At 41.9% G+C, this 72,089-nt stretch overlaps 1 long non-coding RNA gene across 1 annotated transcript; it reads left to right on the top strand.

Moving 5' to 3' along the window:
- Positions 1–36,338: 36,338 nt before the first annotated feature.
- LOC133771933 (uncharacterized) lies at positions 36,339–66,107 on the top strand. The gene is made up of 3 exons (XR_009867651.1): positions 36,339–36,436; positions 49,086–49,180; positions 66,041–66,107. It is a non-coding gene; the product is annotated as an uncharacterized LOC133771933 (long non-coding RNA).
- The last annotated feature ends 5,982 nt before the right edge of the window (positions 66,108–72,089 follow it).

The following is a 72,089-nucleotide window of genomic DNA, read 5'->3' as shown; positions in this document are numbered from 1 at the left end:
TTTCTGATGTTATTTAATAGAATAGCACACTTTTGGGAAATGTTACTTATAGTGCCTTGGTTTATTTGTTTTTGAGAGAGAAAGATGAATATATAACTATTCATAAGTTTGGTTTTTCTTTTTGGACTACCTTATCTGGTGGGAATCATAAACTGGTGTGCTAATGTTTTTTTTTTTTCCTGGCCTATGGAGGCTATTTCCTTATAACAAAAAATTTTTTCTGAAGAATATTAGTGTTTTTCTTCTATTAAGCCTTGGAAAATGATAAACTTGCTCTTCTCAATAACACCTGCTGAGCTACACCTGGAATTCTATGTGATACAGGTGAAACATGGACTATAAGATCAGAAGACCAAAGAAAGGTATGGAAGCAAAGTTAGAAAAACTATTCAGGGCTGGTGCCATGGCTCACTAGGCTAATCCTCCTCCTGCAGCACAGTACCCTGGGTTCTAGTCCCGGTTGGGGTGCCGGTTCTGTCCCGGTTGCTCCTCTTCCAGTCCAGCTCTCTGATGTGGCCTGGGGAGGCAGTGGAGGATGGCCCAAGAGCTTGGGTCCTGCAACCATGTGGGAGACCAGAAGGAAGCACCTGGCTCCTGGCTTTGGATAGGCTCAGTGCGTCGGCCGTGGCAGCCATTTGGGGGGTGAACCCACAGAAAAAGTGAGACCTTTCTGTCTGTCTGTCTCTCTCACTGTCTAACTCTGCCTGTCAAAAAAGAAAAAAAAAACTATTCAGATCAATTTATAATAATAGAACCTTCCTTGCTTTGTGAAGAATATGCAAAATCTTTTGACAGTGAATTACCTATGTTCACTATTTCTTCTATCTGTTTTGGCCTCAGAGCTGAGTTGCACGTATACCTTCTTGAAGACCTTTCTTAAGTTTTTCAAAGGTCAAATTTGTTATATTTGTTTAATTAATCTTGGAAGAAAAATTTCTTTCATATCTTCGTTTTGAAGAAGTTCCATAACAATTGGAATTCATGGAACACAAAGCAAGTTTAAACTAGCCTTCATTTTTAAATCACCTGATATCAATTAGCATTCCTCCAGTTTGGAAATGATTTATAATGCCCTTGTAAGGCCCTGAAAATATGAAAGCAAAGAAGCAGTATTTCAAAATGGAGCATAAAATCAACAATAAAATGTATATTTATAACCTGAAAAGTATGATTTCATCTTGGAGAATTACCAGCCCAATAGCAGTAATAAGCATGATTTTCATTGTACCATATTGTACTTATTAAGCACTTCAGGGGACTTGTGAATAAATCAAATTGTGGGATCAGTTTTGGATATCCAAACATATTTTTAAATATTGTAAAATGTGGAAAAGTATCACAACTGGTTATCATTTGTTCGTGCTTTCCAAAAGGGTTTTAATCATAAACTCTTTCTTACATCCTCCTACAAGCTGGATTGAGGCCGGAATCACCCATAAAGTGATGTCCTTTTAATAAATGCAGATTTAATATGGTCATGAGATAAGATTAGACCCTTCAGAAACTCCATTCAAATACCACAGGTTCTGATTTATGTGCATGTAAGTCAGGGAGAGCTAGGTGGTTCAGAGGATGCAGTATTGTCAAAGAATTTAGGAGGATGTATGCACCTGCTTTTGATTTAAAATTTTAATAAAAAAAAGTCAATATGAGGAGAGGCACTGACTTGAAATCCTCCAACTTGCTCTGCTTGTGTTATATTGTCCTGTACAAGTTAAGTCAATCCAACCCATATTTGTTACAATGTGCAATATGTCAGGCACTGTGATAGGTGTGGGAGGTACAAAGTCAAGAGGTAGTTTGGGAGAGCTCAAGCTGGCACAATGGCTGAAGTTCCTGGAGCCTGATCTTCCCAGGTTGGGTTAGTATTCTGAATTTAGATCAGTGAGCATGGTATCCAGTGGGATGGGGATGGCAGATGCATGGCTTGGCCTGGTCTATGGAGATCAGTATCCCCAACTATAGCAGTCATTTTACTGTTTACCACGATTAAGTCTCAACTAGTGACTGCATTAACCCGGAGAGTCTGACTTAAGTAGTCTTGATGGATGACTCATGTAATGAGAACGTCATTTGACTGTGAGGACAACGGCATCCCCAAGAAGCTTTACAAGTAGGACAAATAAGAGATTAAAAAACTCCAACGTTTTACTGACATTTCTTTTGCAGGGCTGTTGGATCATAGACTCTGCAGGTGAAAGCAAAACAAATCACTTTTGCCTTTGAGGTGTATTTTGGCAAGATGTGAAGCTGAGGAAATGACAGACATGAAAGAGTCCTAAAGGCTTTCTGGGTGAGTCCTCATGTGTGCTCCTTGGGGAGTAATATTGTTGAAGGTATCCTTCGTGAAGGCTTCTCCAGGCTTCTCAGCTTTTAACCATTGCCGAATCCTCAGTCCAGCGATGGGAAGGTCCTAGGCTCTGGTTGTCAGGATGGTATATTGTCTTGCTCAGGGTTCTTCTCAGGCTGTCGTGTATTACCACCATATTGGAGACACAGTCTCTGCCTACTAGCTCTTGCACTGTTGAGTACAAAGTAGCTGACTCACAGTCTGTGACTGATGACACAGTTAGGGGTAATTTATTTCATTTTCTTGTCACTTTAAAATGAGCTAAAAATTCTAAGAGATGATGGGAAGAAAAAGAAACCAAATGAAAGGCAATTTAAAATGTTTTCTATTTATATTCTCATGGATTGCATGTTTTCAGTTCCAAATTTGCTTAAATATCAAATTCTGGTTCTGAATAGGGAAGGAAATGTTGTGGTAGCTTTGGAAATAAATATAAAATATGATGAGTGATGGTTCTATTCTACCTTGGTTACAAACACAGAATCACTATCTTGGGGGAGAAGTGAAGACCACATACAGGAGCCACATTTCAATTCCAAAGGCTAACAAAGGGAACCAATCTCCCTGATGACTCCAACAAGCAGATAATTCAAATATCATTTGTGTTTGTACATGATAATAATGGCTATCATCTAATAAACACTTAACTTTGTAGGACATATTGTGCTATGTATTTAATGTAACATCCTTGTTTAACCTGAACCTCACAATATTTCTGTTAGTTATCATCACATCAATATACCTGAAAGATAAGGAATTTGAGGCATAGAGAAGTTGCGTTCAACTGAGTTGAAACCAGTATCTAAGTCTAGTCAGTTTTTCATTCCATGACCCCTCTATTTTTACTCTTATCTTACACTGCTTACTTAGGGGGGTACTATAAATTCTTCTGATATTGTTTTCCTGTTTTCATGATGCTGGAAGTGAACACTTCAGGAAAATAACTTGATGGATAATTTAAACTAATGGGAAAGATAGACTATAAGAATATTTTTCAAATTTTAGATATTAATTGGCTAATAGGTCATAGAATCAATTATTAGTGGACTATGAACAGTAGAATTTTTAAAGGAAATAGAGTAAAATAAAATAGAAGATATTGGAGTATGATATAATGATGTATATAGTTACTTATGGTAACTGTTATTCTGTGAAATTTTTGTTTTGGCATGTATATACATATATGTAAACACACACCAAGGGGCTTTAAAATGTTCATGGAAAAAATTGGAATTAAATGATAATGTTGGGTGACATTTGACTAGTAGTTACGATGCCTGCATCCTATATCAAAGTACCTGTGGTTTATTCCTGTCTGTGGCTCCTGATTCCAGCTTCCTGCTAATGCAGACCCTGAGAGGCAGCAGTGATGTTCATGTAGTCAGGCCCCTGTCAGACACGTGGATTAAGACCTGAATTAAGTTCCCATTTCTTGACTCCCCTGGACCAGACCTGGCCTCTGAGAGAATCCAGGGAATGAACAAGGATTTGGGAGCTTTGTATCTGTCTGTCTCTATAACTCATTCTGTCTCTGCTTCTCAAATAAAAAGAGATAATTCTCATTTTCTGTAAACTTTTGAAGCCTTTCTGTATAATATATATCATTTAATATGTATAATATATAATTTTTGTCATATATGCCAAAGATATATGATATATAAATATGTGTATGATATATATATATATTGTGTATGTGTTTGTACACATGTATGTTCACAGTGTTAGATACAATATTCCTATGGATTTTAGTCAAAATTTTGAGAACCAGTGCCTCAGGATATGGATAGGATGAGCAAGTAACAGTGCTAAAAGTTCACTTATACTGTTTAATGAACAAAGAAGAATTTGTGAGTCTATCCAGGGGTCAAGTTAAAGAGGAGTAAAGAAGAAGTAAAAAAATAAGAGAAAAGAGATTCCCATACCATGGCAAGAGACTAGGTTGTCAGAAAAAATGAGTACACTTTCCTTAGAGGAAGGAATGATTGAGGAATTTACCAGTGGAAACGCCCAGTTCTTATGTTTAAGTCATTTTCTTTGTGTACTGCAGTGAACCTTGTGTCTACCTCAGCCTGCTCTCCTTTGATAGGTGTCCTCAATAGAGTCTACTAGATATCCAGAGCCAGTTGTAGGGTGGAATATGATGGTATTGGGAATGGGTTCAGTAAAACCCACAGAAGAGTGGAAGAATCTCACAGAAACAGGAACTGCACTGTTGAGGTGGCCCACAGTTATACTGGGAGGAAGGCTAGGATTTCCTGGTGTGTACTAGGAAGCCAAGTTCACTTACATTCAAAAGGAAAATGTGTCTCCACTCATTAGTGACTTGGAAAAAACCAAGAGGTTGACATCAGGGCCATGTGTATGTCTCCCAGTCACGTGTGCCTCTTCTCTATCCTGCCATACCAGTGGTTACCAGGAAAGAGTAAGCAAGTAGAACAGGAGGCTTTGAGATTCAGCAGACAGACATGATAGCTCAGGCTGGGTCTCAGAAACTGAAGGAGGTGTGTACGTGTGTGTGACCTTGTGTGCATGCTCATTGTTGCTTTTGTGCAGATCCAGGTAGTTTGGGTGCTTGGAGTTTCTGTGATATGTGGTTTGTGATATATCCAACATGTATCATGTATTCTTATTTTGGGATATTGTGTTTTGATTGGGTGGCAGCTTGAAATAATGAAGCACACATTGTTGTGGTCTCTACAGTTGTGGGTTTATATCTGCTTTTGCCCTGTGTCCTTTGTGTAAGTGTTGGTGCAAGTGTGTTACCTCTCTCTTCTTGTAAAATGGATAAGGATATATATATTAGAAGCTCTCAGGTCTGTGCTAGACAACTGGTATTCTTTGTTAGTTCTAGGAGGTCACATGGATATTCTCAAGCTGCTTCAAGATGGCCTAAGGGAAATATTTCCCTCCTGTTCTGCTTTCATTCCTTCCCTACCCTATCCACAACAGGCTGGAGAGCATCCCAGCATTTTTATCTATTTTGTGTATTAAGATTCCATTTACAAAATAAGACAAGATGTGTGAAAAGCTACTGTAGAGGGTACTTCTAACGTTTGTGGAAAATAGAATTAAAAGATAAATTTACTTGGTGGAAAAAATTTAACATCCATGCATACAAGGGATTTTCAGAAAAGTTCTTGGAAATGTATATTATGAAAAACTATACATTGATTGCAAAATTTTTGTACAAAAATAAACTTTAAAAAGATTATTTATCTGAGATGCAGACAGTCTGAGGGAGATGCCATATGCTGGTTCACTACCCAAATGTCCACAGTGGCTAAAGCTAGATTGGGACTGGGAAGTCCGTCCAGGTCTCTCATATACATGGCAGGAACCCTAATATTTGAGCTGTCACTGCTGCCTCCCAGGGTCTGCATTAACAGGAAGCTGGAGTCAGGCACTGGAGCCTCAACTTGAACCAAGGTACTCCAGTGTGGGACATGTGCATGTGAACCACTAGGCTGAATGCCTACTCCCTAAACTAAACTTTGAATTCTCTTTTCCATGAACTTTTTGAAGTATTCACATACTGGATAATCCACAAGGGGGACTGTTGAGTTTTCAATGATTAAGAAAGGGCTATAACCTAAAAACAAATAGGAAAAGAAGCCACTGAAAATATTTTCTACAGAAATGTTGAAACATTACAAAAAGATTTGAAAAATACCTGACATTCCATTTTATGACAGGTAAAGAGCAATATTAATAGTAAACATTATGTTCCAAGTATTTGAACAAAATATGATCAGCTGTTTTTACATATTCTAAGATTAGAAGTAAATGTAAAATGAATTTTTAAAGGGCAGCATCAATAAATTGTCTTTTTGTAGTTGGAAAGTAGTACTGCAGGCTACACACACAGATTGGTCCAGATCTCATGTAGATGAGAAAGTACCAGTCTCATTTCTGACAGAAATAGACTTTCTCATTCTGAAAGCTGAGACTTAGCTGTTTTTCCCCAAACTTAGGTTCAGGTTGATCAGATTGGAATTGTGTTGAGGAGCAAAGAGGAAATTGTAAATAAGCCATTAACACTAAGAGCAGCTAACATTTGTCTGATACTTACTATGCATTGAAATGTGGCTCAGTTATTTTTTTTAATAATCCTCAGCACAAATATGTACTGTGCTACAAATAAAAACAAATAAACAGACAAAAACTCAGATAAACTCCTGAAGCTAACCAAGGTTAAATATTTTTTCCAAAGTCTGTACATCTGGTGGTGATTATACCCATTAATGGCTCTAACTTCTGGTCTTCTTAGTTATGCCACATTACTGCTCATAACAAAAGACATCTTGAGGCTTATTCATCCAAAATATTTGTTAGGCCACAATCTACAGCATGGCCTTTTGTCTTAATTTATGTTTAGTTGTGTATGTATTTATTCAATAAAATATTTGTAGAGCATCTACCCTGTGAAAATCATTATGTATGGAATTTGGAGGATAAAGGATAATTTAAGTATATTTCTTTATATACAAGAGCTGGTACAACAGCTAAGCTATATAAATAAATAATTGTAACTCAAGGAAGAACTAGTAAGTGTTCTATAGTGAGGTGTAAGTGTTATGCAATTCAGAGGAGGGAGAGATTATTCTAACAGCAGAGAAGCTTCAGAAGAGATGGCCTTTAGATTGACTCTTGAAGAAAGAATTTTCAGGAAGCTGGACAGGAAACAGAGTGTCCAAGACTTAAACTGGCACTCTGACATGGAATGTAGCATCCCAAGTAGTAGGCTAATCTGCTGCAGTATAGTGCCTCCCCAGATTTTTGAAATGACATAAGTCAGAGGTATGGATACTGTGGATGGGAAGGCAGGAGTGGGAAAATAGAGAAGGAAAATATTGTTAAGGTGAATATGGAAATAGAGGCCAGTGACTAGGAAGATGGGCTGGGTTGTTGGCCAAAATGGCATGAGGGGAAAAGCAGCCATTGATGAATTTGGTTTGACACATGCTGAGTTGACCTGTAGGAAGAACATCAAAAACAGATGGACAAAAGCAGAGATGTGTGAGAACATGAAGCCTGGTGCAGTGTAATCCAGTAAGAGGGCTAACACACAGAGATGGGAGCACACAGGTGCTGTGTGCTCAGGATCTTCATGTTTCTCATCCTGATTCTCTCCACTAATACTAAATGAAAGAGCAATGAAACATATGCCCACTGCCCTGTGGGATAGTCCAGACTTTGGTATTTTGGGACTGCATTAATACAGAGGATTTGGGTTTGATGGAGTGATTATTGTATTTTTAAGCACTGTCATATTTGTCAAACATTTCCCACTGGAATGACTTATGGTTTAAGAATTCTTGGGATACTGTTGTCTTACTGGCATGGATTCCCTAACAGTTTGACATCTAAGAAATGTGCCTTGGCTCCTCCAAGGATAGAAACATAATTAATACCTTGTGATAATATTAGGTCTCTTTGGATGTGTGTGTATGTGTGTGTATGTGTGTGTGTGTATGTATATGTGTTGAAATAGTCTTTTTTTAACTCCTAAATGAAGTTTAATGCGGTGACCTAATTTTTAAGGATGAAACCACATCTTTACATTCCTGCCTTTGCCCTTCCTTTGGCTTTTGACAGGTTTCCTGGCAGGTTTCAATTCCCCTTCCTTATTGGATTCTGGTGCTGGTGGTAATCCTTCAGCTGGAGATTGGGTTGATGATTTCCACCCAAGTATTGACTGTTCTTCACATTATGGCTATGATAAGTTGTGTTTTACAGCTGCAAATATTGAAATGTGGTTTCTTCTTCATCAGTATTCTGTAAAATGGATGGTAGGGACCAGGCCTTGGAATTGGACCCAGTTATCATAGCCTCAGCAGTGACATCCAAGGTTTCTTGCTCTAGGAATCTTTCATAAAATTTGTTGTTTATGGGCTTTTCAAAAAGAGATTTATTTAGTCACTTTGAAAGTCTAGATATCTGTGGTGGGATGAGAAGACCATGCCAAGATGGCCGCTGGCAAGGGAGCGTCAGTTACTCAGAAATGGCTTCAAAACCCACCTGGCAATGGAGCCTGCCTGGCAACAGGCTGTGATTGGATGGCTTTGGAAACCACATGGCAATGGAGCCTGCCTGATAACAGGCTGTGATTGGTTAGGGCGTAAGCTGCCCCTTGACTGGATTGGCTGCCTTGTCTATTTAAGCTGCTGTACCAACTGAAATACATGAGTCTGCAGCTCCGGCTGTTGGGCCAATTGGGGAGTGAAACCAGCGGATGGAAGACCTCTCTCTCTCTGCCTCTCCTCTCTCTGTGTAACTCTGACTTTGAAATAAATAAATAAATCTTTTAAAAAACTTTATGGATCTATATGATTAGATAATAATTAATGACTCAGTGACTTAGCTAATGACTTGTATTTATAACCTCTAAGTTATAAATATACAGTTCTAAATTGTCATGGTTCCTGCATCTACAGATGTATTTTCGATTGATGTCCTCCTTGATGTGGCTGTTGGTTTTCTTTGTCCCTATTTCTCCTGCTGAGGACTCCCTGCATCCCTCCTCTCTCTCCTTTTCTTCTGACTCTAAGATATTGGAGTTTTCCTTTTCCTATTATCAGTCCTAAACATATCTTTTCAAATACCCTCAAAATTCTTATTTGCTCCATCTCCTAATCTGTCAAACTCTCAGAGTTTAGTTAGCCTGGCTCATTGCCCAGGCTTCTCCTGCAGAATTCTCTGGTCATGCTGAGGTGAAACCTGTGACTTCAGTTTGGTTTTCTAACTGAAACCCCATGTTCATGGCCAGTAAAAGGACCTCCAGGGGTGTTCATGACAGGCCGTGTGAGCCTAGCACCCACAGAAGCCCCTGTCAGCACTAGGTTGTCTGGCCATGGATTGTTGTCTTTGGCAAACATCAGTAGCACATTTTGAAACCTCTGTTGGCTTCCTCTTCTTATCCAAGAGGCCATTAACCATCTCCTTCTAAACAGCTGATGTTTGCTCAAGGAGTGCAAACTAATGTGAATCAGCATATAAACAACAGACACAGTCCATTTGAAATTGACATAACCTGAAAACTCAATAATTGGATCTTATGTGTTAACTCTTATTTTTATTTAATTTATTTAAGACAGAGAGATGAGGGGGAGGAAGAGGGAGAGAGTTTGTACGGGATCCAGCATGGTACCACTAGGATTGCCATCCTGTGCCCCAGTTTAATATCACTGTGCTTAGAAGCTCATATGATTATCTGTTCTCATCTCCAGAATCTCTGTTCATTCATTCTTCTCTACCCTCCTGGCTTGAATGCTTGGATTCAGCTTTGGGTGAAACACATTGCAAATGTACCATAACTCTGGAGCAAAAAATGGAAATTATTGTGCTTGGTTAAAAAATATTTTGTCAGGAATCATTATGGTGTATTTCATCAGTTCATTCAATGATTAGGGGATTACTGGATCCCCTCTGTGTCCAGAGAATGCTCAGAAATTGAGAATACAGGGTTAAAAATATCTATCCAGACTCAGTAGAAATCTATCTTGCTTTCTCACTGTTCCTTAAATCTTGCTGTTCCTTAGGGGTGTGTGTGGGTGTGTGTGTCTGTGTGTCTGTTTGTCTTATGTCTCATTTCAACATACTTGAGAGGAGAGACTGCCTCCCACAGGCAGGTTATGGGCCCCCCACCCCCGCCCAGCTGCCCTAGAATTGCTCAGCCAGATGGTAATTTTAAGGTACTGGAAAGTCATGGCATACTGTCCATGCCCACTGCAGCAGAATATTTGCAGAGTAACTGTTAGCTAAAACCACACAGGGACACCACTTTCTTGGAGTAGATACATTTAATGTGTTATTTGCTTCCTGGGATTGTCCAAATGACAGTTTCATGTAGGTTGTTTTGGAGGCAGGCCCAGTTGTCCCTTGAGTAGGTAACTAATGGTTTCATTTTAAAATTTTTTAAATCTTCAAACATGTATACAAAAGAACATTCTTGGAATGTGAATTTGCCTTAGTGATTAATATATCAGTTGGGATGCTCACACGCCATATGGGAAGCTTGGGGTCAAGTCTGGTTCTTTCCCAATTCTAGAATGCTGCTTCAAATTCAAAGTCCATGCCACTCATATGAAAGACCCAGACTGAATTTTTGGCTCCCAGTTTGGGCCTGGCTCAGTCTTGGCTATCATAGGCGTTTGGAGAATAAACCATTGAATGGGAACACTCTGTTGCTCTTCTGTCTGTCTACATGCCTGTTAAATTAAATGAATAAGTTAGGGTTGTGAATCCATTGTTTTGGTTGGTGGTATCCCCCATGATCGTGGACCTGTTACTTTATTGATTGGATTGCTGAAAGGATTGATATGCAGTATAGTACTTGCCTCAATGCTTGCTAATGATTTACAAGAGCAAGATTAAGGCATGATTCCATCTGGCAGTGACAGGGAATTGTACAGGTTGCTAGCTCAAATCCTGAAACTCGTCAGTACTGAAATATTAAGTGACTACGATGAGAGCAAAGAAATTGTGGACAGGTGTAAAGGTCTGCTGTCGTCTGTGTGTTTATTCCCTCCAAAACTTGTGTCGAAACTTAGTCCCCAAAGTCATACAGTAGTGGTTTCTGGAGATGGGGACTTTGGTAGGCAGTTAGGATTAGGTGGGGTCATCAAGGTGGGGCCCCTCTGATGGCATAAGTGGCTTTATAAGATGAAGAAGAGAGATCCAAGTTATGATACATGCACTGTCTCAACGTGTGATGTGCTCTGCCAAGTTACAATGCAGCAAGAAGGCCCTGTTAGACAGAGTGGTACAGCAGATTAAGTCACCATTTGTGATACCAACGTCTCTTACTGGTGTCCGGTTCAAGTTCCATTGCCAATCCAGCTCCTGCTAATGGTCCTGGAAGACAGGCATAGATGGCCTAAGTGCTTGGTTCCCTGCCATCTGCAAGAGAAACCCCAGTGGAGCTTCTGGCTCCTGGCTTCTGCCTGACCCATTCCTGGTTGTTGTAGCCTTTTGGGGAGGGAACCAGAAGATGGAAGATATCTCCCTCTGTCTGTCTTTCAGTCTCTCCCTTTCTTTCTGCTGCTCTTTCAAATAAACAAATAAACATATCTTAAAAAAGAAAAACAAGGCCCTAACTGAGCAGGTGCTTGTGGCATACTCTTGGACTTACCATCCTCCAGAATTGTGAGCCAAATAAAGCTCTATTTGTAAATTACCTGGTCTGAGATTTTTGTTTTAATAGCAGGAAACATCCATCCTACCATATTAGAGGAGTACCCAGAGTTGGAGTTTGGTAAAGATACCATTTAAGATGCCTGCATATCACATTGGAGCACCTGGGTTCTGTTATTGGCTCTGGCTCCTGACTTTAGCTTCCTGCTAACGTACACATTTGGAGGCAATGATGATGGCACAGTAGTTAGGTCCATGTCATCCATACAGGATACCTGAATTAAGTTCTTGGCTCCTGGCTTTGGTTCTGGCCCAGCCCTGGCCATTGTGCATATTTGGGGAGTGAGCCAGTGGATGGGAAATTTCTCTCGAGGTCTCTCTGCCCCTCTTTCTATCTTTCTCTGCCTCTTAAATAAATAAAAAAGAAAAGTATCACATTTCAAGGTTGATTACAAGTGAAGCAACAGTGAGCTGTAATTAAAAAGACAGAGAAAAGAGAGAGCATGTGATATATAAAGGAGAAGGAAATCATTTTCTCCCCCCCCTCCCCCGCCCCGTACTTGATAACCTTAGGACTTTGTATCCTGTTGTTTGGCATGGCTCCTCGCTAGCCTGGGTGCATGGTCTTTTTCCCATTGCAGGGAGGAGTTCAAGGAGAGGACCTAGATAAAGGGTAGTAGAGAAGCAAGCTTTATTTATGTGCTGAGTGGATGTGCAAAGGAAGGAGTGCAGGCCAACTCAGGAGAGAAAGCTACAGTCAACAAGATTTGGGGCCATTGTTTGATAGAATCTGGGGGGATAGAGGGTGGTCTCTGGAGCAGGACTTAATTGGATTTCAAAGAGGGTAGAGTCTGTGGCAGGACTTGAGTACCTTTGGAAATCTCTGAAGTATGATGGCATCAGGTGCATGATAGGAATAGGAGGGTTGGCCGTGGTGATTTTATTATAGTGATATTATAGTGACCTGAAGGTCATTGTGGAGATGCAGCCTGAAGCCATATTGGCTATTTCTAGCTGGTCTTGGCTCTACGTTGCAAAGAGGGTGGATTTTAGTGGTTCACAGGAATGGAGGTCTGGGTGGTGCCTGGGAAGAGAGTTTGGACAGTGCAGGCTCGGCAGTTGTGCATACAGGGCCTGGTGCACCAGCTGATCAAGACTGGCAAACCTCTGCTCTTCCTTGCTGCTGCTACCTCCCTGACTACATCAGTGTTGCCCAAGGTGGGATACTGGCATTGAAGTACAATTATGGTGAACTTTTGGATATGTTCAGAGGAGACTAGGAAATATCAGGTATGAACAAAAGCAAAAGGGCTTCTCTTATTTAGTATGTTAAATAGAAGACTAAGAAGGAGGACAGCATTACATTTTCCAAATACAGGAACAAGTGATTTTGTATGGAAGATGGTGAATAGCTGGTCTCTCTTCCCAGAAAGAGATTACAATAAAGAATAGATATGAAATTGGTGATATGAAGTGTGGGCAGACTCTGAAAAAGTAAACTGTATATGCTAGTGTTGCCTTGGGGCCTGAGACCCAGCAGTTGGGCTAAATGAGATCTCTAGCATGCAGGGATCTTACTAAAAGGTAAATAAGAACATCTTGTCACTGGCTCTTTTCATAGAGGGAATGAGACATTTCCCTGGAATTTTGGAAATAGTCACACACTGACAAAATTGGAGCACCCTCGTCTGCTAAATACCTAGATCAACTTTGATTTCTGTATATCCAGTCTTTGCCAAATAGGACTGTAAGAAGACTTCTTTATTATGATAAAGGCTGCTACAGATTACTTTAGCCAACTTCTGACATGATGGCAAACGTTTGAAAGCACTATGTTTTATTATTATTTTAATGGAAAGATCCCAATTAAATATATGCTTATGGAATATAATGTGGTATTTTGCTCTATGGGTACAATGTGGAATGGTTAAATCCAGCTAATTAATATACTCTTCATCTCATTTGTGCTTTTTTTGTAGTGAGACCTTTGAAAAACATATTCTTAGCTATTTTGAAATATACAGAGAGTTAGTGTTAGCTGGTCACCTTGCTTTGCAGCAGATAGCAAAAATATATTCCTCCAGTCTAATTGAAACTTGGTATCCTTTGACCAACTGGTTATAAATCTTTTCCAATCCAGAATCTACTAACCACCCTTCTATTCTATATGTCTGTGAGCTCAACTTAATTCAATTTCACATTTGGGTGGGATCATGCAATATTTTTCTTTTGGTGCCTCACTTTTTAAATTAGTATGATGTCCTTTGATTCACCCATGTTTCAAAACTAACTGTATTTCCTGCTTTTAGTAAATGAACAGAATTCCATTGGGCTTATATACGACATTTTCTGTTTTGTTTTTATTAATGTAATGAGAATGTTTCCTATATTTCGTAGGTAGATTTATACAAAGATAACCATACTTCCCTCCTACCTCCTTATCCTGTACAACCCACCTGCTTCCCTCCCTTCTTTTTTCATTAAATTTTGCAGATATAATTTATTCCACTCCTATAATCACAGGCTTAATTCACCAGTAACAATAATATTCAACAAGTGAAAAATAGCAAGGCCATAGTTAACACAGGAATATGAACAAGGGCTAAAAACAACAATCATATCACAAGATATCTGTTTCATACCTATACATTTTTTATATTTTATATTAGCTGCCACGTATCAGAGAAAACACATGAAATTTGTCTTTTTTTAAAAAAAAATTCATTTATTTATTTGAAAGGTAGAGTTACAGACAGAGAGAAAGGGCAGGATAGAGAGAAAAGTCTTCCATCTGCTGGTTCACTTTCCACCTGGTCACAATAGTTGGATCTCAGCTGATCTGAAGCCAGGAACCACAAGCTTCTTCTGGGTCTCCTACATGGATGCAGGGGCCCAAGCACTTGGGCTATCCCTTACTGCTTTCACCAGAAGAGAGCTGGATCATAAGAGGAGTAGCCAGGACATGAACTCGCACCCATATGGGATGCTAGTGCCACAGGTAGAGGCTTAGCCTACTATGCCATAGTGACAGCTTGATATTTGTCTTTTTGAGACTGACTTATTTCACTAAGTATAATGATTTTCAGTTGTATCCATTTTGTTGCATAGTATAGGATTTCATTCTTTTTATGGCTAAGTAGTATTCCTTAGTGCTTACATACCATATTTTGTTTATCCAGTCATCAGTTGATGGATATATGGATTGATTCCATATCTTAACTATTGTGAATTGAGCTGCAATAAACATGGGTGTACAGATAACTCTTTCATATGCTGATTTCATTTCCTTTGGATAAATTCCCAGAACTGGCATTGCTGGATCATATAGTAGGTCTGTTTTCTGATTTCTGAGGAATTTTCATGCTTTCTTCCACAAAAGTTTACATTCCCACCAACAGTAGATTAGGATATCTCCCCACCCGCCACCCCATACTCACCAGCATTTATTGTTTTTTGATTTTTTGGTGATAGCCATTAAAAATGGCTAGTGGTGCAACATCATTGTGGTTTTGATTTGCATTTCCCTGATGACTGGTGATCCTGAGCATTTTTTCATGTGTCTGTTGGCCGTTTGAATTTCATCCTTTGAAAAATGTCTGTTCATTTCTTTTGCCCATTTCTTAACTGGATTATTTTTGTTGTTGTTGTTTCTTGAGTTCTTTGTAGATTCTGGTGATTCTAGCAAGTGTGGGGTAATGTCTCATTGTGCTTTTCATTTGCATTTCTCTAATGACTACTGATATTGAGCATTTTTTCATGAATCTGTTGATCATCTGTATGCCTTCTTTTGAGAAATATGTGTTCAGTTCCTATGCCCATGTTTTAATTGGGTTACTTGCTTTCTTGCTATTGAGTAGTTAAAGTTCTGTATATATTTTATATTAACCTCCTACCAGATATATGATTTGCCAATGGTTTCTACTATTACATGGTAGTCCTTACCCTTCTTGATTTTTCCTTTGGTATACAAAAGCTTTTTAGTATAATGTATAGTATAATTGTGCTGTTTGGATCATTTAAAAAAATTGTTCAGATCAGTGTTGTGGTACTTCCCTTATTTTTTATTTTTATTTTTGATAGCTTTCCATTTTCAGGTCTTAGATGTAAGTCTTTAATTTATTATGAGTTGATTTTTGTGTATGGTGTAAGATAATGATTCAGTATACCACATTTAGATATTTAGATTTCCTAGCACCAGTTTTCAAAGAGACTGTACTTTTCCCATTGTGTATGCTTGGAACCTTTGTCAAAAATTATAGACTTGTTCCATTGTTCTGTATATGATTTATGCCAGTATCATGCTCACTTGATGGTAATAGCTTTATAATGTATTTTAGAATCAGAGAATGTTGTGCTTCTTCCAAAAAAATACTGTCTTTAAGATTGTGGACAAGAAAAGGTTGATTCTATCACTACTTCCATTCAACTGTATTGCCATTCCCAACCAACATGTAAGTTAAGAAAAAGAAATTAAAATCTATGAACATTAGATATGAAGAAACAAAATTGCAGTTAGCAGATAATTTGAATAACTAGGGTATAGAAAAAATTAGAAAACCATAATCAATCTGTCAATGAATGGCTGGAAGTATTTAGAATTTGACAGTGTTGCTGAACCCAAAAATCAATTTAATGAAATCAGTCACATTCTATATGCTAACTATAACTTAAAGTTAGTTTTAAAAAGATGGCATTTAGGGGCTGGCACTATGGTGTAGCAGTTAAAGCCACAGCCTGCGGTGGGGGCATCCCATATGGGCGCCGGTTTGAGTCCTGGCTGCTCCACTTCTGATCCAGCTCTGCTATGGCCTGAGAAAGCAGTAAAAGACAGCTTCAGATAGATGCAGCTCCGGCAGTTGTGGCCAATTGGGGAGTGAACCGGTGAATGGAAGACTCACTTTGTCTCTCTCTTTCTCTCTCTCTCTCTCTGCCTGCCTCCCTTCCTCCCTCCCTCTGCCTCTGCCTCTCTATAACTCTGTCTTTCAAATAAATAAACACATCTTTAAAAAAAAAAGATGGCATTTAGACCGGTGCCACGGCTCACTAGGCTAATCCTCCACCTGCGGTGCCAGCACACGGGGTTCTAGTCCCAGTCAGGGTGCCAGATTCTGTCCCGGTTGCCCCTCTTCCAGGCCAGCTCTCTGCTGTGGCCCGGGAGTGCAGTGGAGGATGGCCCAGGTCCTTGGGCCCTGCACCTGCATGGGAGAACAGGAGAAGCTCCTGGCTCCTGGCTTTGGATCAGTGCAGTGCACTGGCTGCAGCGCGGTGGCCGCAGCGGCCATTGGAGGGTGAACCAACGGTAAAGGAAAACCTTTCTCTCTGTCTCTCTCTCTCACTGTCCACTCTGCCTGTCAACAACAACAACAACAAAAAAGATGGCATTTAAGAAAGGATTAAAAAGCCTAAAGTATGAGCACTTTTCTTCTAGTAATGGATGACTAGACTATTTCAGACTAACCCCAAGAGGAAAAGTTTCAAAGAGTTATGTATTTAATTTGAATTTTCAGGGACCAAGATCTAGAATGAGAAAGAAGCCAGAAGAGGAGTAAGCTCAGCATTTGGGGTTTGTTTTCATTTTGACACAATTGTGAGTTCAGAAATCAAGAACAATGAGAGATCCAGAAGCTTAGGGCTTTCTCTCTCAACATTCTCTCAAGGCTGTAGAGACAAGCCTCACAAAGAGGACAGGACCCTGTTAAACACCCCAAGTTCTCAGTTGAAGCCCTAAAGGACCATGCATTAGTAAAAATGAACATGAACAAGTCAAGTCATCCCAGGACCAGAGCTCAGATCAGCTTAATCTTGATTAGATAAAGGAGATAGGCTTCTACTCTATCTGTTTGTAAAATTAACTACAAATCCCCTCTGAGAACACTGATATTATCTAGGGCAGTATGTTAACTGTATGATTTTTCTGCGAAATGTCTTTCATGCTGGCAGAAAATAATCAGGCATACAAAAAGATAAGACTTGACCAAAAAAACCAGGAGAAAATAGAAGTAGACAACACAGGGAGTTCCAGTTATTAGAGTTATCAAATATAGACTTGAAAACAACTGATATAAGTATATTAAAATAATTAAAAGAAAATATGGCAAATGCTGGAAAAAATGGGAAGAAAAAAAGTCAAATGGAAATTCTAAAATGGATAAATGCAATACAAAAATTAGGAACTTGGCTGGCACTATGGCATAATGGGTAAAGCTGCAGCCTGCAGTGCTGGCTTCCCATATGGGCACCAGTTCGAGTCCTGACTGCTCCACTTCCAATCCGCTCTCTGCTATGGCCTGGGAAAGCAGTGGAAGATGGCCCAAGTCCTTGGGCCCCTGCACTCATGTGAGAGACCCAGAAGCAGCTCCTGGCTCCTGGCTTTGAACTGGCACAGCTCTGGCTGTTGGGGCCATTTGGGGAGTGAACCAGCAGGCAGAAGATCTCTCTCTCTCACTGCCTTTGCCTCTCTGTAACTCTGTTTTTCAAGTAAATAAATAAATCTTTTTTAAAAAAACAAACAATAGGAACTCGGTGGATGCATTTAACAGCCTAGACACAGCAGATGAGAAAATGATCAAATTAGAAGATACCATAATATTTATTTTGAAACATGAAATGGAAAAAGATGGACAATTATATAAAGAATGTAAGAGACATATGGGTATATGGCAGAGAGTGAGAATGACTAACATAAGTTGCTGAGTGATAATGTGGTGGAAGCAATATTCAGAGAAGTAATGGCTGAGAATTTCCTGAATACTCCGGCAGATCTCTCACCACAGGTTCAAGGAATGCTACAGTCCCCAAATAGGAAAAAAAAAAAAAAAACAAAACCAGAAGAAAACCATAGCTGGATACATTATTTTCCTATCTCTTTGCCTCTGATCTTTCCTTTAGATTGTCAATCTTGCTGCTGTTTCTGTGAGGGCTGTAAGTCTGCTTTTTCTTCTGGTTTGCCTGATTCAATAGGTGGTTATTGGCCTGAAGTAGAAAAGAGACCACTTGAATAGAAAAGAGAAATCAGAAATGGATCCATAAACTTATGGAATTTGTCATGATTATTTCACAGAGTGGAAGAAGAGGTATGTATTTTAAATAAATTATGTGGAGACAATTAGTTAAAGAAATGAAGTTTGTCTTTTCACACTATATTTAAAAATTCAGGTACGATAAAGACCTTACTGTAAAAAGGGAGATTTTGATATTTTTTTGAAAATAATGTAGAAGAGTCATTGTGACATCAGGGTAGAGAAGGATTACTTTAAAAAGACACTAAAACAAAACCTATATTAATTCAATTAATATAGTCAGAATTTCTGTTCATTAAAAGACACCATAGGGGCTGGTGCAGCAAGTTAAACCTCCACCTGCAGCACCGGTTCTAGTCCTGGCTACTCTTCTTCCGATCCAGCTCTTTGCTGTGGCCTGGGAAAGCAGTAGAAGATGGCCCAAGTGCTTGGGCCCCTGCACTCAGTGGGAGACCAGGAAGAAGTACTTGGCTCCAGGCTTCGGATCAGCACAGCTCTGGCCGTTGTGGCCATTTAGGGAGTAACCAATGGAAGGAAGACTTTTCTCTCTGTCTCCCTCTGTCTGTAATTCTACCTCTCAAATAAATAAATAAAATCTTTAAAAAAAAAAAACACCATAAATTGAACTAAAATACTACTCATACAAATTCCTAGTAATCATTAAGAACAATGAGCAACATACTAGAAAAATAGGCAAATAAAATAAATTTGAATATTGTAGATAAGTTTCAAACAACAAATGAGTTGATGGTCAATTTCATTACTAGTCAAGGAAATACAAATTAAAACCATTTCATACTTAATGGTTGTCTAATACCAAGAGTTAACTGGAACCTAGAGATCTGAGAATTCTCATCCACTGTTTTTGGGTGGAGAAATTGTACAAGTGTTTTGGAAATGAGTTTTGGGAACATTCAATCATGAGCATACCCTACGACCTACCAGTTCCATGATCAGGTATCTACATTGTGGGAAACCCTTGCATGTGTGCGGAGACAGAAATATTCATAACCTTTTTATCTGATCAAAATAAGTAATGCCTATAGCATGTAAATAACTATTGCCAATAGAAATAAATACTATAAAAGTATATATTATAAAATATTATAAAAAAGTATTAAATACTATATAGCCATGAGTAAGGAAAAACATTTATGTGCATCAACAAAGACCAATCTTATAAGCATAAGACTGATTTTATTTTATTTTTTTTAAAGATTTATTTATTTACTTGATAGAGTTACACAGAGAGAGGTAGAGGCAGAGAGAGAGAGAGAGAGAGAGAGGTCTTCCATCTGCTGGTTCACTTCCCAGATGGCCGCAACAGGTTGGAGCTGCACCAATCAGGAGCCAGGAGCTTCCTCCAGGTTTCCCCCATGGGTGCAGGGGCCCAAGGACTTGGGCCATCTTCTACTGCTGTCCCAGGCCACAGCAGAGAGCTGTATTGGAAGTGTGGCAGCCAGGACACGAACCGGTGCCCATATGGGATGCCGGCACTGCAGGCAGTGGCTTTATGCACTATGCCACAGTGCTGGCCCCCATAATGCTGATTTTAAAAAGCAAGTCACTAAAGCAGAATATATTGCTGTAATTCCATGTTTGTAAAATTCAACTTTTGACAATAAAATTCCTTAATATTGAGTGATGCTTGCACAGGAGGTACAGCACTGTAAATTATCAGCCTTTAATATGGTAGTTGCTTCTGAGGAAGAAGAATGTGCTGCCAACAGAGGTGTTTTGGTCTGTGTCCACTTAAGAAATACTGCAGCAACTTTTTTCCTCTTCGAGGGGCACAGTGGCATTGCCTGGTGAATCTGCAGTCATCTACGTCCTAGCAAAGGATGTGTATCTGAGTGAGCTAAATCTGCTGGCCAAATTTGGTTTTAACCAAAATCCTCAGCTTAAGTTTTCCTTTGAGAGTACTCCTCTTCAAAGCTGTGACTCACGTTCATCTAAAACGAACTGAACTCATGACATTTCAAATTATTTGTAACCAAATTGCTGAAATCTGGTTTTGGCACAACTACTTGTTTCCTATGGTCTTTGGAAACTGTTTATGAGATTAAACTTGTGCCCCAGCCCTGCCCAGTAAATTCTGAAAGGTATGGGATGATTCAGATTTTAACTAAAGCTCTCCATTTAAGGTCAAGTTACAACTTTCTTGCTATTTGGATTCCATATACATCCATGTTTCATACTACTGCGTACACATTGCTTTGTATCAACTCTCCTGAGCCCAGGGAAGTCACCTTCTCTTCAGTGGCAGGAACCCAGAGCTTTGGAAAACTGACAGCAGAGCTTTATGTCACACAGTGGCTTTTAGTTCAGTGGTGACCCCTCCTTAGCCCTTTACAACTGTGTAGTGTTTGTACATGCTACTGGTTCTTCCTCTACTTGTTTGAAGCATTGAGGGCCGGGGCGGGGGGGGGGGTCTGTGATACGGTAGGGGAGGCTGAGTTTTTACAGAAACTCAATTCTTATTGTTTGTTTGTCATGCCCTGCCCCCTTTAATCTTTAATCCTGATCAAGTATCTTCCCCCAACTTGGTAAAATACAGTGGATTTATCTATCTGCTGATGTTTTGGTGCTAGGATACATTCTGAATAAAATGTATGTACCCCAAAAACCTAGTAATGGGAGGAAGTTGAACTATAGCCTCCTTGGGTGTGAGGAGGGGTGAATAGTGGGAGGAAGGAGGGGTTGTTTGTATTTTCCAAAGAGAGCTGTGAGTGCTTGTTTACCTGACTTTCCTGATGAGAAATCTTTGGCAAATAATTTTTAAAAGTTTTATTTATTTTACTTATTTCAAAGTAGATGAAGGGGGAAATCTATCCACTGGTTCTCTCACCAAATGCAAGCAACAGTCAGGGCTGGGCAAGGCCAAATTCAGGAGCCAGGGATTCTATATGGGTCTTTCTCATGTGGGTGCAAGGACCCAACTATGGGGTCATCTTAGGGTATGTATCAGCAGGAAGGTGGGGTCAGGAAAGAGCAAAGCCTTGAACCCAGGTGCTCTGACATAGAATGTGAGTGTTCCTAGTGCCATCATAACTGCTGCCCGTGTGGTTGTTTGTACTTTTTATGTTAGTAGCAGTAGTGGCTGCTCAGTTTTCTTGTAAGGGAGGAGGTGTTTGCCTTTCTGGAGGTGGAAGAATGCGACATGTAGACATCCTCACCTCAGACCCCATTGTGGCTTGACAGCTGGGGAAAGCGTAGGAAGCAATGAAAATGCCCAGTATTAGTCACAGGAGAACCCAGGACCAGCCATATTGAAAGGAACAGATCTCTGGGAGAAGGGGAGCCAGAGGGAGAGGGAGGGGGAAGGAGAGAGGGCAAGAGCGGGTGAGAGGGAGAGAGAAAGTAAGCTGTGTGGCTGCTGAGGCTTTGTGGTAGCATATACTTCTGGATTCCCTTGTGTTATTTATTTACTTAGTGTCTAAAAAGTTGACATAGCTTACCCAAGTGCTTTCCCAATTAACTCGAACACCTGTTGGGTTGGAAAAGGCATGTAAATGAAAGCATGAATTGGCAGGGGTGTCTGTGTGTGTGTGAGATTGGGTTGGGAGTAGTAATTCAACAATCCAGTAGCTGACAGAGGAGGGAGGAGGGATGGAGCTGAGCAGGCATCACTGCAGAACCTGGATACCTACCTCCTCCTTCCTCTACTCAGGAAAGGAGCCCTTCTTTGCCAGGGCTCTGGAGGGCTGTGAATCTGTGACAGTGCAGTCACTGGGTGCCTGGGAAGGGCCTGCTATGTGCTTGGGCCTGCTTGTGTTTTACAAGCCCGATGGCTTTGGGCTCTGCCTCTCCCTCTTCAGAGGCCTACCATCCGCACCAAATGTTTCACATTACTCAGTGTGAAAACTCTCCTATTCTTTCAGATTTTTTACAAGTTCATGCATCCGCAGAAACCTGATATTCCATATTTCATTCTGCTTTGTGGATGTCACTGGGAGGGATGCTGGTTCACAGGCAACAGGCCTCTTCTGGCTTTGATCAGCTTGACCGCAACTAATTGTAAATGGAGAACAAATGAAAGAAATATTTACAAATTCCATGGGAATTCAGGCGGGGCCAATGCCTTCCCTAATGCCTCCATTCACAGTGAATGTTTATTGAATACTTCGATTCTACTGTGCACTTCATTATTTATATAGTATTAGGTTTTAGCTTGTTCTAAGGGGATCCAAAGAGTTAGTAAGATGACCTTCCCTTCCCCTCCTCTGCTTTCACCCCCTTTCCTTCTGCAAACTTCCTTTCTTTTGCATCACAGTCTGCTGTTGCCTAAGGAAAATCAACTCAAATTCTCAAGCTACAGCTGGAAGAAGAGGAAGGACAAAAAGGGAAGCTTTTTTTAAAAAAACAAAAACCATAAAATTTAAAACAAATTTTGAGTTGCATAGTGGAGTTGGGAAGAATGAAATGAAAACGTTCAAGATTTGTTCAAAATAAAGTCATAAATGCCTGGAGCCAAGTTAAACAGCTGTTGGGTCAGGCAGGCTAAGGCCTGAAACGCAGCACCAACAGAGAGCTGTACATTATGCAATTAATCAACCCTTGGCTGGTTATAAGGAAACAGGCCTAACCCTGTAGAGAAGTTCACATTTGGTCCTTTACATTCTGAAGCATTCTTTTCCAGGAGAGTTTCTTTCTACTCAGAAACCAAAGTCACTTCTGTGGCTTTCACCTGTTGTTCATAGAGAGACACAGACAAGGTCAGTTGTGCCTCCCTGTCTGGTTCACCTGCCTGGTGGCCAGTGCTGGAAGCCCTGTCAGACATAACCCTCTTCTGCTGTCACAGCCGCCATGTACTTCCGGGGCAGCTTAGACATGTGATAGTGATGTTGAAGAAAAGAGAGGAGCTAACCTCTGTCCAGAGAGTCCTTTTGCTATCGCTTTCTTGGATGGCAGGTGTGCCTGGGGATGGCCAGCATCCTTGAAGTAAGTGCTCTAACAACCACTTTTTCCATTAGGAACATTTCCACGACTGTATCAGCTGTACCCAGCCCTGTTCCACCCCACTAGCTGTAAAAGTGAGGTCAGATTCTGTTATCCCTGGAGACCTGCTTAGCCTGCCACCCTCCACCTTAACAGCAGACGTGAAATCACACTGATTAGAGGGCAGGTGACCCCAGAATGACCCCAGATATCTGATGATAGAGGTGCTGGTGAGGAGGTGATGGCCACTGGACAGATGGCTTCAAAAAGCCTTGGAAGGCTGAACAGAGGACCCAGGACAAAGCAGAAGGAATTTAACTACCAAGCTGATAAAAGATGGGAGTTAGTTCCCAGAGGAGATTTTTTTGTTGTTGTTGTTTTTTACATTTCTTAGTACAAATTTCTTTCTAAAATCATATTTTAACTTCTGTCCTTTCAGTAGTCATTAATTGCCTTAAAATTAATGAAGCCATTTTAATGAGCCCCCTGAAAATCTGAAATCAAAGTTACCCTCTTTAACTTTTTCACTTCTTAAAAAATGTGTTTTGTTTGACTCAGTAAGTTTATGTTTTTATGTGGTACTGTGTGATATTTGAAGCTTTATGCGACATATGATGATCAGGTGAGAGTACAGATTTTTTTGAAAATCATGCTTTTTGTGTATGTTTTTGTTTCACAGCATTGAGAAAATCCTTATTCATAAAGATAAGTAGCTTCAAAATAAAATGCTTCAAAAGTTCACTTCTAAATTTCAAGATTTGGGGCTGGTGCTGTGGCACAGCTGATTAAAGCCACAGCCTGCAGTGCTGGCATCCTATATGGACAACGGTTTGAGGCCCAGGTGCTCCACTTCTGATTTAGTTCTCTGATAATGCACCTGGGAAAGCATTGAAGAATGACCTAAAATCTTTGGGACCCTTCACCCACTTGGGAGACCCAGAGGAAACTCCTGACTCCTGGTTTCAGCCTGGACCAGCCTGGTCATTGTAGCCATTTGCAGAGTGAACCAACAGACAGAAGGTTTCTATCTCTCTGTCTCTCCTTCTGTAACTCTGCCTTTCAGATAAACAAATAAATTTTTTAAAAGAAATTTCAAGATTATTCTTAAGTTGATCTAGAACCTTGAAGAACTATTCAGTATTTTTGTCTCAAAATTTACTGCTGACTCTTTTTAACATAATTATAAAAGACAAATAAGAACCCTCAGATTATAAATGGTGAAAATAGCTACATAATATAACATCATATGAGACATGAAAAAAAGCTCACTTGATACTGTGTAACTGGGCATGTATAGTGATGAAACAGTGACTGACATTTAATTTAACACAACACACTTGATGTTAAGAAGGTACTGCTTTACAATTTTTAGTAAGTGAATATTTGTAGGCCTGATTTTTTAAAAAGATTATTTGAAAGGCAGAGTAACGGGCACCCATACATACATGCATACATACACACACACACACACACACACGGGGTGGGGGTGGGATTTTCCATCCACTGCTTCACTCCCAGATGACCATTACAGTCAGAGTTGGGCCAGGCCCAAGCCAGGAGTCAGGAACTCCATGTGGGTCTCCAATGTGAGTGGCAGGGGTCCAAGCCCTTGGACCATCTTCTGCTTCTTTCTCAGGTGCACCTGAAGGGAACTAGATTAGAAACAGAGCATCCAGGACTTGAACAAACCTCTGCTCTGATATTGGATATGTGTATCACAAGTGGCAGCTTAACCCTCTGTGCCACCACACAGGCCCCATCTTTTCTTTCTTCCTTCATTCCTTCTTTCTTCCTACCCTCCCTCCCTCTTTCCTCCCTTCGTCCCTCCCTCCCTTCTTTCCTTCTTTCCTTCCTTAATTTCTTTCTTTCCTTCCTTCCTCTTTCCCTCCCTCCCTTCCTTCCTTTACTGGTGATACATGTCATGGGTGGGATGTGAAAATGAAGCATGTGTCCAGTCACGTGGCATTTCTAATCATAAACCAGACTTCCAAATGCATTAAAGAACAAGCAAAAGATATGGTAAAGAAAGAAATTAACACAACTTTTCCAGCCCTCTTCTGCAGGGAGCAGGTGTGTCTCTCCCACACTGTCAGGAAACAGTACCCCACAGAGTCAGCCTTGGGAAGTCACCTTTCAGATGACAGTGCTTCCTGAGCAGCAGTCTTCCCATTAGCGATGAAATGCTCAGGCTGCCCTCTTGAAGACTCCACTTTATTTTTCAAGGTGTGAGGAGGGCATGGCCTCTTGTCAAGTTTATTCCAGACCTGGTGGAGGAGTACTGTGCACCAGTGCTGCCCTTTCAATCCCCTGGCTTCAGTGCAGTCCCTGGTAGATCAGTATGGAACAGGAGTGAATAGCCATCAACAGATTGGCTAATCCTGTAAGAAGTAGTCTCTGAAAAATCCCAAATCTGGCTAGACTGGCCCTGAGTAATGTCCCCTTCCACCCCTCATCCTGCGGAGCAGGGGACAGGTGGCAGGGAACTGGCTGATCACATGCAAGCAGCTCATCCTCGCCTTTTGTCTTAGTGGGCAACAGGAGTCTCGAAAATAATGTCACTTTCTGTAGATTCAAAGGGCGGGGAATAGAGTGGTTAAGGACTTCATTTTGGGAACCAGTGGAGCCAGGTGATATTCTATCTCTGCCACTTACTGTCTGTGTGGTGGGCCAAATTCCCACCTGCTGTCAGTGGTAGATTCCTTATCTGTAAAATTAGCTAACAAAAGTATTTACCTAATGGCATTGCTTTGAGATTTGAGGGAGTTAATGCACAAAGAATGTTTAGAATGGCACCTAACAGTAATAAATGCAGTACATCAACTTTAGCTGTTTCTGTTCTTTCAGGAACCAAGAGGTATGTTGTTTACCAGTGCATTCATTATTTTCCCACTACTTTCTTGTCAACATAAGTGTTTATTGAGGTTACAGTTTGTTGTTTTCATTTTTAAATTTTACTTTTAATTAGTTTTTAACAGATTCACTGTAATTTGTAGATATAATTCTTCTTTCTTTCTTTCTTTCTTTCTTTCTTTCTTTTTTTTTTGACAGAGTTAGTAAGAAGGAGAGAGAGAGAGAGAGAGAGAAAGGTCTTCACTTCCATTGGTTCACCCCCCAAATGGCTGCTACAGCTGGCACGCTGCGCCAATCTGAAACCAGGAGCCAGGTGCTTCCTCTTGGTCTCCCATGCAGGTGCAGGGCCCAAGCACTTGGACCATCCTCCACTGCCTTCCTGGGCCACAGCAGAGAGCTGGACTGGAAGAGGAGCAGCTGGGACAGAATCCAGCACCCCAACTGGGACTAGAATCTGGTGTGCCGGTGCCACAGGCGGAGGATTAGCCAAGTGAGCTGCGGCGCTGGCCAACAGATTCACTGTAATTTGTAGATATAATTCTAAGAACATAATGATATTACCCTTTCTCCCCTGACCTTCCCCCCTCTCCCTCCTTCCTTCTCCTTTTCTTTCTTTTTTAAAAGGTCTTTGAATATCATATTTTAAATTTATATTATGATAAAAGGCTTAATACTTCACCAAATAACAAGTTTGACAAGTAATAAGCAAAAACAACTTAGTTTACTGGGAATATAGACAATGGCTGTAAACAATAATTCTATGGAAAATGACCATTTCACCCATATATAGTAAATTTTAAAGTAATCCCAGATCATTACAACTATGTATTATAACATTCTTAACCATTGGTTTGACAAAGGTATAAAACAGAATTTTGCAAAACTATGTTTGCAGCAATACTGATACACATAGACATTTCTTTCTTTTTTTGTTTGTTTTTAAAATTTTAGCTCTCGCCAGCTCTCTGCTGTGGCCAGGGAGTGCAGTGGAGGATGGCCCAAGTCCTTGGGCCCTGCGCCCCATGGGAGACCAGGATAAGCACCTGGCTCCTGCCATCTGATCAGCGCGGTGCGCCGGCCGCAGCGTGCTACCGCGGCGGCCATTGGAGGGTGAACCAACGGCAAAAGGAAGACCTTTCTCTCTCTCTCTCTCTCACTGTTCACTCTGCCTGTCAAAAATTTAAAAAAAAGTTTTTTTTAGCTCTCACATATAAAGGTGAACATGTAGTATTTGTCTTTCTGGCTCTGGCTTATTTCACTCCACATTATGTTCCCCAATTCCAACCATTTTACTGCAAATGATAGAATTTCATTCCTTTGTATAGTTGGATAATATTCCATTGTGTATATATTCCACAGTTTCTTGTGATATTTATTTTTTTTGACAGGCAGAGTTAGACAATGTGAAAGAGAGAGAGAGAGACAGAGTTATAGACAGTGAGAGAGACACAGAGAGAAAGGTCTTCTTTCTGTTGGTTCACTCCCCTAATGGCCGCTATGGCCGGTGCTGCGCCGATCCAAAGCCAAGAGCCGGGTGCTTCCTCCCAGTCTCTCATGTGGGTGCAGGGACCCAAGCACTTGGGCTATTCTCCGCTGCCCTCCTAGGCCACAGCAGAGAGCTGGACTGGAAGAGGAGCAACCGGGGCAGAATCCAGCACCCCAACCGGGACTAGAACCCAGGATGCCGGCACTGCAGGCAGAAGATTAGCCTAGTGGGCCATGGCACTGGCCCATAGTTTGTTTATCCAATCATCCTGTGATGGACACCTTGCCAGATTCCAAATTTTGGCTGTTGTGAACAGTGCTATTGTAAACATCGTCATGCAAGTATCTCTGATATATCATGTTCAAGTCTTTTGTGAATACGCCCAATAGTGAGATGGCTGGATCATATGGCAAGTCTACTTCTAGTTTTCTAAGAAATAGCTGCACTGTTTTTCCACAGTGGCTGCACTAATTTACATTCCCACCAACAGTCTATAATTGTTCCCCTTTTTCCACATCCTTGCCAGCATTTGTTACTCTTTCTGTTTTGGATTTTAGCTGTTATGACAGAAATGAGGTGAGATTTTTCTTTTAACCTTGTTAGAAAGTCCACACTTTAGGGTTTTTTGTAGAGTAGCAATCTTATTCATTGACATTTATATTTCCATTTAAATGTTTTAGTTATTTCTTAAGAATGTTTATTTAAAGCTATATGTATATATTTAATCACATATGTGTTGTAAATATGCATTTCCTCCTTTAAGTATTGAGCAGGAAAATCCATCTGCAATGCATTTGTAGAAGAGTCCTCAGTTAGACCGTTAGTGATGCCTTAGCAACACAAGTATACTTGGACTAATTTTCTTACCTAAGAAAGTGGCTCTTTTCCCTCATTATCTGTTCTAAAGACAGTGATCAACGTGTTTTCATGCCTAGATATCAAATGGGTTGTTGTTCAGAAAAAAAAAATCTAAATGTTTGTTATTCAGTATTAATTATTGGACTCAGAAGGAGGAGATTGTGGACAATTGTGGAGAAGTATTTTTTTCTTTTCCTATTAACAACATGTCTAGACAGCCACGAACAATGCTCAGAAAACACTTACTTCACCTGTCATTTGAGCTATGAAAATTGTGCTGTGTCCTAGTGTTTTTAATGCCACCAGCATTTTTTTTTTTTTTTGAAGAGCACAATTAAAGAAGAAAAAGGAAGTAAGCAGCTTGCAAATGGTGCCTCTTTACATAAATGGACAGCATTCCAGAATGGGATTTTATGGGACTCCACCTACATTAAGCTGACCCTAATGGAGGTGACCCATCGACAATAGATCTCTTTATTGTATTGTTTTGACACAGAACAAGTGACATTCCTCAGGCCCCTTTTCATGTAACTGTCTGCCACAGAATACGTCTGTATTCTTTTTACCTGCAGAACTGGGTTATATCAACTCCATTACTCTTAGGCTTATCTGATGGCAACTGAAAACTGATGCTGGCAGGGAGGGCAATGACAGCTTGGATACATACCACTCACCTCAGTTTCTAAGCTCTCAGAGCAGTTTCACTTAAGCCTGGAAAAATGTTTATGAACAGTGATATACCCACATTTCTATGAATATATTTATATCAGAAAAACAGGAAATTTTGCACATATGTGTTCTTTAAATGATATATGAGGTTACCTCAAAAAGTTCACTGAAAAACTGGGTTATATTGTGCTGAGGAAAACACTTGTGATTTTTTCCTTTAAAATAGTTTCATGAGGAGACATCCATGCATACAAGGGATTTTCAGCAAGTTCATGAAAAATGTATATTTTGAGGGTTGCAGGTGGGAGGGAAGTTATGGGAGGGGGGAAGCCATTGTAACCCATAAGCTGTACTTTGGTAATTTATATTCATTAAATAAAAGTTTAATAAATGAAAAAAAAGAAAAATACTAGGCATTCATTTCAAAATTTTTTGTGCCAGAATAAGCATATCTTTTAATTGCATTTTTTCTGCAAACATTTTGAACCACTCTGGTATATTATGCAATGATGCAGAGGTTAAACATTACATTATTATGATGTGTACATACAGGTTTGTGTATACATCTCATTTTGTGCTCTAATGTGACTGTTGGTACACTCATATATTTATGTTTATGTGGATATAAGTGTATATGTAGTCAGTGTGTGTTCTGTTTTTAAAGATTTATTTGTTTGAAGAGAGAGAGAGAGAGATTTTCTATCTGCTGGTTCATTCCCTAGGTAGCCACAAAAAGCCTGGGCTGGACTAGGCTGAAGCCAGGAGCCAGGACCTTCATCAGAGTTCCCATGTGGGTGGCAGGGGTCCAAGCACTTGGGCCATATTCTGCTGCTTTTCCTAGACCATTAGCAGGGAGCCGGATGGGAAGGAACAACCAGGACATGAATGGTGCCCACCCATATGGCATGTCGGCATTTCAGGTGGTGGTTTTACTTGCTATGCCACAGCATCCATCATTTTCTATGACACTCTGAAAACAGTTCATGTGTGGTTACAGTATTCACAAAGCCCCAAGCCTTTGTCTATGGGAATGCTGTTCCTAGAGTAAGTCCTACAGTTCTCCTACAGTTCAGAATTGATGGAAAAGGGAAGGTTTACAGCCTTTTTCTCCAATGAATACTGAAAATCACAGGTTCTTCGAAGTAGCAAGGGAATAAAGATCTATTGAAAATGAACATTCTGTTTTCTGTATTTTCTGAATGATGACACAGCATTATAATTATGCAGTAATTACATACACTACTATACACTTTGAATATAGCCAAGTTTTCAGCTGCAAATATTTTCTAGAATTCTTTTCTGTAGTTACCTCTAGTGTCTATGAGAATGGTATCTTAGCTGTACCTTGGGTAATTCTCAAGAACTGCAGACCTAGGCTAGCATTGTGGCACACTGGGTTAAGCCACCAGCTGCAATGCCACTTTCCCAAATGGGCACCAGTTTGAGTCCTGGCTGCTCCTCTTCTGATTCAGTTATGATAATGTACCTGGGAAAGGAGAAGAAGATGGCCCAAGTACTTGGGCCCTGCCACCCATGAGGGAGCCTAGGATGAAGCTCCTGGCTTCTGCCTGGCCTAGCCCTGGCTGCTGAGGTCATTTGGGAGTGAATTAGCAGATGAAAGATCTCTGTCGGTAGCAAACTGCACGTATGTTATGAAGTTTGATGTGTTTGGATAAAGCTGTAGTGTTGTCAAATCTGTCATTTGGATAAAGGCAGACACTGGTGACATCAGTGTTATAATTTAGATAATAAACAGATTCCAATGTTCCTCCCCAGCAAAAGTTTCCTCATGGCCCTTTGTAACATCTCTTGTTTGTTCCCAGTCTCTGTTAACAACTCTGGTTCTGTTTTCCTTCATCATATGTTAGTTTACATTTTTCTAGAATTTTCTATGAGTAAAATCATAGAATATATACTTTATAGTTTGACTTCTCTCACTTAGCATAATTATTTGAGATTAACCCAAAAGTCATAATAATGGGAAAAATTTTCTCCACATTTACTTGTAGTGGTTTTTATAATTCATATGTTACTAGGTATATATCCACTTTAACTTAATTTTTGTATGTGGCCACAGAAGTTCATTTTTTTGTATGAATATCAAGTTATTTCAGTATCATTTATTGGAAAGACCAACCTTTCTCCAGTGGTAGTGATTGTCTCTCTCCAGCTGGGGTAATTACAGGGCTCACTCCTTCTCCATCTCTCAGAGGCCACTGTTCCTCATTGACTGACATCCATTCCTTGGAAATCATTGATTCATATATTTTGAATATTTCTTTGTTTCAGGCTGATAGGTATGGGTGATCCTGTTACTCTCGGTTGAAAGTAGAAGTTCCTTACTTAGTATTTTCTTTTTCTGAAACAATCTGTTGCCAACAGATTACAAGGCAGGAGACAACATATTCAGATGCAGAAGTCTGGCTGCTCTTGAAAAATCTGCAGACCTGGCAAAATGGGTCACACCTGCCACACGGCAGCACCCTGTTTCAGAGCAGCAGTGGCTCCCCATCTCTGGGGCAGGAACTCACTCTCTGGTTGCCCATAGCTCACCGCCCTTACTTGATTCCCGTGGGTCTGATCATTCCAAACCTTTCATTTTATTTGGGAGGAAATGGAAGCAGAGAGGCAAAGTGAGATGGGATTAGAATCTGGATCTCTGAGTCCAAACCTACTAGTGTTTGTGCAGAGACTGAGAAGTTATTGTACCTCGTGTTATTGGTATGGAGTTGAACAAGTTGAAGGTTTGAGGATTTGCTGACAGATGGAGGTGCTTGGTGCCTATAACTTACACTCTCATACTCTTTTTCATTTCTTGATAATAACCTGTGAAGTTTATTATAATTTATCTGTTGCCATCTGTGGAATGCAGACAATATGATAGGATTTAACTGCTACTTAATTCTCTTAAAGGAATCATTCATTCAGCAAACCCTCCTTTAGAGTATTATGTTCACTTTTCCTCATAAATAAATTGCTTGTAGCATTTCTACTTAATGTTTCAATCTCTGATTTCCCACAGTAAGATAAGACTGAAATGACCACAATGTAGAAAACATGTTTGGAGTGTTCCTTGTCCATTCATAACTTTCTGACTTAAACTATCAAAAATGTTCATGCTGAGTAAACTGAGAAACTCAATCTGCTAGCCTGGTACATTATGTCATAAAAAGCTGTATCTACCATTTTTCCTTTACAATGTATTAGCCAAAATATTAGTAAACTTTTGTTCAGCTTATAGACATAAGCCCCACACCTCCCAAAAAACCTCACAAAAACCAAAACCACAAAAATGTTAAGAATAAAAAAAATTGCATCTATGTGGTGCACGGGTGAAGTTACACTTTGTTACTAGATTTAGTAGACATAGGTGCATTTTGAAATTTTTCTTTTTACTCTGTTCGTAGGCATATTGTAAATATGAGCCATGAAGAACAATCCTCTACAACATGTAGAAGTAAAAACACAATAGTTGTTTTTTTAAATTATTTTACTATATTAACACACTTGATTATTAATGACTTAAAAGTAAACAAGCAACCATGGGACTGTCCTATGACTTTTATATTCAGAATCACATTAAACCTGACAGACACTGTTTTACCTTGCTTGCAAGAGTTGTTAAAACGGTCTCAGTGGCAAAGAATGCTGCAAGACCAATCCAAGAGTCACATGAGTAGACGCTTCTACTCAGAGGGGGCCAAATAACAGCAAGCCATGGGCCACTAAAGAACATGTCACTTCTGTCACTTACACAGAGAGCTTCATTGCCTGATGGAATGCAGGAGACACTCAGTGCTTTGGTTTCTATGTTCTGGAAGGGTCATGTCTGGGTAGAGAATAATAGTTCCTATAAAGTCCAAGCCAGTAAATTGTGCTCTTAAATTTTCAAAGTAGTGCTCATCTGAACCAACAAGCTACTTTTTTCTACTTTTTTTTTCTAAATTTAATTAAATTAATTTATTTATTTGACAGAGAGAGAGAGAGAGAAAGAGAGAGAGCGAAAGAGCAAGGTCTTCCCAACATTGGTTCACCCTGCAAAATGGCCGATACAGCCAGAGCTACGCTGATCAGAAGCCAGGAGCCAGGTGCTTGCCCCTTGTCTTCAACGTAGGATCGGGGCGCAAGCACTTGGGCCATCTTCCACTGCCCTCCCGGGCCACAGCAGAGAGCTGTAATGGAAGAGGAGCAACCTGGACTAGAATCTGGTGCCCATATGTTATACTGGCACCGTGGGTGGAGGATTAACCAAGTGAGCCACTGCACCAGCCCCTTGTTTATTTTTAATTTTAATTTAAATTTTAATTTCTCTACAGGAGACAGATACATGACCAACAGGTACATGATAAAATGCTCAATATCACCAGTCCTTGGGGAAATGCAAATCTAAAGCACAATGAAAGATCGCCTCACACCTGTTTGAATGGATATTATAAAAAAGGCAAAAGATAGTAAGTGCTAGTGAGAATGAGTAAAGGGAATGCATATGTACTGTGGAACGGCATGTAAATTATAGAAATTCCTCAAAAAAGAAAAATAGTTGAATGATTATTTCTTTACATAACTTCTTCATTCTCATTTTCTCTCTATTCTTCTACTCCTCTGCAACTTGTCAGGGCTGACTGAATTCTAGATTCAAGAATATCTTTGTTTTTCCTCTCTTTTTTTTTTTTTTTTGGTAGGCAGAGTGGACAGTGAGAGATAGAGAGACAGAGAGAAAGGTCTTCCTTTTCCACTGGTTCACCCTGCGCACTGCGCTGATCCGAAGGCAGGAGCCAGGTGCTTCTCCTGGTCTCCCATGGGGTGCAGGGCCCAAGCACTTGGGCCATCCTCCACTGCCTTCCCGGGCTACAGCAGAGAGCTGGCCTTGAAGAGGGGCAACCGGGACAGAATCCGGTGCCCCAACCAGGACTAGAACCTGCTGTGCCGGCACCGCAGGCGGAGGATTAGCCTAGTGAGCCGCAGTGCCGGCCTTTCCTCTCTTTCAGAATCCTCACTTAGCTACAGAAGTCTCCAGCATTTCTGCTCCTTAGTGCGACTTTTTAAACTTTTTGACATGCAATTCGGGCTTCCCCTGTCTCCTCTCAGGCAACAAGCTGGTGCAACTGAAGCCAGGAGCCAGTAGTTCAATCCAGATCTCCCACATGAATGGCAGGGACCCCCGATTCTCAAGGCATCACCACTACCACTCAGGATCTGCATTAGCAGGAAGCTGAGCTCAGGAACTGAGCTGGGACTTAGCTGAGTGGGTAAGTCAACTCTTCCTTTCATTCCCTGAGCCTCCTTTTCCTCATCTGTACAAAGAGGGGTTCAGTTAGGTGAGCTCTAGCACTTTGCTTGGTCCAGCATTCTGTGAGTTCTGAGCATGGCTTAGAACAGGATGTGAGCATCATAACTGGCGTATTAACTACTAACACAAGTGCCTGCTGTGTCTGCTTTTTTTCTGAGATGAAAAAATCCACCAGCCTCTGAATTTTATGGCAGTCTTATGCTCCCTTAGTTTCTCTCTCCATTCGCCTCTTCTGATACCTGCAGTGTTGTTCTTGCTTTATTTTTCTTTCCTTTTCCCAACCATCTCCCTGAAGTCTCCTGGGTAACCTGTCACCAACTTTGTTTTGAGCTACTCACCCAACATCAGTGTCCTCCCAGGTAGTACCTCCTCTTACTGCATTTCCTCCATCTTCATCAAAGCCTAGAATTTTTATTTTTGAAAATAAAATAATTTTTATTTTTGAAAGCTGGAAATTTGTGGATACAATTTTAATAGATGTTCTTTCCCATCCTCCTTCACTCCCATCACTTTTGTGTTTTCTTTATTTATGAGGAAATGTTCACACTACTGGGAGAGATTGTGTGCCCCAATTTGACTTTCTTTAGCATTCATACCTTTCTTTGGCATGCAGTTTTGCAAATTTCCTGCCTTGTTGCTGTCCTTGGTGATCATTTATTATGAAATGTTTGTTTTGTGCTTGTCTGTTCTTTATAATTTTCTTCCCAGTCTCTTCTTCCTCAAGTCCATTCTCAGCCTGACTTTAATTTCCTTGCCTTGGAAAAGTCTATTGATAGCCCCGAAGATTAAATGTTCAGTGAGCTGTCCCCATGCTCACACAGTTCCTAACTGTGCTCTCAGAGAGCTTTCAGTCTTGCAGAGGATTACAGTGAAGGGAGAGGGCCACGAGTCAAGGAGGCTGGAGAGATAGAAAATGATGGAGGTGGGAGCTCTCCTCCCAGCCTGGGGAAGGGACAGGAGCAGAGGTTCACAGTGTGTCTCTTCAGTGAGAGGTAGCAGCCATGACATACCTCTCACATGCCTTAATGGAAAAGCAGGACTTGGATAGGCAAGGAAGGCAACTGACTTGAGCACAGAACCTTAGGGAACTCCAAAACACTCAGTAATTAGTATTTTAATGTATTATTTTAAAACAATGAAAATTAATACAAAAGAAAATCTATAAGGAACATAACATCAACACTTTCAATAAAAAAAAAGCCACAGAGAGGCCTGCAATTTCAGAGGATGGTAAATAATGGGCTCCAGGTATTAGTCCCAAACATCTCAGTGATTCTGGGCTCCCAGAGCACTGCTATAGCAGAGTCTCTCTATTTTGGGGGATTCTGTGGGTTTTGGTATGGACAGATAGAGCATCAAATCTAAGACACTTTTAATGTGCAAAAGCCCTGGAAATCTTTGTCTAGTCATGAGTGTATAAGCCCAATTATGACAGAAATTGGACCTGATATTTGCACTGATTTTTTTTTACTTTAAACAAGTAAAAATGCAATCACAGTTTCAGGGTGGTGTATTCATACTGGATGCAATGCCAGTAAGCAGATATTCCTTTTTTTTTTCTCTTCCTGATGTTGTATTGCCTTTCTTTCCTCTTCACAGAAGTTCACTCCTATTACTAACCAGCTTTCATTCTTGGACATACCTGGAAAGCGTGTTTGTGTGTATGTGCATGATAGATTCTTGCTTTCTTTTTAACCTTAAAATCTTTACTTCTTTTCTCTAGTCTTAGAATCTGCACTTTAGAGTGGACTCTGCGAGGCAGCTCGATTGGACAACAAGACCCTGACCCAAGTATTAGAAGAGGTGGACTCTGGGCCTGGCCCTGTTCCTAGTTAGCTGAGTGGGTAAGTCAACTCTTCCTTTCATTCCCTGAGCCTCCTTTTCCTCATCTGTAAAAGAAGGGTTCAATTAGGTGAGCTCTAGGGCTTTGCTTGATCCAGTATTCTGTGAGTTCTGAGCATGGCTTTGTCTTCCCCCAACTGGCCTGTTTCCAGCCAGTCCACTTAGAATCACTTGAAAACTGCTCAGCTTCTGTGCAGTTCTCACCCAGTGCTTGAGCACTGTGCTCTCCGTGTTTTAATTCTGAAGGCCTCCGATTACTTTCTGTGTTGAAATTAGACCCCTCATTCATGGTTTCAAGGCCAACTTTTCAGAAGAAAAGCCCTGACAAATTTTTTACTCTTTTATTAAAACCTTAATAAGGGGGAGAGCAAGGGAGCACATGAGCATCCATCAGTTCATTCATTTCTCAGATGCCCCCAGTGGATGGGGCTGGACCAGGCTGTCTTTCACGTAGCAGCAGGGCCTGATTCACATGAGCCATCACTGTTGCCTCCCAGAGTCTGGATTAGTAGGAAGCTGGAGGCAGGATCTTGAGCTGGCATTTAAAACCAGGCACTCCAGTGCAGACATGGGCATCTTAATTGCTAGGCCAAATGACTACTCTTCTTTGCTTGACTTTAATTTAAATATTGTTTACTGTTAAAAAAAAAAAAAAGAAGCAATGTTACTTGGGCCACTCATAAACTAGTTTATTCATTTGTAAAACAAGAAAGTTTTATTAGCTATTCTTCTAAGCCCTTTTTAGCTTTAAAATTCTAAACCTCTTTAAGTAGCATGTTGAATGTTCTTGGATTTTGAAGATGCTCATGGTATATTTTTATACTCATTTGTCAATTTTTCAAGTGCTCCAACTTTCTTCTCCCATCAGTTAACAGGAAATTACTCTAGAAATGTGAGATGTCTTATCTGTTGCTTGGCCCATTTAACTTTTGTAACTTGGTGTTTGACAAACACTGCAATTTTATAAAAAGCTTGGAGAGTTTCCCTAATCCAAGTTATTGTAAACATGCTAAAATTTTGAGGGTGTGTGTGTGTGTGATAGATAGATAGAGGGGGATGGGCGGGGGGGGGGGGGGAGGAAGAGAGGTAAGATGTAGCCTCCTCAGCCACTGCCCAGGCTATGTATGTGTCCTCTGTTGTGTTTGCTGTAGCACAGCATGGGCTCTGTCCATTTTGATGCATAGTGGCTGGGAGACAAGGTATCCACGGCCTTGCTTTTTTTTTTTTTTTTTTTACAGGCAGAGTGGACAGTGAGAGAGAGAGAGAGAGAGAGAAAGGTCTTCCTTTGCCGTTGGTTCACCCTCTAATGGCCGCCGCGGTAGCGTGCTGCGGCCGGCGCACCGCGCTGTTCAGATGGCAGGAGCCAGGTACTTATCCTGGTCTCTCATGGGGTGCAGGGCCCAAGGACTTGGGCCATCCTCCACTGCACTCCCTGGCCACAGCAGAGAGCTGGCCTGGAAGAGGGGCAACCGGGACAGGATCGGTGCCCCGACCGGGACTAGAACCCGGTGTGCCGGCGCCGCAAGGCGGAGGATTAGCCTGTTGAGCCACGGCGCCGGCCCACGGCTTTGCTTTAAAGATGACTGGTGGGGAATTCCTTGCCACCAAGTGTGGTGTCACTTCCTAGTTTCTGAAGCATTTCTGGATCATTAGCTCAGCTCTCTGGTTTCTGGGGCTTCTGAGGTAGCTGCTGGGAAAAGTAGGCACCTCCTGTTGAGTTCTGCCTGTGCCACTTCTGTCCCATGGGTCTCCCCAACAATATAATGGTTTCATCCTCTTAAGCCAGGGCATAACAGTTACACAGAATCCATGTTAAGAAACAGTCTAGAGGAGGGTCCAAGTGGGTTCATACTTTTAACGGAGTGCCATGACTGTGCCTTTCAAGCTCCTCGGTTGAAAGGGCCGCAATGTCAGCATGTGCACAGGCAGTCAGGAATCAGTTTCAGAGGCTTTCTACACATATTCGGATTCCATGAAAATGCCTGGACTTTTTTATTGAATGATGTTGATTTCAGAAAGGTGGCAGGGGTTATTTTAAAGTGAATAAAGTAAAAACTGTGGCCTGTGGTGGTAAAAAATTCTGTTGCAGTAGTATAGGACGAATAGAAAAACATGGCTTTGTAATTGCTACCTTCTGTGATTGGGCATCTCTGTTTAAAGAGCAGCACAGAACAGCAGCATTAACAGCATTTCTACCAATTTCTACAATGGCTGCATTGTGCCCCATGGACAGCTTGTTGCTGTGGCTTCTTGCATTACATTTGTTGTGCACCATGAATAAACATTGGTAACAAGTGTTACCTTGCTAAAAACATTAATAGACCCTTTTAAAACTCAACATGAAAAATAACTGGTAGGGCTAACAACACGAAGATAGTAGCCAAGTGTTTGAAAAAGTGCTGTATTCATTGCAGGGCCAGTTAGAAACTGACCATTTCAGCATAGTCATGTCAGTTTTATCACCTGTGATCTGTGCAGCTGATTAAAAACACATTAGCAGTGGCAATAACAAATTCTGGATGGAATTTTACTTAGGGAATCCACTTTTTAGAAGTACAAAATGAATGATATATTGGTATAAGAAACATCCTTAGAAATAATAAAAAAAAACCCTCAATTTGGAAGAGATAAACAATCTTTGACAGCTTCCTTAGCTGAAACAACAAAACCAAACCAACCAAAAAATCTATTCCCCCAACCCAAAGTAGTCTATTCCCTACCATATAAAATAGTCCCTAAATATTATAAAATATGCTTTAAAAAAAAAACTTCACTTGTTTATTTTCATGTCCTTGAAAGGTAGAGAGGCAGGGAGACAGAGGGACAGAGAGAGAAATAGAGAGCAATAATCTATTGCTGGTTTACTCTCCAAATGCCTGCAATACAAGGGTTGTGTCAGGCCAAAGCCAGAGGCCAGAAGCCAGGAGATCTAACTGGATCTCCAACATTGGGAGCAGGGGCCCAAGCTCTTGAGCCACCATAAACTGCCTCCCAGGATGCATTGACAGGGAGCTGTATTGGAAGGTGAGGAGCCAGAACTTGAACTGATCCTGCAATACGGAATGTAGGTATCCTGAGTGGTGTCTTAACCCACTGTGTCACAATGCCCTCCCCACCACCCCAGTAAATTATTCCTGAAATGACCATATTGGTTAAGTCTCATGTATATTAAAATGATCTTTAATTCTACCAGTTTTAGGCTTTCAGTAAGAAAAAAAAAAAAAAACAAACCCTAAGTATGAAAATAAAAGTAGTGACTTAACAAGCTTAGTGACTCTTGAAATCTTTAAGTTGAAACTTTAAGAGGTGAATTCATATTGGTGAACTGGAACAGAACATGTGGGCGCTACACTGTACATTCTGTTGATCCGTCCTGTGGTTTTAGGTGCTGCCTCCTCTCTAATTTTCTTCTCCTGCCTTCCTAATTGAAATAGAGGGGAAAATGCTTACCTACTTTGGCCTAATCTGGCTGTGGACCTTGACTGAAGGAGGTTGGGTTTATACCTAACTAGGTGTCCATGAGTAACATTTAGAGTGATATCTACAACATGGAATGTTTTGAAGGGTATAAAAAGCAGCACTGTGGTATAATGCAGCATTAAATAAAGTGTGCTTCCGGGGCCAGTGCTGTGGAGCAGCGAGTTAAAGCCCTGGCCTGAAGCGCTGGCATCCCATATGGGCGCCGATTCTAGTCCTGGCTGCTCCTCTTCTGATCCAGCTCTCTGCTATGGCCTAGGAAAACAGTAGAAGATGGCCCAAGTCCTTGGGCCCCTGTTCCCACATGGGAGATCTGGAAGAGGCTCCTGGCTCCTGACTTCGGGTCAGCACAGCTCTGGCCATTACAGCCATCAGGAGTGAACCAGCAGATGGAAGACCTCTCTCTCTGTCTCTCTCTCTGTAACTCTGTCTTTCAAATAAATAAAATAAATCTTTTAAAAAAGTGTGTTTCCAGATTGCATACATCTGAATCATTTTGGGGGTGCTTGAGATCCTGGACTCATCACAGTCCTACTGAATCCAAAACACTGCGGGGGGGGGGGGTGTGTGTGTGTGACCCAGGAGCCTACAGTGTTAATGAGATCCCCAGGTAACCTCCATTAAAGTTTGGAAGTCTCTTCTTGTAGTTAATTTAACCATCTTAAGATCAAGCACATCCAGGTTCAAATCCTGGTTCTGTGGCTTTTTAACCATGTGACCAAGAAAAAGTTCTTTGAACTCTCTGAATCCCACTTTCTTTACTGATATAATCAGGGTAATGTTAATGCCCATCTCCCAGGGTTATGCTGAGAATTTATAAAACAATACTGAGTAGCGCTTCCCCTGGTTATCTGGCTCACAAAACACCCATGAACTTGAGAGACTACTGTTATTATTGCACAAAGTTTTATGAGGCATGTCTGAATTTCCACTCTGATTTGAGAGTAATTTATAATATATATTACTGGAATGAATACAAGCAATACGGTAAACTCTAATATTAAATTGTAGCCCCTCTTTACTAAGCGGAGTTGGTAAGATGGGTGCAACAATTGTCACTTCCCTGTTGCTATGGTTTCTGTGTGTCTTCTCCAAAATTCAGATGTTTCTGATGTGATCGTATAAATATGTGGAGCTTTTGGCCGGTGCCGCGGCTCACTAGGCTAATCCTCCGCCTTGCGGCGCCGGCACACCGGATTCTAGTCCCAGTCGGGGTGCCGGATTCTGTCCCGGTTGCCCCTCTTCCAGGCTAGCTGTCTGCTGTGGCCAGGGAGTACAGTGGAAGATGGCCCAAGTTCTTGGGCCCTGCACCTCATGGGAGAAAGGAGAAGCACCTGGCTCCTGCCATCGGATCAGCGCGGTCCGCCGGCTGCAGTGCGCCAGCCGCGTTGGCCATTGGAGGGTGAACCAGCGGAAAAGGAAGACCTTTTTCTCTGTCTCTCTCTCTCACTATCCACTTTGCCTGTATAAATAAATAAATAAATAAATAAATAAACAAATAAATAAATGGAGCTTTTAAGAGCAATTAGGCCATGAGAATGTCTTCCTTGTGAATAGGATTAGGTATCCTTATAAGAGGACTGGATGGAAGGAGTTTGGCTAGCTTGCCCTTCTACTTCCACCATGTGGTGATACAGTGTTTCTTTCCCCTGGTGGATACAATAATTATGTGCCCTCTTAGATGCAGAGAGCAGGCAACATAATATACCTATGATCTGGTCTTGGTTTTCCCAGCCCCTAGAACTGGGAGAAATAAATTTCTGTTTTTTGTAAGTCACACGGCAGCACAAAGTGGATAGGCATCTAGCTTTGTGTGCATTTTTCTTGTCCCAGATTCTACTGAGGCTCTTTTGGAGTGTTCTGTGTGGTACTTGTCCCCAAGAAGCAAGGCTGCGACTTTTTTTTTTTTTTTGCTGGTTCTAAGGCCATTCCTCCTTTGTTTCTGCCTTTGAACCAGCTCCAAGGGGAGTTGTTAGCAGATGATTTACAAGGAAGGCTTTGATGCTCTGCAGTGTGTCCAGAAAAATGCTATCAGTTTGCTTTACTTGTTAACCCCAGTGGCCTTTAAAAACAAAGCCCTGCAGCTGTCTCTCTCTGGCCACTTTCCTGTCCAAGGCTGCAACCTTTCTTCACTGTGCTGTTTTTTTTCTGTTGACCACAGTCTCTCTGCTATGATTATGAAATTCCCATTTTCTGAGACTTGTCAGGGTGAATCATTTCCTTGTGGCCATCTGAGCAGCAAAGGGATTCCTTTTTGCATTTCCTGGATAACATCATTAAATATTAAATAGATTTCATTCTTCCCACAAGTAATTTTCTTAACTTTAATCAATTTAAATTTGTTGGGGCATAGGGGTTATATTTATGGTAAGGAATCACTGATTCTGAGGGTGGAAAAGTTCTTCAGCTATAATTTATTTGACTTCCTTCCAGAAAATATTTTAGGACAAATCCAAATCTTTCAAGCACATGCAGTTTAATAAATGATAATTCTTCTTTTAAAGGAAGTACTGGCCAGCATTATACATGTGACTTAAACCTGAAACTATCATAGTTGGAACATCCTGCATTCAGTATCTCTTTTCATGACCACAGCATTAAGCCAGGCATTATGAAAGACACTTTTAGGAGAGTGTACCCCAGTTGAAAAGAAATGACTCTGTTGGAAATAGATTTTACAACAAGGCAGGCTAAGGATGTGAGAAGGTGTTGAAGCATAGAGGACCTGGAGAAGGAAGAAGCTTGCAGGGGGTGCAGTCACTGCTTGGCCATTTCCCACATGCATTCCTTGCTTTCCTCCTGTCTTCATATAAACTGGTGACCATCCCTGATATTGTACTGCTCTTGCCATGGCATTTGTGGGTAAAGTACCCCCAGTAGATAGCTAGCAATCTTAGGAAGCTGCCTCTCATTGACTGCTCTATCTTGTTGGCTAAGAAAAGGGAGACTCACCCGAAAATGACCGTGTTGCTGACATTTCTGGTGGGTGTTGTGTCTACAACATCTTCTCTGCACCTCCAGCAACCCTGTCAGCAAGGAGGAGGTAGCATTTCCATTTCACAGGCAGTGGAGTCAAGGCTGAGATACAACTTAGCTTACTTGAGTTAATATGCAGTTAGTAGATCAACTGGGGTTAAAATTGAGATCTTTTTTATGCCATGACAAACCATCACCTGCAAGAATAACACTGAAACACTAGAGCTTTAATGCCCAAGAATTACTTCCAAGGAAAATTGGTTCCAGTTTGGCAGTGGCCTTAAATATATCAGGGAGTTGTCTATGGGAATAGCTGTAGGGAGCCCAGTAGAACCTGTAGAGCCATTATTGGAATCATTACCTTTCATGATGCACCACTTAGGGCCAGTGGCTTCCCTCCCTCCCTTCAAAAGTTGGATGCTATGTTAGTTCTGGCTGCTGTAACAGAATACCATGGATGGCTTAAACAACAGAATGTGTTTCTCACACTTCTGGAATCTGAGAAGTCCAAGATCAAGGTGCCAGCAGACTGCTGTCTAGGGAAGGCCCCCTTGGTTTGTAGGTCACTGTTTTTTCTCACTGTATTTTCACCTGGTGGAAAGAGGGAGAGAGGGAATTTGAATGGGTAGGAAGGAGTGCCCCGCTTCTTACACTTTTGCAGGAGAATGGGGCTTCTACAGCTCCGTCTCACACAAGGCAGTTGAGTGCAGGGAGTCAGGGTGTGCATGAGGGCAGATTGGGTGGCTTCAGGCCCAACTGAAACTGCATGAGCACAAATTCCAAGCTCATTGCTGCACTTGGTACTTTATTCCTATGGCCTTGAGCTTTACCAGGTTGAACCAATCCATCTCTTCCTCTTTATAACCGAGGGTCCTAGAAACCAGAATGAACATCTCCAGGTTATTTTGGTGAATATGAAATTAGAGCTGGATGATTGAAGCAGATTCCATGAAGTGTGGTGCCCAGAGGCCTCGCTGTGTTGGAACAGGGATGTCTGTGCCAACTGGGACAGGTGTCAACATGACAGAGCTATAAAAGTTTTTTTTTTTTTTTTTTTTTTTTGACAGGCAGAGTGGATAGTGAGAGAGAGAGAGACAGAGAGAAAGGTCTTCCTTTTTGCCGTTGGTTCACCCTCCAATGGCCGCTGCGGCCAGCGCATCATGCTGATCCGAAGCCAAGAGCCAGGTGCTTCTTCCGGTCTCCCATGCGGGTGCAGGGCCCAAGTACTTGGGCCATCCTCCACTGCCTTCCCGGGCCATAGCAGAGAGCTGGCCTGGAAGAGGGGCAACCAGGATAGAATCCGGCGCCCCAACCGGGACTAGAACCCGGCGTGCCGGCACCGCAAGTTGGAGGATTAGCCTGTTAAGCCACGGCGCCGGCCTTAAAAGTTCTTTGAAGTTAGACCAGTCTGGCATCAAATCCCAGCTTCCTCATTTACTAGCAATGCATTTAGGTAGTACATAATACCCACAACCAGCATTTATTGATTTTCTACTCTGTGTCAGACACTAATCATATATTGTCACCCTGAAAACATTAACTCACAAGTACTTTTTTTCAGTTATTAATAGTCTGTGAGGAAGATACTGTTATTAACTTTATTTCACAGATTAGGAAACTTGGGCTCAGAGAAATTATGTAATTTACCTGAAGGCAAACAGAAAAGATTGGAACCCAAGAAATATGCCTTCAGTGCCCATATTCTTTTTTTCCCAAATTTTCTTTTATTTATTTATTTATTTATTTTTTTGACAGGCAGAGTGGATAGTGAGAGAGAGACAGAGAGAAAGGTCTTCCTTTTTGCCGTTGGTTCACCCTCCAATGGCCGCTGCGGCCGGCGCATCACACTGATCCAAAGCCAGGAGCCAGGTGCTTCTCCTGGTCTCCCATGCGGGTGCAGGGCCCAAGTACTTGGGCCATCCTCCACTGCCTTCCCTGGCCATAGCAGAGAGCTGGACTGGAAGAGGGGCAACCGGGATAGAATCCGGCACCCTGACCGGGACTAGAACCCAGTGTTCTGGCGCCGCAAAGTGGAGGATTAGCCTGTTGAGCCACGGTGTCGCCCCAAATTTACTTTTAATTGATGCATAATAATTGGTAGGTAGTTGTGAGGTACAGTGTGGTTATATAATAAATAGCAAATCAGGGTGATCAGCATTTCCTTCTCCTTAAACATTTCTTTGTGTTTGGAGCCTATGAATTCCATTGTTGTCATTCTTTATAAACTACATAATGCCTTGCTGTGAACGGTAATCACCCTACTATGCTGTAGAACACTAGAACCTCCTCCTCCCAATGTGTTTTGTTACCTGTGCTCAAACTCCCTCTCCCACCCCCACCCTTTAGTAGTCACCCTTCTATTTTCTTCTGTGAGATTAGCTTTTTAGTTTCCATATGTGAAAGCAGGTGGTGTTTGTCTGTACCTTTGGGCCTATGCACTTAACCACCAAACTCCTATATTTGTTTCTGTATCTGTAAAAAAAGGAAAAGAGCTACTTGCGTGTTGTGAAGATGAAATCGAATGAGATCTCAGTGCATGAAGTACACATATTTGGGGTTTGTTGGGTACTCAGCTACCAGCAGCTGTGATTCCTGTCTCCCTTTGCATGATACACAGGAGCTCTCCCTTTTCTGACCTTAGTTGCATCTCCCACCTCATCTGTGTCCAGCTCTCTGTTCACTGGTTCCCTTGCTGCCTGCACCTGTTTATACCTATCACTACAGCACCGCCCTCCTCATTTCTACTCTATTTAGAACTCACTATGATTTATGAGGATGAGACTTGCTTCAGGCAGTATCATTTCATTTCTGCCATTCTGCCTGACCATGTCTTTAAAGAACCTTCCTCTCCTTTCTACTGCATCGCTGCTTCATGCTGTGGGGATGGATTACTTCTGGAAAGTGCTCATTCTCTCTCTCTGGCTTTTTGCTAATTTCTCTTTCAATGAAGATTCTTTTCCTGAGCTTTTTCTGTTACCCCTTTCCATCTTCTGCTGTCCTACCTGCGGTCTGCCTTACTTGTATTTTGGCAAACCATTGTTGTAGCTATGCCCGAGGCATCCCCAGCAGTGTTCTTAGAGTCCCCTGGAGAAGGCTCCCACCCAAGTCCCATATCCAGTATGTCTCTGGGTTTGACTACCTTGAAAATGGCCCATCCTGACTTATCTCCACAGGCAACTGGCACCATCTCATCCATTAACCATTCTCTCTAAGTCTCTGCTAGACTATGTGTGTTTTGCCGTTGGTCCTCATGACTGCTTTAGCTGGGACCTTGTTGCTTGTATCTTCCAAGTGGGTTTGGTCGGTGGGAGGCACCAGCAACAGGTGAAGAGGGAGCAGTAGCTACAGTCTTTTATGACAGCCTTCACTTTCCATGGGGCTCTGGTGATGCTGTTTTCCTCTGCCTGCAGCCCTGAGGTGTGAGTGCTAGTCTCTGTGCATTCCCCTGTCCCTCCTCTGTCTCCTTAGCCAGGTCTGCACCTTTACTTGTAGTCTCTTCATGAACATCTCTTCTTTCCAATGACATGGAATGAATTCTGTGCCCTTTTGGGTCCCTACAAACTTGAATGGCTACATATGAAAGGTCATTGGGGTTTTCCTTTAAAATATTTACTTTTGGGCCAGCAGCACAGCTCACTAGGCTAATCCTCCACCTGCGGCACTGGCACACCGGGTTCTAGTCCCAGTCGCAGTGCCAGATTCAGTCCCGGTTGCCCCTCTTCCAGTCCAGCTCTCTGCTGTGGCCTGGGAGTGCAGTGGAGGATGGCCCAAGCACTTGGGCACCCACATAGGAGACCAGGAGAAGCACCTGGCTCCTGGCTTCCGATCAGCACGGTGTGCTGGCCGCAGCAGCCATTTAGGGGTGAACCAATGGCAAAGGAAGACCCTTCTCTCTGTCTCTCTCTGTCTCACTGTCCACTCTGCCTGTTAAAAAAAAATATTTACTTTTACATACATAATTCTTATTCTTCTGAGGGAAATGATGAGATTCAAAAGGATGACACAGTGTCTCCAAGTTCTTGGCTATTTCCTGACTCTAATAAGCAGGGATGATTCCTGTTTTATCAGGACCCTGGGATGAACATGGCTTAGTAAAATGTGGCTTAGTATAAATACTCCACTTTGGGTGTAAAGGTTTTTTAAAAATCTTACTTTCTTGAGTAGAAGGGAAGAGAAAACAAGCAAGAGCAAATAAGTACAACCACTGTCACTCACTTGTTCATTCCCAGATGTCTGCAATGACAGGCTTTGGGCTGGCAGAAGTCAGGAGGGAGGAACTCAGTCCAGATCTCCCATATGGGTGGTAAGGACCCAAATCACTTGAGCATCCCCTGCTGCTTCCCAGGGTCTACATTAGCAAGAAGCTGGAATCAGGAGCTGGAGCCAGATATTGAACCCAGGCCCTCTGATATGGGCATCTTAACCCACTAAAGACCAACTGCATGGAAACTACGATTTTTAAAAATTTTTAACCATGTGACTTTGAGCAAGTAAATATTTCTTGATCTCAGTTTTCTTATTGAAAATTGTGAAGCTACTGACTTTATGGAGTTTGTAATTACTTTTAGCTCTTAAAAAAAATCAGGCCCATGGGTCACAACCTGAAGCATTTAGAGCTGGCTCAGGATCTTGGTTTTGCTTCTTGGACTAAAGACTAAGGTTATTCTAAGTTTTTCCCCACCCCACCTGCTGATTTAGACCTCTGATGTTTGTGCCTCACTCTTAACAACCTTTATTTACCATGATTCTTTGTTGCAACTGTTTTTACAAGTTGATGAGCTCAGTTCCATAGTGGAGTATGTGCTTGCTAACCTGCCAGGACAAGAGGGACTCATACTCTTTGTGGAGATATGAATGCAGCATCAGTTGAGGCCTTCCATGTACTTCACTGTGATTTCAGGCCTACATTTGTGGTGTCCTTAGAACAGAATAGAGGAAAGGGTTGTAGGTTTAAAAGCAAACAACCTGACATCCAAATATCTTTTGGTTTTCCTTTTCCCAGTGTGGTTCTGGAGAAGAAAATAAGGAAAGAGGGTTAAAGAATGATTCCTCTGGGTCATGTAGTGGCTTGGGAAATTTATATATAATGTAAATATATTATATAATTATATAATCTCACCAAATCTTTGTAGCAGATTTATTATCCCCAGTGTGTCAGTGGTGAAACTGAGGCTCAGAGATACGTATACATTGCAGAAGGACACGTGACAGATACATATGTCAGTTGTGGTTGTGCTGAGGAATTAGGCCTAATTTTTTCAATTTTGTTGAATCACAAAATCATTTCTAACCTCCTCAAGCTTAGCATGTAGATGGTGTTTAACTTTCCTACAAAGGTTAAAATAGATGGGATATTTTATTTACCCTTCTCACTGGGTCTGATTTTGTCAGAGGTTGGTAGTCTTTTCTATTTTAAACTTCATTGTATTTTTTTTTTGTTTTTTACCCTCTGGAAGAACATCCTGATGTTTGCAGGTTCACTGGCTTGCCACTGGGTGTCTTTGAACTTTTATAGAAATTGCTAAAATAGCACATCAAAAAAGAATGAGAGAAAGGAGATAGGAGAGATTTTTCAGCAACGTCAGGCCATGACCCGTATGGAAATGTCTCCCTGTGGGTCATGGCCAATGCCACAGTGTAGGTAACACAACACCTCTTCCGTTTCCATTGGGCAGACCATGTTAGCTTTTTATTTAAGATAACATCGTTCACCTTGACAAAGTCAAATGTCTTGTTTCCATTTTCTTGTTTTTAACTTTCTTGTCCACACTCGTAATACCATTACTAGTTCTTTAAAATACTGGAAGTTAAAATAATTTCTTACTATCTCAATGTGAATAGTCGAGCCAAACGTTTGTAAACACTTTTTAGTGAAATGATGGGCCATTTGTTTGAGAAGCAATTCTCATGTCTCCAGTGCACCAATGGAATCATCCCTAGTTTCCCTGGGTGGCAACTATGCATTGGAGAGAATTTGCCTTCTGTATGTGCTGGCATAGGATTAACTCAAGGATGTATACAAAATACTCCCTGGGATATTTACATTCAAATGGCCTCATCTGAAAATAATTACAGTAAACTTACACTTTCCATATCTTGTGATAAAAAATATTGATAAATATTTTGTGAGTAGCATCTTTGAAACAGTTGGCCTCAAGCTTTTCAAGCTCTTGTTTGCATCTCTTTTTCTTTTCCTAGAAAAGAATAAGAATGATGTGAAATGTACATTCACTCAGCAGAGGGGAATATGGAAAAGCCACTTCAGAAAGTTCATACAAAAATGGAATTAAGAGGTAAGTTTATTTTGGTGCAAAATATTTTGAAAGTCATGCATAGTATTTTTTTATAAAACACATTTCCCTTGAACTTTTAAGCCCTGTATATTTGTTTGTGTGTGTATTTTTTGCCTGTTGTTGTCCTGTTTCTCCACTCCCATTCTTGAGTTCTGACAGTTACTAGCTCTTGTGTCCTTGGGCTAGTTGCTTGATCACCTGAGCTTGGTTGTGTGCTACTGTGGTGTCCTTGCAAGTAGTCATCCTCAACTGGGGGTCACTTTGGACCTCTAGGAGACATTTGGTAGTGGTTGGAGATATTTTTGGTTGTCACAGCTGTGTGGGGTTTCTTGCTGGCTTCTAGTGGGTGGAGCCTGGAATGTTGCCAGGGGTGCATGGGACAGGACATTCTTCCTGGCCCCCAGCAGAGATACAGGTTGATAGAGCCAAGAATGAGAAACTCTTCTGTAGAGGTTGTGGTGATGAACAACTTTAGTTAAGGTGCTTTGCAAATTTTTTAGGGCTGTGACATATAGAGTGTGACTACAGCTTCTTCCAGACATGGGTGCTAATTCTGATTAAAACTAATAGTATCTAACATGCCCCAGGTGCCATGTAGAATCTGGGATTCTGTTTTTCTTTTATTAAAACACATTGGGCTTCATAATCTTAGAGACCATTTCTGGCTCTGAGAATCTATTTGAGAAAAGCATTATATGGTAATTGGACCCAAAATTGACAAAATCAAGAGTTGCTATTTTCAGCATTTTTCAGCCCTCATGTAGATCACTGACCTGAATCTTCGTTCTCCAGATAATCTTGAGGGTTCCTGACAGAGGAAGCTGGGGAGTGGCATCTTCACCTATAAACAAGAGTCTTTTTCTTTGTTTTAGGAACAGAATGTACCCTAGAATAGTGATTCTCTACTGTGGTTACCAGAATCATTTGGCTCATCGAAAAAGTACAGGGCCTGGGCATCTGTAACTTTACTATGCCCTTCAGATAATTCTGATATACACATATGTTTAAGGTTCACTAATATAGAGTGCTAGTTCTCAAACTTGGCTTTCATTTTAGAATACATATTTTTGTCATGTAATTCATTTAAGGAGAGGGCCCTTAACTTGAAATCCTCTTTGAAGGCATCAGTATGCATGAGAATAACATATAATGAGCTCACAGAAACATGTTAGAATTTCAGATATGTTCCTCGTGGATGGTGGCCCACAGTAGGGTCCTAACATCACTCAGATATTGAACATGAAAGATCATGGAGTGTTAGCGAAGGCCATCAAATGGAGATGCGTATGTGACAGACACACATTCTGCTCACATAGCAATTCAAGGCTTAAAATAGCTTTGATCTTTGGTACTGTTGCATAAAACACTCCTACTTGGTTTTAGACTTAAAGAAATATACGTTTTAGCATCATCTTAATACTTTTTCCTTTGTGAAAAATTACACTGAGGAAATTTAGAGATGAGAATAGAAGGTAATATGTTAAATTGATTTGTTTTCTTTATGATGAAAGCACACCAGGAGATTCTCCCCTTCGTGGCTTGTTAAATCAATTAATTTGCTATCTAACAGAGCAAGTGTTTGCCCAAAGGATGAATGGAAATGTTTAATATTCTATTACTTCAGTGAAACCTGTAATACCTCTTGCATACCTGGAGTTGACTAGGAGCAATCAACCCCATCACCTTTCAAAATTGAGATTTCCTTTGATCCTGTCTATGACTGGTAATGAAGTCTTGAGAACTTTCAGGAATAGTTTTTGGGCCACTTGTTCCCCCTCTCAGTGACCTACAGTATCTTGCAGGCACATGGCAGACATTCAAGGCATATTTGAGTTTATTTTAAATTCCCATTTGGAAGGAGTTGAGGCACACATGTTGCAGATGAGTCACTTGTCCCAAGGGCACAGGCTGAGGTTACTTTTTCCATCTGAGCCCAGAAAGTCCTGGCCTTCCTGTGGTTGGAGTCCTCTGTGTCTCTCTGGCATTTCCATTCGAGGAAGATGGAAAGGTATGCATCCTGGCAAGGATTGTGTCTTAGTCTTCTTGGGGGTACTGTCACAACATACCGCAGACTTGTTGGTTTATCCAGCAGGCATTCATCTCTTATAGTTCTGGAGGCTGGAAGTCAGAGGTGAGGGTGACACTGTGGTTAGGACACTGTGATGACCCTCCCTTCCTGTTTGGCTGACAGCCACCTTCTAGCTGTGTCTTCCATTAGGACTGGGGAGAGAAAGAGAGAAACTTCTTCATCTTCTCATAAGGACACAAATCCATAACGTGTGCTTTGGACTCACAGCTTCATTTGACTCTAATTGTATCCTAAAGGCCCAATCCACAAATATCATGTTGTAGGTTAGGACTTTAAGTATATGACTTTTGGGTAAACTCACTTCAGTCCATAGGCTGGCTGTATATTCATAAGCTTCTGGGCTACTGAGACAGCTGGAAGTTACTAGACCCATTCCACATGACATTCTTCCCAACTTACTGTTTTATTTTTAATTGACAAAAAATTTTATTTCATTGTCATGTACAGCATATTTTGAAATAGATATACATTGTGGGGTAGTTAAACTGAACTGGTTAGCATACACATCATCTCACATATGTATCACCTTTTTGTGCTGAACACATTGAAAATCTACTCTCTTAGTTATTTGCAAGACTACAGTACTTTGTTATTAGCAATAATCATGATATTGTAGAATGGAGTCTTGGACTTGTGCCTGCCATCTCACTGAAATTTTATGTTCTTTGATCAACATCTCCCTAACCCTACAAGACTTCCATTCCATTCCAACCCCTGATAACCGCCTTTCTAATCTCTGTTTCCATGAATTCAATTTTGTGGGATTTCATATACATATGAGTTCATGTGGTATTCATCTTTCCATGCCTTACTTACATTAATTACCAGAGTATCCTCTGGGTTCATCTAGATTATTGGAGATGGGAAGATGTCCTTCTCTTTTATGGATGAGTGCTACTGTATACATGAACCACATTTTGTTCATCATATGTTAATGGAGACTTAGGTGGATTCCATGTATTGGATATTGTGAATAAAGCTGAAGAGAACATGGGAGTGCAAACATGTCTTTGACATATTATTTTCATTTCTCTGCGTGTGTAACCAGTAATGAGATTGCTGGATTACATGGTAATTCTGTTTAACTTTTTGAGGAACTTCCATGCTGTTTTCCACAAAGGCTGTGCTAATTTACATTCCTTCCAATAGTATTCAAGTTTCTCCTTTGCCTACAATGTCACTTGTTACCTTTCATCTTTTTTCCAAAGATTTTATTTATTTTATTATTTGAGAGGTAGAATTACAGACAGTGAGAGGGAGAGACAGAGAGAAAGGTCTTCCTTCCATTGGCTCACTCCCCAGATGGCTGCAACAGCTGGAGCTGAGCCCATCCTAAGCCAGGAGGCACGAGCTTCTTCCCAGTATCCTATGTGGGTGCAGGGGCCCAAGTACTTGGTCCATTTTCCACTGCTTTCACAGGCCACAGCAGAGAGCAGGATTAAAAGTGAAGCAGCCAGGACTAAAACTGGCACCCATATGGGATGTAGTCTCATTTGTCTATTTTGCTTTTGTTATCTGTGCTTTTGAAATCTTATAAAAAAAAAACATTGCCCAGACCCATGTAATAACATTTCCCCATGTTTCTTCTAGTACTTTTACAGTTTAGCTGTTATGTTTAAATCATGACTCCGTTTTGAATTGATTTCTGTATATTTTGTGAGATGGGATCTTACTTCATTTGTTGGCATATAGATATCCAGTTTCTGCAACACCACTTACTAAAGAGAGTATTCTTTTTCCATTGTGTTTGCTTGACATCTTTGTCAAAAATCAGTTGACTCTTAATGTGTGGATTCATTTCTGATTTCTGGCCTGTTCCATTGGTTGATATGTCTGGTTTATGCTAGTGCCATGCTGTCTTCTTTACTGTAGCTTTGCAGTACGTTTTCAAGTCAGGTACTATGACGCCTCTAGCTTTGTTTTTTGTTTGTTTGCTTTTGTTTTTTTGACAGGCAGAGTAGACAGTGAGAGAGAGAGAGAGACAGAGAGAAAGGTCTTCCTTTTCCATTGGTTCACCCCTCAATGGCCGCTGCGGCCGGCGCATCATGCTGATCCAAAGCCAGGAGCCAGGTGCTTCTCCTGGTCTCCCATGCGGGTGCAGGGCCCAAGCACTTGGGCCATCTTCCCAGGCCACAGCAGAGAGCTGGACTGGAAGAGGGGCAGCCGGGACAGAATCAGGAGCCCCGACCGGGACTAGAACCCGGTGTGCCAGCGCCACAGGCGGAGGATTAGCCTATTGAGCCGTGGTGCCATCCTCTAGCTTTGTTCTTTTTGTTAAAGATTACTTTGGCCTTGAGGCCGGGCTGTGGCTCACTTGGTTAATCCTCCGCCTGTGATGCCGGTATCCCATATGGGTGCTGATTCTAGCTCTCTGCTGTGGCCCAGGAAGGCAGTGGAAGATGGCCCAAGTGCTTGGGCCCCTGCACCCGCATGGGAGACCAGGTGGAGGCTCCTGGCTCCTGGCTTTGGATCAGCACAGTTCCAGCTGTGGCGGCCATTGGGGGGGGTGGTAAACCAATGGAAGGAAGAACTTTCTGTCTGTCTCTCTCTCTCACTGTATATAACTCTACCTGTCAAATAAATAAAATTAAAAAAAAAAGATTACTTTGGCCATTCATGGTCTTTTGGGGTTTCATATAAATTTTAGGATTTTTTTTTCTATTTGTGTTAAAAATGCCATTTGAATTTTAGAGATTGCATTTAATCTGTGATCATTTAGGGTACTATGGACATTTTTTTCAAATTGTTTTATTTATTTGAAAGAGTTACAGAGAGAGGTAGAGCCAGAGAGATGGAGAGGTCTTCTATTCCACTGGTTCACTCCCCAAATGACCGCAGTGGCCAGAGCTGAGCTGATCCGAAGCCAGGAGCTAGAAGCTTCTTCCCAGGCCACAGCAGAGAGCTGGATGAGAAGAGGAGCAGCTGGGTCTCGAACTGGCACCCATATGGAGTTCTGGCGCTATAGGCTGGGGCTTTAACCCACTGCACCACAGTACTGGCCCCAAGTATGGACATTTTAACAGTATTAATTCTTCCAGTCCATGGACACAAGGTATTTTTCCATTTTTTTGTATCTTTGATTTCTTTCATTAGTGTTTTATAATTTTTAACACCTTTTACCTCCTTGGTTAAATTTATCCCTAAGTATTTTAATTTTTGTAGTTATTGTAAATGAGATTGTTGTCTTGATTTTGGGATCATAGTTCATTGATAGTGTATGAAAATGCTACTGATGATTGTATCCTGACTTTTATTAGTTCTAACAGTTTTTTGATGGAGTCTTTAGGGTTTTGAATGTATAAAATCATATTTTCACAGCACCACCCTGTATCCCTAAGTCAGATCTCATTCTCTGCTCAGAGCTCTGAAGTGGCTTCCCATCTTGCCTAGGGTAAAAGCTAATGTACTTACATAGTTTACAAAGTCCTCTGTGATCTGGCCTCTTTACCCCTTTGTTGGCTCGCTATACTGCAGCAAGCTACTCTCCTTCCTGTCCTTTGAACCAATAAGCACACTGCTACCTCAGGGCATTTGTACTGGCTGCTTATTCTGCCGAGAGTTCTCAAATTTCAAATGCACAAATCATGTTCACTTCCTCTTTCAAGTCATTGATCAAATATTATCTTTACACTTAATCTTGCTGTCTTATAGCCTTATATGAGTAGGGAATGTTAATATGCCCATTTTGCATTTGAGGGACTGAGAGAGTGTTGGAGGTAGATCCAGGCTGTTTTGGGAGAGAGTGTCCAGGGGAAAGGAATAACATACTTGAAGACTGAGAAGAAAGCACGTACAGGATGCATCGGAGGCACTGGAGGGCATCCAGAATGGTGGGAATAGAGAGTGTATGCTTGAATCATTTTGATTCAAATTAACAATGGAAGGTTCAAGTTAAGGATAGAAGATTCATAGTTGTAAATACTTGAGGTCCATCATCTTACTAGTTCCTATAAATCTATCTTGGCTAATATTTCACTTTAGATTTTAAAGCCTATGGGGGATGGCGTCGTGGTGCACTAGGTTAATCCTCTGCCTGCAGCACCAGCATCCCATATGGGAATCGGTTCTAGCCCTGGTTGCTCCTCTTCCGGTCCAGCTCTATACTATGGCCTGGGAAGGCAGTGGAGGATGGCCTAAGTGCTTGGGCCCCTGTACCCACATGGGAGACCAGGAGGAAGCGCCTGACTCCTGGCTTCAGATTGGCGCAGCTCTGTCCATTGCAGCCATTTGGGGAGTGAACTAATGGACGGGAGACCTTTTTCTCTGTCTCTGTCTCTGTAATTCTGTCAAATAAATAAATAAATAAAAAGATTTGAAAGCCTATGAAAGCCTAACTGTCTTATAATTATTCCACCCCCTTATAGGGAGTTTTTCCATTGATTTCACTTAAGTTATTAGTTTTTTACTGGACATCTCTAAAACTGGAGATATATAGACTTTCTTTATTTAAAACAATGTTAGTTTTTGCTAATTTTCAGACATGTCAGAACATACACAGTCATTAGCCTGTTTGGTTATGTTTCACCATCATCAAATGGAACTTGGTATAGAAGTTCATATCACAGCTACTTGTTAGAATTATTACTCAAATCTAAGGTTGAACAGGAGAGTTAAAGGGGAGAATTTTCCTTTGGTTGTAAATATCTGAAGTAGTGGTTATGGAAAAGAATTGGGAAAAAAATCCCTCAAACTAAAATTGGTTAAAAAAATTATGCTAGTTGTATAAATAAAGTCATTCTTGATTTTTGTCTACATGTAGCCAGGGTATTTTTGTGGTATTGGATGTGTTGTTAATTAAGTTTGTATATATTTTTGTTGTAAGTTGGTAATTTGTTTATAACAAATAGAAACAATAGAAAACACTACATAATAATACAAAATTTTTACAAAATTGGAATTGGACTCATAATGAGTTTAAAACATAATCCTTTGTAATAATCTAGAACATATTGTCATCATGGCAGAATTTGTAAATAATAGATTATAGAATTTTGTAATTTGTATATAAACTATTAGGAAGGGAAGTCAATTTTCAAGATTCATTTATTCATTCATTTCACATAGGGTAAATGCCAGGCCTGTGCTAACCACTGCAAAGAGTAAAACAGCATTTTGCCATTGTGGGGTTTACATCCTGGTGGAGAGGAACAGACCATAAACAACCCAGTAAACATACAGAATATCACATGCTGACAATTTCTTTATAGAAGTCTTTTTTTTTTTTTTTGACAGGCAGAGTGGACAGTGAGAGAGAGAGAGAAAGGTCTTCCTTTTGCCGTTGGTTCACCCTCCAATGGCCGCCGCGGTAGCACGCTGCGGCCGGCGCACCGCGCTGATCTGATGGCAGGCGCCAGGTGCTTCTCCTGGTCTCCCATGGGGTGCAGGGCCCAAGGACTTGGGCCATCCTCCACTGCACTCCCTGGCCACAGCAGAGAGCCGGCCTGGAAGAGGGGCAACCGGGACAGGACCGGTGCCCCGACCGGGACTAGAACCCGGTGTGCCGGCGCCGCAAGGTGGAGGATTAGCCTAGTGAGCCGCGGCGCCGGCCTCATGCTGACAATTTCTAAGTCAGTGTTTCAGGGACAGGGTGATGTGGGTTGAGGTGGATGTTGCTATGGAATACATGCATTAGAAAGAAAAAAAGGCAGATTATCTCCCAAATGGCTAACCAGCCAGCTAGCAAGGAGTATGGTGTAGTATTTAGTGGCTCCCCTATAAACCTGGTAACCTGTTTCCATCTCAGACCAAACATCTGACCCTGGATTTGTGACATTTTGTGAGACCCAGTTTATTCAGTTGTTAAAGGAGGCAGTTGGGGCTGGTGCTGTGGTGTAGAGGATTAAGCTGCCGCCTGCAGTGCCAGCATCTCATATGGGCACTGGTTCAAGTCCTGGCTGCTCCACTTCCAATCCAGCTCTCTGCTATGGCCTGGGAAAGCAGTAGAAGATGGCCCAAGTCCTTGAGCCCCTGCATCCGTATGGGAGACCCAGAAGAAGCTCCTGGCTCCTGGCTTCGGATCAGTGCAGCTCTGACCATTGCAGCCAGTTGAGGAGTGAACCAATGGATAGAGGACCTGTCTCTTTCTCTGCCTCTGCCTCTCTTTCTCTCTCTGTGTAACTCTGACTTTCAAACAAATAAATAAATCTTTAAAAAAAAAAGAGGAGATAGTTATACAAGTAGGTTCTTGAGTTCCTCTCTGGTTGTGTATTTCTGGGTATATTTGAGAAGAAATGAATGCTAGACTATAGACAGGCAGAGGATTCTCAACCTTAGTTGAGAAGTGCTGGGAGGCAAGGCTGTACTAGGATATGGAGATTGTTATTATGGTTAGTAACGAAAGCATTTCCATTCTCTTTCCTAAGGCTGAATAATGGTCCCTGAAGATACCAGGTCCTACCTAGTCCCTGGAACCGTGATTTCTGCCTTATTTGGAAGGTCTTTGAAATTGTGATTAGGCACATCTGTGTAGGGACATCTTCTTGGATTGTTTGGGTGGTCCCTGCAGGGAAGGCTTATGATGTCCCCTCCCCTATGAGAAAGAACATTCTGTGCTGTGGGGGTAGCTTCTGGGATAGGCATCCCTGTACCCACCCCTCACAACACACGCAAAGGGTAAACATCTTAAGTAGAATCTGATGGGGAGGGTAAAGGTATGCTGAAAACAGCTGCAGCTTGTGTCTTTGGTACCTAGACTTCTGGAACCAACTATGATTGGGTTCCTCAGGTAATATTTAACATGGGGTACTCTGGCCAGACAATGTAGATTATTGATATTCCAATCAACTGACCAGTAGTCACTGGTGCTCACTTCCCTTTCTCAAGTAATTGTCTCTGCCAGCTGGACTTTTGGGTAATTTCTTTAGAATTAACTAACATTATGAGTGAGACCTCTTGGGCTTCAGGCTCCTGCAGCATGACAGACCCTAAATACAATCACTTGTGAGCGTGTAAGAGAGGCAGAGAAAGATTTGACTCATGCAGAGGAGACCGTGAGAAGACAGAGCAGAGAAGGATTTGAGGATGCTGGCCTTGAAGATGAGGTGAGGTGGGCATAAGCCACCAGAATCTTGGAGAGATAAGGAAAGGATTCTCTTCCGGAGCTCCCAAGTGGAGCATGGCCCTGTCACACACTGGTGTCAGCCAAGTGTACCAGGCTTTGGGTTTCTGGACTCCAGAACTGTGAATAAATATACCTGTGCTGTTTTAAACCACTAAATCTGTAACTTGTTAAAGGGGGCTAAGGAGATGAATATAGGAGGAGTGCACTTCTTGTCCCAGTTTTATGTGGCCATGGGTCCCCTTTGGCTGATGGAATGTGTATCTTTAAGGGCCAGTGCCTGCTTTTCTATTTGGTGATGGACAGGTTTGGAGATGGTGGCTTCCTTGTCATCCTGGTATTTGAGGTTTCTCCAGAGAGGTACACACACACACACTTCCAAAAAATTGCGGAAAAAAATAGAATTAGATGATGAGTTTATTCTGTTGCATCAAGATAAAGACTTGCTAATTTATTGGTAAAGATCTCAAAGTGCTACCTTGAGAATCCTTGAGCACTGTTGCTGGGATTGTATATGCAGAGCCCCATGTGTCATGCATATCATAATACACATTTTCCATGACCTTTTTGAAGATCACTCAGATGCATGGATTTTAGAATTGTTTGCACCACATAGGCTTATCTTTTCATTCTGTTTTCCACAAACTTGGTGAAGTACCCTTGTGTGTCTGTGAGTCTTACTAGAATTGTCTCATGTGATTAATGAGAGTGCGAAGCCCCGCAATCTGCCTTCTGCATGCAAAGAAGTTGGGTATTCCGACGTGTAATGCAGCATGGATCTGAGACCAGAACACCAAGGGGGCTTATAGTGTAGGTGCCTCTGAATCAGGAAACCAGGGAACCAGGAGGGCCAGTTCTCAGGGCAGAAGATGGGTGTCCCATTCAGAGGGAGTGAACTTGCCCTTCCTCCGCCTTTCTGTTCTTTTCATGCCTTCAGTGAACTGGACGATGCCTGCCAAGGTTAGGGTGATCATCGTTACTCAGCCTGCTGTTTCAAATGGTAGTCTGTCTGGAACACCCACCCAGACACACCCAGAAAGAACATTTTATCAAGCTCCCTGGGCAACCCTGTGAAGTTGACTCATAAAGCTTAACCATACACCTTGAGGTCTGATGGCCATGTTGAGCAGGGCTCTCCTGTAGACACATAAGTGGCAAGGGTGTGACTGAAAAATTTCTCATTATTTAAAGCTCCTGAGACTTGGGGATAGTTTTGCCAGACTCTTCTGACTAGAGACAGGACAGCTGTTGAATGCCACTGAAATATTCCCAGCAGTTCTCTGTGGTACTGTTTACTCTTCAGTTTGCTACTGGTCCCTGGAACCTTGACACCTGTGTGCCACGAAAAGCAGGACAGGCTCAAGTTGTGTCTTGGAGATCGGTAGTGTCCTCTGTGACTGTTGCAGACAGGAAGAGAAATACCGTGCCATTCAAGGTAAGCAGTTTCCCTTCCTGAAAGTCTGCTCTGGCCTTCTGTGTACTAATGTGCACTTGAGCTCGCTAGGATGAGGGTGTGAGAGGCAATGTTTGGAATCCCTTCTGGGGCAGAATGAGGCAGATCCAAGGTGACACCATGAGGCCATGACACTCTTTGCAGGTATTGTGCAGATTTCCTCACCCAACCAAGCCATTGGCAAACCAGGGCTGGGACAGTTTTAAAACTGCTTCCTTCTCCGTCTGTAGTGAGCTATATCAGTAAAGCAGATTCACATGCAGCTTGCAGATGTTTATCTGACGAAAGAGGGCAGCAGGCTTTCAACACACAATGGTGAGAGTCTCCTGAGGTTCCCTTAGTCCCCGTGTTCACCACTCTTCTCTTCCCATGCACTGCCCAAAAAACCTGGATATGGCCAATGGCTTGAACTTTGGAGCCCTGTTCCTAGTTCTGATTTTGGATGGGTTCCACCTCTCAGTTTTCCCAGATATTTTTCCACATCTACAGTGGTTGAGATCCCACTGTGGAGCACTTGGAGTGCACAGGCTCCCTGCTTTTGATGAGTCGTCATCCCTGGAAAGACTTGAAGTGTTCTTTTAAGATCTGAGACCACATGGATCTTTTATGAGAAGAAGAAAGTTTGCCAAAAATGAAGAATCAGCCTGAGCCTTCAAGTGACCCAGATAATGAAAGAAGAAAAAAATAATCAGTAAAAAGAAGAAGGGCCTTTGCTGGCCCCCACATTTTGTACAACCTGGAAGAAAACCGTGTCCTTCTGGCATTGTTGAGTACCTGGGAGACATCCCAGAGTGGGCCCACTCTTGCCCACCTCCCACAACCACTCCCTGGCCCATGTCACCGTGCAGAGCCTTCCCCGCTGAGTGTGTTCTGGATCCCCTTTCACTCTGACTTCAGCCATGGGATTGCTTTGGGCCAGGGGTATACCAGCTCTCTGGAAAAAGAAATCTTCATTTTTTCATTTCAGTCTTCCAGCACTTTAATAGCTGGCTCACAAAGTTCCTGAGTATCTGACAACTGCCTCTTGGAAATGGCAGAGGCTACCTCCAGCGACTGTTACTCTGAGCCGATGGGATACTAACAAATATCAGGCAGACAGAGGTTTAGAAAGTGCTTGTGGGAACACTGATTACCAGAGGCTGGGAGAGGGAGGAGGGATGGAAGAAGTTTGGATTAAAAAATAGGGGAAGCTGGATATGGCTCTTTAATTATGACAGGTATACCAATATGAGCTGTTAAGACTACGGAAGCAGGGTGTGGGACATATGGATGCTCTTTGTGTTGCTGCTTCATAGATTTTGCTTTGTAAATTGAAAGCTATTCTGAAATAAAATGCTAAAAAAAAAAAAAAATAAAAATCCCCTGGGGGAGGGGCTTGTTCTGGCTCCTTAACCAATGTCCTGAGATTTACCTGGCCAGGCTTCCTGAATGATGGCAGACAGACTGAGCAGAGAGCCCCATTTGCTGCAGCTGATTGTCAGCTAGCCTCACCTGACTTCAGACATATCACTAGTAAACTTGGTATTCTGTGTCACCGAGGCTATGTGGTTGGTTTTCATATGGTATTGTTGCAGCAGCAGACAAGCCATGCAGTGCTTTGTAGCAGCCACACATTCTGATACAGATACCTTTTGACGCTGCGCTCTTAAGGATGGGTGTCTGACATGTGTAGAGCAGTCATGCCCTGATGCTAGCATTTGACACAGTGGTTAAGATGCTGCTTGGGACGCCGGCATCCAGTATCAGAGTGCCTCGGTTAGAGTCTTGGCCCCACCTCCAATTTCAGCTTCCTGCTTATGTGTACTCTGGGAGACAGCATATGATGACTCAAGTACCTGGGCCCCTGCCACCCACATGGAAGACTTGATGGAGTCTGGACTCTGGACTCCGGACTTCGGTCTGGCCCAGCCCAGTTAAGGGCATTTGGGGAGTAAACCAGTGGGTGGAGTTTATTTTTCTGTTTCTTTGCCTTTTAAAACTAAAAGTAAAACATTTTTGACAGACTTTTAAAATTTATTTGAAACAGAGTTACAGACACACACACACACAGACACACGCACATACACACGGAGAGGGGGGGAGGGAGGGAGGCAGAGAGAGATCTTCCATACACACTGGTTCACTCCCCAAATGGATGCAGTAGCTGAAATTGGGTTGATCCAAGGCCAGGAGCCAGAAGTTTATTCTGGGTCTCCCACATGGGTTCAGGGACCCAAGCACTTGGGGCATCTGCCACTGCTTTTCCAGGCACTTTAACAAGGAGCTGGTTTGGAAGTGGAGCAGCTGGGACTCGAACTGGCACCCATACAGGATACTGGCACTGCAGGTGGTGGCTTTACTTGCTATAGCACAGCACATGGCCCCTAAATAAATAATTTTAGGTGATGGACATGTTCTATAATTTGTTTTTGGTAGTTTGTAGGACTGGATAAATTTGCCAAAACTCATAAAAATGTATAATTAAAAATATGATATTTGATGTACATAAATTATAACTCAAAAAATAGATAATTAAAAAAAATTAGTATCCTACTGCCTGAACCCCTCTCCCACTGGGGGTAGAAACTTTGGGTGGAGCAGCGAAGTTTTCCTTCTGTAGAAAGCATTTTGCAAACTCTTATACAGTGTACATTGGGTGATAAGACTTGGGGTTTGCCACGAGTATGCTGTTGGCACTGGGAGAATCTCTAGAGAACTAAGTTTTCCAGAGAGAGACCTCAGGGAAAGGAGAGTAGTTTTTAGCTGCTTAGAGCTTTCTGCTAGCAAATTTTTCAGTTATTTTCCCTTCAAGCATGGCCTGTAACCATGCCAGGCAAAGGGAACAGCAAGTGCAAAAGTCTTCCTGAGAGTGTTCCAAACTGGCTCATGCCCCACATCTGCAGATGTCAGTAGATTTTTCTGTCTCCCCTCCCATCCTATCCCTTCCCGTCCTCTTCCCTTCACTTCCCTTTCCTTACCCCTTCCCTTTCTTGGACACTTAGATAGAAGTCAGTGGAGGTCATCTGGGTCTTCACTCTTCAGTGCAGAGTCAGGTGCTGTGCTCTTTCAGCCAACGTGTCAGTGCCTTGCCTCTGGCTCTCAGACTTTAGGGTGCATGTTGGTATGCTCTGCCAAGTTCCTACAGTCAGCCTCTACCTTGTTTTGCCTGAGGATTTTTCCCTGTAACCCAGCAACATGATATTCATGTGTGTGGTCAACCATAGGAACAGCACTCAACCAATGACACTTGGGAACCAGTGTATATATAACCCAGGTCTCTTGCACGCCAGTTTGTTGCGCCCAAGGTATCTGTTTTGCATAATCTGCCATAGTTTCCTTGTGGGCTTAAACTCTACTGGTTGTACACACAGTGGTAGCTGGCAACCTTTATTTGGTTGCCTTCATTTTTCTACACTTATACTCATGTCCCCTGTGCCACTACCCCCAGATTCCATGGTCTTTAATTCTTGTCTCATGGTCTCATTTTAGAAGACCTCAAACTAAGACTTATAATAAAAGCACATTTAATTTCTAAGGAGTTGCACAGACATTTGACACACAGGCACAAGGCAAGCATATGATGAGTTCCATGGTTCTACTCTTGATGCTCAAGCTAAAACCTTGTATGGAGGACTCACTCTGGAGCCAATGCCAAAATACTGCAAGGGGAGGAAGAAGTATTTTTGTGGTTACCAGACCACGAGGCCTCTGTGAGGTGGTGGGAACTTGAATGTAAGATCAGCTGGGTCTCTATACTTCGCTCATTTAAGGGCAGTAGGGTCTTTTTGACACTTCTGGTCACCTGTGCTGAAATCTGCTCATTCCACCATTTGGAAACTAGTATGTATTCTGGTAATTACGGTGGCTTTGGGTAACCATATTTAAATGCTAAGGAGCTAGCACTTAAGATGTTGATTCTTGACTGGGATCCCTCATATTCTAGTTAGGCACCTGTGGATTATTGAGGCATGTTATCGGTACTTTGCATAGTAACTGAATTAAGGGTGTAGATTAGAATTTACGAATGTGCACACACATTCAGTTGCACACACTCTTTGCCTTACTCATAGACACTCATAAACACATGCACAAGCATGTTCCATTTTATATGAAGTTGCCCCCTTCCCCTGTATGTTAGCAGTGGTTTTATGCTTTCAAAGAACAGTTGGGGCCGGCGCCGCGGCTCAATAGGCTAATCCTCCGCCTGCGGCACTGGCACACCGGGTTCTAGTCCTGGTCGTGGCACTGGACTCTGTCCCCGTTGCTCTTCTTCCAGTCCAGCTGTCTGCTGTGGCCCGGGAGTGCAGTGGAGGATGGCCCAAGTGCTTAGGTCCTGCACTCGCATGGGAGACCAGGAGAAGCACCTGGCTCCTGGCTTCGGATTAGCGTGGTGCACTGGCTGCAGCAGCCACTGAGGGGTGAATCAACGGAAAAGGAAGACCTTTCTCTCTGTCTCTCTCACTGTCCACTCTGCATGTGGGAAAAAAAAAAAAAAAAAGCAAGATGAGTGAGGCAGAAGGAGCCATATAGTATAGGGTCTTTAAAAGATAATCTAGGAGTTTGGGTTTGGTTCAAAGCATCATGACCAGCCACTTTAGTGCGAAGAGATGCGGCCAGATAGATGTTTAATAAGGATGAGTCAAGTGCTGAGCAAATGATGGATTCTGAGAAAGAAGGGAGACAGGAAGGCCTAGTCGAAGGTGAGAGACAATGATAGCTAGGATTTCAGGTTTAGCAGGGAGATTGAGAGAAGCAGGAAGACTAGGGACATAAAATTGCAATTTGTGAAACCCTATCTGCTCGTGGTTTGGCTGTGGGGTTGATTCAGAGACTAGTTAAGAATGTTTCTGAGGATTTGCATCTTGCAATTGGACCAAAGGATCAAACATGAGAATGAGTAAATTTTTATGGGACAGGAATAAAAGGCCTTATTTTGACCATGTTACATTTAAGTTGTCTTTTAAACATTACTTGTTTTGTTCAACAAATATCTTTTTTTTTTTTTTAATTTTTGACAGGCAGAGTGGACAGTGAGAGAGAGAGACAGAGAGAAAGGTCTTCCTTTTGCCGTTGGTTCACCCTCCAATGGCCGCCGCGGTAGCGCGCTGCGGCCGGCGCACCGCGCTGTTCCGATGGCAGGAGCCAGGTGCTTCTCCTGGTCTCCCATGGGGTGCAGGACCCAAGCACTTGGGCCATCCTCCACTGCACTCCCTGGCCACAGCAGAGAGCTGGCCTGGAAGAGGGGCAACCGGGACAGGATCGGTGCCCCGACCGGGACTAGAACCCGGTGTGCCGGCGCCGCAAGGCGGAGGATTAGCCTGTTGAGCCACGGCGCCGGCCAACAAATATCTTTTTTAAGTATCTACCATATGCCAAGTAGTAAAGTGATTAGGATTTATCAATGAACAAGGAAGGCAAAGATGCTTAAAATGAATTTGTGAGTGGATTAAAGAGTCTGGAATTCAGTGATGAGTCGAAGTTTGACACCCAGAGGGAGGAACCATTCCCAGGCAGATGTACTGGGTATCCGTACTCAAGGGCACTGGGAATGCATTCCCAGAAACAAGAATGATGACAGAGTCTGCATTCTGTGGGACCTTGCATGCTGTACACTCGTTCATTGTAATTTTGTAATAAATCACCTCAGATGGAAACAAATTGATGCTTTAAAGGCCGAGATTGTTGAGGATATAAATTAGCATAGGTATCAAGAGGGCCAGCTCCAGACCAGATTGCCTAAAATAAAGGACCAGCTTCACCTTTATTAGTAGAATGATCTTAGGAAGTTTCTCAGCCCCCTGAGTCCTGGTTTTCTCATTGAGTAATGGAGATGGTATAAAAAGAACTTATCTCATGTAATTACAGCAAGGATTAAATGAATGAATCCCTGAAAAGCACTTGGAAGCATTTTCACAGATAAAAAGTGCTCTGCTAATTTTTATTTTCATTATTATAATTGTTGGTCATATTTAATATTAATAGATAAGCCAAATTTTGGAATGACATGTACTTTGAAATGGAGGGAAAGGGAAAGTTTTTTCTTCAAACATTTTTTTCTAAGACTTCTTTGAGTTTTCTTTTGTTTTTAACTGACACATAGTAAATGCACACATTTGTAGGTTGCAGTGTGACAGTTTGATACATGTATGAGCCTATAATGATCAAATCAGGGTGTTCAGCATATCAAACATTTATCACTTCTTTGTGGTGAGAACTTTCAAACTCCTCTCTCCTATGCATTTTGAAATCTACAGTATAATATTGCTAATTTTGTCTTTTAAGGGTATGTAAAGAGGATGCAGATTTGACCAAGCATTTCAACACAAAACACGGAACTGGAGGAGGAAAGATAAGTTTAGAAACACTGCTCATGGAGATAAGGAGACAGGAGTTGATCAAGCAGGTAAAGCATAGGCTCTGGCCCTTCTTGGGTAAGCTTGGCTCCTGCAACTGCATTAGCACTCTCCACTTCTCCTCCAGTGTGCACGGGAACCTTCCTGCATGCAAAAATGGCAACATTACAGTGCTGCGTACAATATGTTATATTGTCATGCACAACATTATCTTGCCTTCTCTTGTCCGAATAGGAATGAACATGTGTATATGCTCCTTGAAAGAGAAGCATTTTTCAGGTGGGGCAAAATTCAAGTAGGCATCTTTGAAGGTACTGATAAGTGAAATTGTGGGACTGTTGTTTTCAAACAAAACAGGATTCTGCTTCTCTGTCCTTTCTTTGACTATATCCCTTCCTCCCCATTGCAAAAGATAGTGTGAGAGAAGCAGCTGTAGATACGCTCTTGAACTTTCTGTGTTATGCAAAGCCATCACAGCTGTTTTTCACTCATCCTGAGACTGAGTAAAATATGCAAACCTTTAAACTATACAGAATGGCCCAGATGTGCATTTACTGTTTTTTTTTTTTCTTTTTATCTTTCAATATGCTGTTGTTTTTAAATCATGAAGCCTCACTGCTTTGGCTTACATAGTAGCTAAATTTAAAGGTATTTCCTGTTGAGTTTGATTCCAAATCCACAAAATTAGGTTTTCATTTTATTTATGCCTAGAGAATGTCATTCGTCCCCATGTGTCAGTTATTTTGAAAAGCTGAGTAGTAAGTATGCAAAGTGTGACATCAAGTTAAGAGATTACTGTTTCAAAAGGCATTTTGGATGTAGACATAAATATGTCATACCTTTGGAAGCTGAATGCCATTTCAATGACACTACCATTGTTTGACATATTTTGAGATTCCCTTTTGTATTGCTTGTTGTCTTATTTATTAGTCTTAAAAACAAAGGATTGGTTTCGTAGATACTTTGGCCTACAGTCTTTTCTGGCTCTCTCTACCAGGATGTCTCATGTGTGAGTGATACAGATTGGCCCATTTTACTGTGATGTCACGGAATAACGTCTGAAAAATCACACAGCTGAGAATTGCCAAAATTATTGACCCACAGAAGTGAGAAGCATAATAAAATGGTTGTTATTTTAAGCTGCTAAGCTTTGGGGAAATAGTATGAGGGAGTAGATAACTGGAAGAGAATTCCTGAAAACAAATAATTGCTAGATTATTTACTATGCTGATTTAAAAGCTGTGTGTTATTAGAAGGACATTAACTGAGTTTAGATAAATGTAAATGTATTGAAGATCGCCTTTCCTCTAAGTTAAGTCTGAGTATTATTGTATAATTGGCTAATTGGTTAATTGTTCATATCTTTTTTTCAGGGTATCAAGTGGTACATGGTTGATGATGAAATGTATCCATCCACGTGTACACTGCCTCATTCCAGGTATTGTTACAGTTCCCAGGGTTATGGCAGGGAATAAAATAGATTAAAAAAAAAAAAACTGTGCCATTAGGGATTAGACATCTTTGTGTGGGATGCATATGATTTATGAACAAATGACTATATGTGATTTAGTTGATCTTGTGCACTACAAAAATTAACAAGGGGAATAGGAATCCTGGGCAGGGTAGAGAGGGCTTAGGGGGAAGGCTCTTGTCTGTTAATCTGACATGTGAACACAGATCTGAAGAAAGTATGGGGAAGAACATTCCAGACAGAGGGGACAGCTAGTGCAAAGGCCCTGGGACAAGAGTGTCCCTGCGTGTTTAAGGAGCAATGTCGAGGCCATTATGGTTGGGATGGAATGGAAGTGGGGAGAGCACAATAGTTTGGAGAGAGAGAGCCAGAACTGATTTATGTAGGGCCTCATGGTCATCACCGATGGCTTTACTCTGGCTACCAGTGGGGAACTATAGTCACGTAATATGATTGTTGCTAGTTTTCATTGTTTTTTTGTTAGAATGACCTGTCAAAAGATGATAGAACCAGAATTTTACTCTATCAGGTTAACTTCTAAGTGCATGCACTGGCATTCTCTTGTACTGTCCTGTCATGTATGGGTTTGTGGGTCAGGGTCTTTATGGTATACAAGGACTCCCAAAGCCCACAAACATACAGTGGGAGAAAAATAAAGAGAAAATAAAGAACCTGAGATGCTGAAGACCTTGTTCCCTTCAGTACTGTGATATTTGTTCTGTTTGCCAGCCTTTTTTCCTTTGTTTATCCCCATTGTTCTCCAGTTTAGCCCAGCTTGCAGGAAGAACTTGGAAACAGACTGTCCCCCGAGGCAGAGGAGTTATCCTAGGAGAAGATTTGGTCTCTCTTCCTCTGCCTCTCTTCCTTTTCTTGGGCCACATAATAGTATCTATATGGGGGCTGGTGCCATGGCTCACTTGATTAATCCTCCGCCTGCAGCGCCGGCATCCCATATGGGCTCTGGGTTCTAGTCCCGGTTGCTCCTCTTCCAGTCCAGCTCTCTGCTGTGACCTGAGAAAGCAGTGGAGGATGGCCCAGGTGCTTGGGCTGCTGCACCCGTATGGGAGACCGGGAGGAAGCACCTGGCTCCTGGCTTTGGATCGGAGCAGCTCCGGCCATGGTGGCCATTTGGGGAGTGAACCAATGGAAGGAAGACCTTACTCTCTGTCTCTCTCTCTCACTGGCTATAACTCTACCTGTCAAATAAATAAATAAATAAAAATTTTAAAAAAGAGTATCTAGATGAAGAATATCTTGTTTCTCAAAGGGGCAACTCCAAGGATATTTGGTCTTGGTAACCTTTCTTGACCTCACTGCTTCCACTGAGCTCATCATACGGGGAGACAATTTACATAAGTGGATCTGTGATAAATTTCCCCATAAATCCATTCCAGCAACATGCAGACCTTTTTAGTTCCACGGTGTGTGCACATATAATGATCTTCCACCTGGCTTGGGACCTTTTTACTTGGGAACATTAAACTAATTTTGCTTGGAATGTGGGATGGTTTCTCAAGATGGCGCACCTGATTCTAAATTGCAGTTCACAAGTGTCTTCGGGAAGACAGATGGATCCCTGGAGGCTCTTTAGGTTTTTGATTGCCCTCAGAACTTCTCTCAGAACCCAGCTCATCTCTGACAACCTTCTGCTTCACATTTGGTATTCCTGTGACAGCCACCAAATGATTGGGTAGGGTCAAGAAGTCAACTGACTTCCTCATATGCTTCTGCCATCACTCCTGGTCTGGGTGGGGGTGGGAGCCAGCAGAGATGTCCTGGGCCACTTTAAGGGTGTGAGACTGACTGGGATGCTGATAGGAGTAAAAGATCAGTTGGAATTCTCCAACGGGCTTGGGTTAAATGGCACATTCCAAGAGTGGCTTTTGACTGGTAGCAGCAACACTGTAAGTTGTGTGATGATCTCTCCTCCTTTTGTGAAGTGAGGACATCCCTTCCTGGAAACAGGCTGGTTCCTAGCAGCTCAGAGAATGTTGCTACCAAGAACCTAATAAGGGGCTAATTCCTAGGGATACTGTGGCTACACATGATATGCATTAAAGTCTTTCTTCTGTCAGCTACCAAATGCCACCCCATACAGAAGCCGGGGATGAGTCTGGGGGATGCATGGCATGGAAAGTCTAACTTAATGAAAAGGATCTAAAAAACATGAAAGTATTATGTTTGCAATTGGAAGGAAAGCTAAACCAGGGATTCTTAGTGTTTGTTGCCTATATGGTAACTCCTGCTGTGATCTTAACTTTAAGAAGCCCTAGCTGAGTCTAAATCTCCTGCTTATGTATTGTGCAGTGTCTCAGCTTAAAGCAAAGCCACATTATCCTTCTTGATATAGCTGGGATGATTACTGGGTTATGAGTGCAGTGAGAAAATCCTGGCGTGAAAGATTTTAAGTGAACAGATGAACAGAGAAATCAAAAGGCCATTCTATCAGATCTGAGCAGATCAGAACTTCACACAACCTCAGACCGAAAAATAGATCTGGTGTGCTCTGCGACATCAGAATTGCTCATCCGAGACACTGTTGTGGACTTGACCTCAGATACTGCATTCAGGGCTGACTTCAGCTCCATGTTCACAGGCACCAGTGAAGTAGTCTCCATGGGATGTGATCCTTTCACTATTGCTGTAATTTGTCTCATTAGGATTTCTATGTTTAGAGTTTCATTTTAGGTTTATTTTTTATTAGTTGAAAGGCAAAGAGAGAGGGAGCTTTCATTCACTGGTTCATTCCCCAAATGCCCACAACAACTGGGGCTATGCCAGGCCAAAGCCAGGAGCTTGAAATTCAATGCATTTCTCCTACATGAGTATCTAGGATGTAAGTTCCTGAGCTATCAAATGTTGCCTCCAGAGTGTACATTAGCAGGAAACTAGATTAAACTAGAGGGATTCAGTCCTAGGTGCTCTGTTATGGGATGCAGGTGTCCTAAGTTCCAGCTGTGCTATAATGTATGCCCCTATATTTAGCTGTTTTTTTTTTTAAAGATTTATTTATTTGTTAAAAGGAAGAGTGACAGAAAGTGAGAGATTGAAGGAGGAAGAGAGGTAGGGAGGGAGGGAGAGAGGGAGGGAGGGAGGGAGAGAGAGAGAGCTATTTTCCATCTTCTTGTTACCCCCCCAAATGCCCATAGCTAGGGCTAGGCCAGACCAAAGGCAGGAGCTGGGAACTTCATCTTGGGCTGTCATCTACTGCTTTCCAAGGAGCATTATCAGGAAGCTAGATCAGAAGTGGAGCAGCCAAGCCTCTAACCTACACTCCAAAAATGGGTTGCCTGTGTTACAAGCAGCAGCTTAGCCTGCTGCGTTCCAATGCTAACCTCTGTGTTTAGGTTTGGATCGAGCACTTTACAATTAGGACTATTTCCAGTGCAGTGGCAGTCAACCTTGGATGATGTTTTTGAGACATTTTTTATTTTTACTACTACAGGACTAGGAGATGCCCCTGGCATCTGACAGTTAAGGCCTTGGGAAGCTGCTATACTTCCCATGATACACTGGACAGCCTCACAACTGAGAATTATTTGGCCCCAAATACCAATAGCACTGAAGCTGAGAAGCCCTGTGTAGGGAATTCCTATAGTTTTATGTTGCTTTGACATTGATTTTAAATCTAAGTTGCACTTCCTTATCCCAAGCAGGGCTTGGTTGCCCTGACAGTTTTCAGCTTTCCACCTCTTCTCAGTTCCTTTAGGTGGTGGATCCAGATAGCTGCCTCAAATATCCACCTCTTGGTGACTTCCTCCATATGGAATAGCAGGGTATAGCCTACATGACTGTCCCCTGTAACGCCCAGACCACATGTGAACTCAACAATGTGCTTTACTGACCATCACTCAGTCACTGTGTGACTGTATGGAACTAACGTCTTCTTACTCCGAAGTCACCAATTGGAGCTCTTCTGGGCAGCAGGCATCCAGCTCAGCAATTAAAGATGTTAGTTAAGACATCCATATTCTCTGTCAGGGTGCCCGAGTGAGAGTCCTGGCTTAGACCCTTTACTCCAGCTTTCTGCTGATGTACATCCTGGGAGGCAGTGGTGATGGCTCTAGTAACTAGGTTCCTTCCTGCCACCCGCATTAGAGACTCAGACTGAGTTCCTGGTTCCTGGCTTCATCTCCAGACAGGCCCTTCTTGTTGTGGGCATTTGGGAAGTGAAGCAGTGGATGGAAGCTCTTCCTGTCTCTCTAATCTAAATACATACATACATACATACATACATACTTCTTGAGAAACCTGCTTGGATAATACCTGGGACTCCAGTAAAGGCTTTGGCCCACAGTTATCCATGTCTCTGTTGCTTCCACCTGTTGGTTAAGTGTTTGTGGCCCAAATGCCCCTTTCTTTTTAAGATTTATTTACTTGAAAGACACAGTTACAGAGAAAGGTAGAGACAGAGAGAGGTCTTCCATCTCCTGGTTCACTTCCCAGATGGCTGCAGAAGCCAGAGCTGCACCAATCCGAAACTAGGAGCCATGAGTTTCTTTTGGGT

This window comes from Lepus europaeus, chromosome 12 (assembly GCF_033115175.1).
Source record: "Lepus europaeus isolate LE1 chromosome 12, mLepTim1.pri, whole genome shotgun sequence".
NCBI lineage: Eukaryota > Metazoa > Chordata > Mammalia > Lagomorpha > Leporidae > Lepus > Lepus europaeus.
This window is presented reverse-complemented; position numbering and strand designations above follow the sequence as displayed.